Genomic DNA, 72,089 nt, shown 5'->3' on the forward strand with positions numbered 1-72,089 from the left:
TATATATGGAATAATTTTCCCTATATGTGATGGACCCTCAAGGAAAGAATGTTGTCCCAATTGGAACTTGTATGTTCCTTTAGTCATTTGGATGTCCCCACCAAAATCTATTTATTATAGGTTTTATGACTTTATCTTGTGACACAAACAAATCAGCCACAATTTGGGGCATTGTTAATTAAAATATTTTATTTTTAATCTCCTAACCTTTTGATGTCAAAATTGTTAACGGAAAAATTATCGGATGTTATAAGGGTATTGGTTTATGAAATATTTTAAAAAAAAATTATAAAAAAGTAGAATTGATTTTTTTTCATAATTATTTATACTTCTTATAAAAGTGATATAAAAAATTTTCTAAATATTTCATTAATAAATGCATTAAGGGCACCCTTTAATATGACTCAATTACTAATTATGTTTTATTTTGTTTTTAATTTCATTTTACTTACCTCCAATTAATAATTATGTTTTATTTTTATTTTATTTGCCTCTAATCCCTTGTTCCTCCCCCTTAAAAAACATCCAAACAAAGTTCATCGGATGCTACACTTCTTTCCCCTGCTCTCCTCTCCTCCTCCTCCTCCAAGTTAAAAAGAAATGCCTAACAACTTGTGACCATATCATTGAGGATGCACAAGGGCAAGCTAGGAAGGTACTACGGTGGAGCTTTGAACATGTCAAAGAAACAAGGCAACTCTATGGCTCATGCATTAGCTGAGAAAACACAACATGTTAACAGACTTCAAGATTTGGATGGAAACCAAGCTAGGCTTCATTATACCGAGTCAAAAAAAATAAAGTTTGGCTACAACAAATGGACATGCGATAAGAACACATGTTCACTCCGTTTGTTCTAATGGAAAATATTTTCTTATTTTCAGGTGTTTGTTTGTAGGTACTATATAGTGAAACTTGTAAAATATTTTATGTTGACCATAAAATCTTTTATAAAAATTTGTAAAATTTAATACTTTTGAAAATTTGGTAAAACATTTTCTAAAAACACACAATGACTTTTCTTCCCCCATCTGGTCACTAGGTCATCGATCTGGTGGCCAAAGACACCACTACGGTGACTAGTGCCAGCGGTTTGGTGGTCAGAGACTCCACTTTAGTGACTAATGCCAACAATTCAATGGTAGGAGACACCTCACTAGCGATCAATGCCAGTAGTTCGATATTTGGAGACATCGAACCATTAACTAATGTCAGCAGCCCAGTGGCCAAAGACACTACATCATAAACGGTGCCAAATAGGGGTGTTCACCAAATCGTAAAAACCGCACCAAAACTGCCCGCAAAATAACATAATCGCACCGCACCGCACCGCAAGTAATAGTGCACTACACCCTCTCTATATATTAATATTTTTAATTATTTTTAATATTAAATATATTATTAATAGTTTAATAAACCTAGTTTTCCCAAAAAAAAAAAAAAAGTTTGATAACCCTAGCAAGTGTTGATTAAGAAAGCCTGCCCAAAATAAAGAAAAACTAACTCAATAGTTTAAGACTTGGACCAAAATAAAGGAAAAAATTAGTTTTATGCTGGGTAGAAAAAGCCCAAAATTTGAAATATATATTAATTTCAAATCATTCAAACCGCAACTTATACACTGCACCGCATATGTGACCGCAAAAATAAGGTGTAATGCGATTATGGTTTTGGCTAAATTTAAAACCACACCACACCGCATATGTGACCGCTGTTGAGGGGAAAATTTCTAGTGTTCCCAAATAGAATATGGGGTAGTCAAGCCGAAACTCAATGATGGGCCCTTGAAATAAAGCCCAATGGCTATCGGTGTGGTGTAAGTCCGCCCAAGCAAGAGATAGAGGCTACACCCTAACAAGAAGACAACAATAAAGCCCAATAAACACGTTAGTATTGTTAGTTTGTTATATTATTAGTCTTTTTACGGCTTCATAGTTCAAATCAGTCCTCTAGCGGTACAGTATTATCTCCAACGGTAGGGGTGAAATTATACTTAGAGTCCAACAGTCAATAATTAAATAAATTTAGGAAAATGTTCACTCCTGGGGGTCCTTGTGTGTCTTGGTCAAGGGAATTTATAGTACTTTCAGCCATTATTACATCAATTGTAAAGGAAAAATTCAATTGTTACAAATACATTATATTCTTCATCATAATAATAAACAATGATTAAAGGCTCCATAGTTACAAATAAAAGAGGAAAAATAGGATGGAATGAAGGGAGAGAAAAATCCCCAGCTTAGTGCAGCAAGTATTAAACTAAGATTTTGGTGAGTGTATAATTATAAGGCATGAATGAGGTGAATGTGGGCTATTTTGAGTGAGTGAGATGAGATTAACACTGAGATTGAAGCTTTTTATGAGTAATGGGCTATTTGTGTCTAGTTGGAGGACATTTTTGAGTTGTGGTTGTGTAGAAGGGTGGGAAGAATATCCGGGATTAGATGAGTGTAGGCTGAAGATGATGAGTGGTGAGCTTAAGGAAAGCTAAACCATGAGTAAAGTAGTAAAAAGACCAAGGGTTTTAGAGGGAGTGGCTGTCCTGGTCAGTTATGGGATGTTTATGGAGTAGGTAGGTGTAAGCAAGGTGGTGAATGTTGATGTTATGGTGACTATAGGCTGAGAAAGGTTGTGAGTGAGCTCAAGAGAGCTTGGGGAGCTTAAAGAAAGCTTAATAGGGGTTGAATTTCTGCAAAATGTAGTCAATGACAGAAGTTCTTAGAAAGGCTTCTTCCTCAATGGGCTAAGGTGTGTATGTTTTTATAATGGAGCTTTGGAGAAGCATTGATTGGCAAGAATCCAAAAATGCATGACTTATCAAGGGTGACAAAATCAAGGTTTAACTTTCCTGAGATTTTTTATCAGAAGTAGGAAAATCCACTTTGAGGGGTTGTCTTGCTTGTTTTGGTAATGATGGAATTTTAGAGCTTTTTGCATTAAGTGCCAAGATTTTCGGGGCTGAGCTTAATTATTGTGTATCAAGAGTGAATCCTAATGCTGCAAACTGAGATTTGGTCCCCCAAGAAGTAAGATTTCAACACCCCAAGCCAGGTGTGAAGCTTTAGTCTACTTCGGGGGGTTTCGCTGGAGATCCCTTTATGCCCTCCAAACCACATGTTCCCAATTTTTCTCCTTTAGGATTCATGGGCCTGGTACATGAATCATGTCTTGATTGTTTTTAACATTTATAGCATCAATTTGTTGAAGTTTGGATAATTTGGTTTCAGCTCCCCTTCCGCTGGAGGTGCAGTCTTGAGGAAGATGATGGAATCCCTTCATCCTTTTGATTTCAGCTGATGTGACAGCCTTTAGGCACTGTTCATGTCAGGCAGAGGGTGGCAGAAAACTGATGGGACAGCCCTTAGTCCATTCTCAAAGGCTTGGTTCCCTTGTATGAGTCTTTAGTTGCCTTTTGGTTAGTTGCTTGTGTTTTTTTCTTGGGCTTGCTCACATGGGCTGGGTTGTGTGCACTTGTTGCCATGGGCTTTCATTCCTCATGGACTTTTATTAGTAAATGTTTTTGGGTTTTTCATAAATACTTGCAATGGGCTTTTGAGCAATTAGTTGTAATGTTTGAAACAATAGAACAAGTTTCAAAATACTTTTGTAAATACTATTTACTTTGATGAATTCCATGTTGCAATAATGTTCATGGTTTCTAATAATCGCATCATAACTTAAATGATGAGCTTGTGGGTTTGAATGTTTACCATGACTGTCGAAGGCATATATTATGGATGTCGCGATGCAAATGATGTCCATGTATTTCATGGGTCTATAACAATAAATATGTGTCATGGGTCTAACAATCATAACTTTCCATGGGCTTTTACAAGATGATTGCCATGGGTTTTGAGAATAGATAATTCATAAATTCCATGAGCTTGTAATATTGTAATAATATGTTTAAGAATTTAAAGTATTGTTTATTATTGGACTTTTAAGTGAAATAATTATGATAAAGTATTTTGCCGAGTATTTAATAACCTTGAGCTTTTGATAGAATAGTGCCAAGTAGTTAGCTTGGGCTTTTAATAGTGCCAACACAAGTTGAGCTTTTGATATTGCCAATGAGAATTGGGTTTTAAATAGTGCCAACGTAAGTTGGGCTTTTGATTTTGCCAATGAGAATTGGACTTTGATGTTGCCAATGAAAATTGGGCTTTAAATAGTGCCAACGTAAGTTGGGTTTTTGATATTACCAATAAGAATTGGGCTTTAATGTTGCCAATGAAAATGGGGTTTTGATGTTGCTAATGAGAATTGGGCTTTGGATAAACAATTTTTTATGGGTTTAAATCATGGGCTTTGATCATGGATTTGAATTCCATTGATAAAATTGTCTTGCCATAGACTTGAATCATGAGCTTCTCAAATATTGCCAAGCATAAGTATTCTTAGACTTTAAATAGAATATGATAATAAAATCGGATAAAATATGAGTTTTGGGGCTTTTTTGTAATAGTTTATATCATAACCCAATTTAGATACTGAGATATGAAACATTTGTGATTAACATAATAATAGAGCAAAAAAAATTATATATTTGGGAAAACCCAATAACTTATTAGTGGTGTTTGAAAATAAATAGGTGGTCCCCAAATAAAATTAGGTGTAAAAAAGAAGTACCCTAACATTTAGCCCCCCGAGTCACGTGTGATCAAGTTATTAGCAATACTATATTTTTTGAAAGAAAAATATTAGGATCACATGTGCGAGTTTTTTTTTTTTTTTTTTTGAAAAATGGTGGCCTATTATAGATAATGAGATAGGAAATATTTGTGGTTCAATGAGAAATATTCATGGAGGCCCAAAATAATATGTGGGTGATATTTTGGTATTTTTGGTGAATAAATAAAAGTGATTAAATAGGATTAGAGCATGTGGCTTGAGTGAAAAAATTGTACCTCAACCTTTAGCCCCCTAAGTATGTGTGATCAACTTGCCTTTGGTCACATATTGAGTTTGAATGAGTCCATAAGCCTGTGTTGCATGGGTTGAAAGAGAGAGAGAGATGGTGAGCTTGAAAGAGAGAGCTTCTTCCTTTTTTCTAAGACTATAAAAACCCTTTTATCTTAGTCCAAACTTCTTCCATCCTCCTTTTCTAGTTCAACTCTTCTTGATTGAGTTTTTTCTTTTGCATTTGTAGTTGATAAAGAGATTTTAGTTGTTGGTGGAATTAGAGCCGTTGGCAAGGTGATACGAGCCCTTCAATAGTAATTGAGAAGGATAATCCAATTAGTGCACCTCTGAAGTGGGTGCTATGAAGAGATATTCTAGTGACGAAACTGTATGGGCTCCAGCCACTACTGATGTTTTGTATCCAGTAATAAGAGCTTCTACCAACCCCCATTCAATTTATGGGTCTTTGGGGGCCCATTATTGATTGGCTTAATTGAATAAGTTGAAAGATTGATAATAAAGTGTTTTGTTAACCTCTTCATAAAGCCAATATCATTGGTGATGTGATATTGTTCCGCTATAAGATTGTATTCCATAATCTGATGCGTCGCTGGAGTCTAGAGATGCTGAATTCAATAGTTGTTTTGTTCATTGAGGAGATATCTAAACACTGGATTAAGAGAATAACACTGTGGTGGAAGCCCCCAAGTTTAATCTAGTGAGAATTCCAGTCGTGATGAATCTTAACCCTCCGATGATGGTTATTTAGATCAAACTGTTACTTTTGTTAACCGAACTATTGGTTCCATAGGTCCGACTGTCATGATGAAGCAATTTAGGGGAAGACCATTGCCGGTAGGATGAAGATTTATGAACCTATGGAAGAGGTTTCTTCAAGAACTCCTTATCTTCTTACATCCTTTCTTTCCTTTCTATTCCTTGTCTTCATTCACGGCCTTGCATTTCTCTGCCCTTATGGTTCCAGTAGCTTGGTGATAATAACAAGACATAGCCGAGGAAGTATTATGATGAATTTGAGGATACGGATACACACTTTATGCCCCTTCCCTTTTTCTTATCATGAATATATACTGTTGATGCATTTTCACTTTAGGTTTTGCTGTTGAAGACATAATGGCAATTGACAAAAGCCTTAATGATTCTATTATGGCTTGAGAGACTGCTTTTGAAGAGTTCCAACCATGATTCTACCATATCTTCACGATGTTCCTTATAATAAAAGAATCTCCAAGTATGATCTGAAATTGCTCATACTGCTAGAAGGAATTATGTCTTGATACTGTTCATTTGCTCTTTTATTGTTATTATTGTGATAGGCCATAAACTGAATGACCCCTTGTGATAGAAATTAATTAATTAATTAGCAAAGTTATTAATTAATCAATTTATCATGCAAACGCGTGGTAGCACAAACAAATCACCAATAAACTAATAATGCACCGAAAAATAAATAATACGGTAATTTGTTTACGAACGGGGAAAACCTAACGGCAAAAACCCCACCGGGTGATTTTCAGGTCACCACTCCCGAAACTCCACTATTATCACAACAAGCGGTTACAAGTAAAGGAATCCCAGTACCTTACCAACCTACAGTTGAACCCTTACCCTAATACCCAATTAGACTTGTTCTGTAGTGACAGTTCCCCTTTCAGATGCACGACTCCCAGTACGTGACTAACCAATTGTGCGGATCCTATTACGCGACTTCAATCACCAACTAAGAAGGTTGTTGGTTGCAAAGTTCTTCAGTTCATCCAAACGATGAAGATCAAGAAGATACTTGGTCACAAAACCCTACGGTGCACATACACAGCAATTTCTTTAAGAGAAAGAGATGAACTAGGGCAAGAACTTCGTCCCTGGTCACAATTTGCTTGAACAGAGTTTGCTCAAAACTTGTGCAACTTGTGAACTCTTTGACGGCCCTTAAACTGTTCATTTTATATGTCTAGGGTTAGGAGAAAAGAAAGCCCAAAGACACATTCACGGATCCCAAGAAAATTATATTGAAATTCTGAAAATCTTAAACCTTGACAAATAGCAGGTGTCGAGCAGCTATCGAGAAGGTGTTAAGCACACCGAATGAAGAACAGCTTCCTTAAGCTCGATAGATGCAGCTGTCGAGCCAGCTGTTGAGCTTTAATGATTTTGCACTCTGAACTTGTTTTCTTAAACAGACTTGAAAGTTTCAATACTTGATTTTGAAACAAGGTTTCTTGAAATATTTAAAACATCCTAAATCTACCCAAATACAAGTAAAGTGTGTTTTGTCAAAGGATAAACCAATTACATAAAATCATGACATATGTTCTTAACAAGTGAAACACGTATGTCCTAACAATCTCCCCCTTTGGAATCCGTGACAAAACCACAACAAACAAATGAACATATGAGAGAAGTCATAAATCACTCAACTCATATTCACTTGTTGAATACAATAAAATCTATCCTAACACAAACTCTTGAAAAACTTTGCAAAAAGAGAGTTTATGGCAAGTAGACTTTGACAACCTGTATTTCTGAAACACTTTAAACAAAACTCATCAAGGCATCTTTGTGTGAAACAGAAATAATAAATTGCATATAAGTATAAGAAACATGTGTATAAAGAGAGAAAAGAAACAACACATGAAAGGATAGGTGAAAGAAAAAACATACATTAATATAAATAAAGAGATAAGTACAATGTATGTCTATAAATGATCACAAGACCTCATGTACAAGAGTAATGTATCTAAAAAGAAAGAAAAGAAAAGATACATACTATCCTCACTACATCCCTCAAAATGTATCAACACTCCCCCTAACAAAATGATCCTATACTAACTCTCCCCCTAAGATAGACTACTCTCATACCAAAACTACTTCCCCTTTTTGTCACGAATGACAAAAGGTAAGAGTGTCAAGTAGACATCTCATCGGCAGAGCTAGTATCTCCATCAACATCATCTGAAGCATCATCGTCATCACCATCATCATCATCCTCATCCTCAGAAGCAGAAGCCACGGGAGAAGGTGGTGAAGGAGTAGCCTCAAGAGCAAAGCCACCCATAGACGTCTATCGTCGTGCAATACGACCGACACAAACGTTCACCTAATACAACTCCGTAGAGAGTGTATTGAGGCGAACATCCATGCGCTGCAACTGTGCCATGATATCTCCTAGAGACACATCGCTTGATGAAGAAGGAGGAGCCAATGTGGATGGAGCCGAATGGGATGGAGCGGAACGGGAGGAAGGAGTTACTGAATTCGACTGCCGTGACTGGGTCTCGCTACGTTTAACGGTAGCGTAATCTATGGCACACATGACGGTAAAGTGGTCGGAAGAGAGAAAAGGAACAGAAAAATGGCGTAGAATCCTCATGATAGCGGAAGGAAAGATGAGCTTATCACGAGACACCGAATCTAGATGAACATCTATAATAAACAGAATGAAATGAGAAGAGAAGTCTATGGTAAGATGCTCAAGAAGAGACAACAAAAATCGAGCACGAGACTCTATGATGGAGTTATAATGAGAGAGGGTATGCAAAACAAAAGTCATAACCATGTTCATGAATCTAGGACCTTTACCAAAAGGTCGACATGGTGTAAAAAGACGCTCACCTCAAGAAGAGAGGCGCTCACAAAAAGCAGACATGAGCTCATCCCTAGACACAGTCCTCAGACGCTCACAACTAGGATAGTCAGGAAACTTTATCCTAGGGACCCGAAGCACAACCGCAACCAGCTGCGATGTGATAGGAATGTGCGTACCTCGAACGCGAGTGAAGAAAATAGGTATAAACCGATCAATCACGTGCATGTTGGAGTAGAACTCCTAGATAAGCACGAGAGGACAGGTGACTGGGACGTCACACAGTGACTCCCATCCCCTACTGTGAATGACAGAGGAAGGTCGGCGTAGGCAAAGTCATTCAGAATGACTTGGCATTCCGAATGAATGCCTCATCTAGAAAAGTTCTCCGAAAATGCCTTAAAGGCATCATCATCACGGAACCAGATATGAGATAGGGTAGGATCAGACGAAGAAGAAGCACCGGAACGAAGAGGGTTCCAGGCTAGAGTGGATTTACGTTTAGGTGTCATAGACATGACTAACGTAAACAAACAGAGAGGGAGAGAAAGAAAGACAATCAGAAAAGTCCCAAACATTTTCAAATATATCAAATATATTGAAAAGAAGTACGTATGCATGGGAAATGCATGAACATGTGCCATGCAAAGGAAATAGCATCATGGACTCAGCCCAATCCAAACCTATCAGCACACAAACATCTAGCACACATCTAAATGCATGGCAATACCATTATAATGTTAATGTGATGCAATGTATAAGGTTTTAAACACATTTAAGTGAAAACCCAACCCAAAATTTCAATGAAATCTCATCAATTTTCAAAAACCCCAAAAACTAGGTTTCAAAACATGAAATGCATGAATGAGAAAGGATTAGAAGCTTACCAAGTGAAGAAAAACTTGAAAAACCTTGTAAAATCCTTGAGAACCAAGATAGGAGTGAGATTGGAGTGTTTTTGGGAGAGAAACAGAGAAGTATCGAGAGAGAGATCGATGGAAATGAGATCCGGATCGCGTATAGGCTTTATATAGAAAAGCCAGTAAATCTTGACAAATGCAGGTATTGAGAGGTATCGAGCGATCTGTCAAGGAGGTGTCAAGGAAATACTCATCGACAGCTAAGGTGTCAAGGAGGTATCGAGGATCAACACACCAGAATTAAGAACAGAAGCTCGATCGATCCATCAGGTATTGAGAAGCTATCGAGCATACATACCCAATCTCGATAGATCCACCAGGTATCGAGGTACAAGCGAGATTGCGATAAGAAAAAGCTTAAGGAAGCTCGACAGATAGCTAGCTATCGAGGAGATATCGAGGAGGTGTCGAGCCAGCTTTTAAAAATAGTTTTTCGAGATGTGAAAAACACAAACATGAATGCAATCCAACATGTAACTTAACCAACGATCCAATCAACATATTAAGCTCTCAAAAACATCTCTCAAATGAAAAAATTAAGCACATGGATCTTCAAAAACACACACACACACACTAAACACGTCTAACCAATTTTATATTTCAAAATAAGTCCAGACAGTTTAGTGAGCATACATCAACACATGTAAAACCTTGTGATGGCCAAATCACCTTGTACCTGCACATGTATCAAGAATAGCAAAGAATATTGCGTGTTGTGTGTGAAAAACATCGCAAGATTGCATAAGTGTATGCATGTTATGATGATTTGAGATATGAGAAAATCACTTTAACTCACACACAATTATAACTGCTTGATGGGGACTATCACCTTTGAGGTACATCCTATAACTCCCACATCTCCTAGAATACACGCTTGCAATCATGTTTAAAGCATTTTTTATCTTTTTGCTTTTGATTCTATGCATATTTTTCTTTTAAGCATATCATGCATGGGCATAATAGAGAAAGAAAAGAAATACCCAATGATATTTGACATTTTAATTTTGCTATGCCTAAGCGCACAAATGTCATTGACACTGCACTTTTGCTATACCGAAGCATACAGGTGTCAAATTATGATTGGCGGGCAACAGTGGTGAGATGGTTATTTATGCCTTTCTCTCAGGATTTTTTAGTCATTCCCGTCAAAAAAAGTGATATGTGTGTTAAAATTAAGAGACAACTTAACCGTACTCATCACAAACACGAGCCACAAAGGTCATATGCTTAGTTGTGCATAGAGATGCTCATCTAAACTACAAATGATACAAAGTTTAGAAGACTTTATTTCAATGGTCATCCAAGGTACACAAGTACCAAAGTACACAAAACACATACTATTTTTGTATTTTTTTAATAAAGATAAACAAAACAAAGCAAAAACAGAAAACTAACCAAACAAAAACATGTTAAACAAACAAATCATAAAAACTAGACTGATTCAAAACATGAAAGCAAAACACATAAGTAATGCACACATAAAAACAAGAAGAGAGAGAGAAAAGTGACAAAATCACTTGGAACCCTTTTCCTTCCACACCTTGGAAGAACCTTTCCGTCTAGCAAACCCTTGAACCAGCAGTGAAGGGGAAGAATTAAAACCGTTCAAGTTCGAAAGGAACATGAGGACTTTGAGAAGATCACCAAGGGGAGCGAGAGAGGATTGAAGCTGATTCTGGTTCCCAGATGCTATCATGCCGTTGCTCTGTTGAGTGGCAAGCCACTTGTAACAATTTGGTCGAGTATGAACAGCAGCTCCACAATGATGACAGAGATACTGCTTCTTTTGTTTAGGCTTTTGAGAGTTAGCCTTCTTAGCCCTAGAGTTTTTAACATCTTTCTTCTCAAGCTTAGGGGATGCTCCTAAGATACATTTACCCTTGTCTAATTTCTCACTAGCTAATTCAGTTTTAATCACATTGTTCTCAGTTTTAACATTATTAGCAGGAGGAACAAAAACAGTAGTACTAGAAGAAGCAGTATTAGAGGAAGAAAGACCATACCCTAAGCCTGTTCAATCTGAAGCAGATTTCTAAATGCTTAGCATCTCATCCAACTTTGTGCTTGAAGTCCTCTCCAATTGAGCTCTGAATTGTAACAGCTCCGCTTCAAGCTTCTTGGTCTTCTCAGCCAAGAAATTTTTCTCGAATCTCAGTGCTCTAATAGTCTGATTAGCCTCATCAAACTTTGTGGAAAGCTCCTTACAGTCAAGTTTCACATCATTGAGCTTCTTGGTGGTTATCCTATATAATTTCTTATGCTTCTCAGAAAGCTTATACAGCTTCTCATAGGCTGTATGGATGTCATCTTAATCATCCATCTTCTCAAACTTAGATTCCACCAGTTCCTCTTCTTTAACCACATCTTCAACAATCCCATCAATAGGATTGACCGTGACCATGAAGGTATTTAAGATTCCGTCATCCTCATTGTCGGAATCGTCCTTAGGCTCAGTGTCGCTCAAGGTAACAGCAAGTGCCTTGCTCTTCCCAATGCTCTTGAGGTATGTAGGACACTCATGCTTCATGTGACCGAAGCCTTGACACCCAAAGCACTTAGGTCCTAAGGGAACAGTGTACTGACCACCTTCCTTAGCATCCTTCTTCCCTTTGTCTTGACCTTTAAACTAAGAAGAACTAGATTGCCTGCAGTCCTTGTCGAAACCCTTTCCATTGGCGTTCTTCATAAACTTCTTGAACTACCTGGTGATGTAGGATTTTATCTTGAAATCTTCATCATCAGAAGATTCATCTGTTTCACTGCTCTTGGCTTTCAGTGCCATACTCTTGCTTTTAACTGACTTGCCTATTCTTGTCAACCCCAGCTCGTAGGTCTACAAGTTTCCAACCAGCTCAGTCAGAGGAATCTTGTCAATATCCTTCGATTCCTCTATTGCCGTAATCTTGGCATGAAATCTCTCGGGTAGAGATCTGAGCACTTTCCTCACAATCTTGGGTTCAGGAATGGTTTCCCCAAGATTGAAGGCTGAGTTCACTATGTCCTTTAGCTTGGCATAGAACTCATCGAGAGACTCATCCTCCTCCATCTTTATCTCTTCAAAGCTTGTAGTGAGCCTCTGAAGTTTTGAGTCCTTGACAGCCTTAGTACCCTTATAGGTTGTCTGGAGAATGGTCTAAGCCTCCTTGGCAGTTTCAGTAGAGGATATCTTCTTGAACTCCTCATTGGTGACAGCATTGAACAATGCATTCAAAGCTCTGCTATTAAAGTTTGCCGCCTTAATCTTGGCATCATCCCAGTCGGCTGGCACTTCTGTAGGCTTAGTCCAGCCTATCTCCATAGCATGCCACACTTTCTCATCTAAAGACAGCAAGAAAGCTCTCATGCGTACTTTCCAGTATGCATAGTTAGTGCCATCAAATAAAAAAGGTATGATTAATGAATGTCCTCTATCCATGACAAACAGGGGTCAATGAATCAACAAAATAAAGATTAAACTCTAATCAGAGTGTGCCCGCTCTGATACCACTTGATAGGCCACAAACTAAATGACCCCTTATGATAGAAATTAATTAATTAATTAGCCAAGTTATTAATTAATCAATTTATCATGCAAACACGTGGTAGCACAAACAAATCACCAATAAACTAATAATGCAATGGAAAATAAATAACACGGTAATTTGTTTACGAATGGGGAAAACTTAACAGCAAAAACCCCACCGGGTGATTTTCAGGCCACCACTCCCGAAACTCCACTATTATCACAACAAGCGGTTACAAGTAAAGAAATCCCAGTACTTTACCAACCTACAGTTGAACCCTTACCCCAATACCCAATTGGACTTGTTCTGTAGTGATAGTTCCCCTTTCAGATGCACGACTTCTAGTACGTGACTAACCAATTGCGCGGATCCCAGTACGCGACTTCAATCACCAACTAAGAAGGTTATTGGTTGCAAAGTTCTTCAGTTCATCCAAACGATGAAGACCAAGAAGATGCTTGGTCACAAAACCCTACGGTGCACATACACAGCAACTTCTTCAAGAGAAAGAGATGAACTATGGCAAGAACTTCGTCTCCGATCACAATTTTCTTGAACAGAGTTTGCTCAAAACTTGTGCAACTTGTGAACTCTTTGACGGCCTTTAAACTGATCCTTTTATATGTCTAGGGTTAGGAGAAAAGAAAACCCAAAGACACATTCACGAATCCCAAGAAAATCAGATTGAAATTCTGAAAATCTTAAACCTCGACAGATAGCAGGTGTTGAGCAGCTGTCGAGAAGGTGTCGAGTACACCGAATGAAGAACAGCTTCCTTAAGCTCGATAGATGCAGCTGTCGAGCTTTAATGATTTTGCACTCTGAACTTGTTTTCTTGAACAGACTTGAAAGCTTCAATATTTGATCTTGAAACAAGGTTTCTTGAAGTATTTAAAACATTCTAAATCTACCCAAATACAAGTAAAGTGCGTTTTTTCAAGGGATAAGTCAATTACATAAAATCATGACATATGTTCTTAACAAGTGAAACACATATGTCCTAACACGTTGGATATTTAACTATGGTCTCTTACTTCATGGCGGTGCAGGGAAAATTTGATGTCATTGCTTTTGAAAAGATTGATCGTCAAGGGTATTTGGAGATATTGGAAAGAAACATTCTAGCTTCATGGTTGGATGCAAGATCGGTGTTGTTATGAGAGGACTATTGCTCTAGCTGTAGTCATATTTATTGTGCCATTGAATCATGTACTGTTTGTGTTGATGGAGATAGCTGATCTGAGGAGAATACTGCGTTGATGATGGCTGAACTTTATCCTTTGATCAGAGGGATGAGATCCTGTGTCTTTCAATGGTGTTTCTCCTCTAGTGGAGATCTTTGGCAATGACTTTGTTGGAGTAGATTCTTATATTTTCTTAGGTGTATTTTTTCTTTTCAAAAATTTACTTTTGTGATATATTGCGATGTAATGTAATGTAACGTAATCATTATGTAATGTGAAGTATGTTGTAAGCTTATACAACCGTAAATGTTGTATTATATGTGATGTTTTGAAAATTGGTTCAGTCATATATGTTGTTATTTTTTTTTTAAATGACTTGAAGCTGGTTCAAACATATAGGCTATATTTTCTTTAATCATAAATTTCTTTTGCCAAGATATTTTGATTGTCAAAAGATTACAATTTTTAGGCTCAGAAAATTAAAGCATTGTCATAAAGGTAATATCTATTTGTGAAATCACTTGCTAAATGCATGACCATTTTATTTTGAAGAGTCCCAACCATAAAGGCTATCTTCAATTTTGAATATGTAAAGGTTTGAAATATGAAAAGAGTTTTGATCATTGAAAGATTGATATGATTGAGCCGAAATACAGTCATGGAAGTTGAACAATTTATTTTGTAAATGTCAAGTTGCAAAAGGTTTGTCCTTGCAAGTAAGTTTGAAATACAAATATCTATGTAAAAATGTATCTTAAAATATTTATAGTTTTGAAATAAATGTAAGATATTCATGAGTAAGGATAACGCTTACTCTCTATTTCCAAAGCATTTTGCAGAAAATATGATTATTGAGTTAAGTATGACATAGCTCCAACCATTTGCCATTGATAGGTTCCATGAGATTTTTTCCTTCCGCCATGGTACGGCTTTGATGGTGATAATAAAGCTTCTTTGATGACCTCCAATTTGCTTGGTTCAATGGATGATTCAGAAAAACTTTCTTTTATTCATTGGAACAAGATTGGTGATTCCAGCAGCAAGGAGTTATTGAATTTCTTGGATGATTTGGGATTCTATATTGGGATGAAAAATTCTTATGGGTTTTATGCCTTGAAAGTTCATGGCTCCAGCCGTATATCAGTGAACTTATGGCAGTCCAACAGTGTAATGACATGAGTACAGCAGTGGAAAGTCCATATGTCATGGCTTGACATTGAGAGCATGTATCACCAAGTCAAGATATAAACTGAGCATCATGTTGTACTCCTAAGCAAAGATGTCAATGTAATCACTATGTGAAGTGAAGCATGCGTGGGGTTGCCATGACTTCAATGGCAACAAAGCTTCTTTAAGGGATGATTGCCAATCTACTTGGTTCAGTGGTTGGTACAAGAAGGATTTCCTTTAGCAATTAGGATAATATTGATGATTTTAGTTGCAAGGAGTTATGATCAGGGATTTTATGCCTACAAAATAGACAAATTCCAAGATATAAGAAGCATAACGATGGTTGAAACAAACAATATGTTTCACATAACAATTTTCGATCAATGGTTGCAATAATGGTAAAGATAAAGCAATATATATTTAACATGATAGTTTTAATTGAATGATGAATGTGACATAATATTAAAGTAATTTGTACTGAGTGATATGAGCATAGTAGAGTAACATATACTCAATATAAATTTAAAGATAGCGACGTAATGACTTATCTTGAAAGTTCATGGCCCCAGCCGTATATCAATGAACTAATGGTAGTCTAGCAGCACGACGACATGAGTACAGCGATGGAGAATCCATATGCCATGATAAGTCTCTCCATGGTTTGACATTGAGAGCATGTATCATCAAATAAGGATTTGAATCAAGCATCATATCGTACTCCAAAGCAAGGACATCAATGCATTCTTTGTTAGATGGAGAAGATAGGTTGGGTACTGCTGGAAGTTCCTTGAATGGTTCAGCTATACTATTGGACAAGAATTCTTCTTCCATTAGATGTGTTCTCTTCTAGATATAGCCGTAAGTTTTGTACTAGCTTCATTTGACTTAGTACCCTTCTATTTGAGGGAACTAAGCCTCACGCGTCATCATGAGTAACAATATATACTTCCATTGCCAAGTTTATTCACATTGTGGTTGTGATTTGCTGCTGGATGCTTCCTTGTGCTTTCCTTTCTTTTGGATAAAAAAAATGCTTTTAAACTTATTTTGGGTTCATTCTTGATTGGCTCAAAACTACCGCTGCCTCATGCATCACTCATGATGGTGAGATGAAGTTGGCTGAGTTTGCAGTGAAGATTGCAAATTTAGAGAAAGCAATTGCAGCAAAGTCAGCGAAACTATCCCTTTTGACAAGTCAAAAGAATTCCATCATGCTGCCTTTACCCACCAACGGTGGCTCATCCTCCGCAGAAACCTTTGGTGGCTTATTGGATTAGACTACTCATGCTTTAGTTTATTTCTCAAGTGGGCAACTCTGTTGGGATGTAATATGTATCTAATGTGTTACTGCAAGTTTTGAGACTCTCTAGTTATAAAGACTTTCCTTTTTATTTGTCCATGTAATAGGGGGGAAAAAACTCTCCTAGCGGTAGGCGTTGTTACTATTCATGTATGCGAAACTGTTAAGCTATATATATAAAAAAATAAAATAAAATAAAAAATAAAATTAAAAAAAAAACTTATTTAGTTGTGATTTGTCTAGTTGTAAGCGTTGTTATCTGTACAAAAGGTCATTCAATTGTGGAGACCAACATCTCATGTGAAAGAAGGACTAGTCAACTATGGACATTGTCTTGTAAAAGGGTTCGTGCCTAAAAGAAGTTTTTTTTTTTTTTTTTTTTTTTTTTGCATAAAAGCTAATTTTTCTGCATATCAAAAACTTTTTCTGCATAAAAGAAAACTTTCTGCACAATTTTTCTGCAAAACAGAAAATTTTCTGCATAACAGAAAACTTTCTGCATAACAGAATTTTCTGCATAAAATAATTTTCTGCATATAAGGATTTTCTGCATAAACGAATTTTCTGCATAAAAGAATTTTCTGCATAAAAGAATTTTCTGCATAAAAGGGATTTTTCTGCATAAAGAATTTTCTGCATAAAAGGATTTTCTGCATAAAAGAATTTTCTGCATAAAATGGATTTTTCTGCATAAAAGAGCTGCCCAATGTTACCTTTTATGCGTGCAAAAGGTCATTCAATTGTAGGTACCAATATCACACGAGAAGGGAAAACTAGTCAACTATGGGCATTGTTTTGAAAAATGTTCATGCCTAAAGAAACTTTCTGCATAAAAGGAGTTGTCAATTGCCACTTTTTCATGTGTGCACATGACTTTTCTCACTGTTCATGTGGGGATATTGCATTGTACATAGCAGGGGATGCCTCTAGCAGTAGCTGTAGTGCCCTTTTTTTTTTTGCAAGAATGATTTTTTGAGCCAAAAGGGAGGGGAAAAAAAAAGTTTTGTGATAAAATAGTGTTTATTCATCTATGTATATGTATATACATGTATACTAACATACATATCTGCATCATTCCCCTTTTGTTTTAGCCATTTGCGTGTAAATATAGTACTTTTCATGGCAAAGAACACCCTTTAGCCGTAGCTACTGTGTTCCCCTTTTTTTTTTCTGCATAAAACCATTTTTGAGCTAAAGACAAAGTAAAAAGTTTTGTGATTTTGAAAGAAAACAAAAAGTGCCCATTCTTCTATGCACGTATATAAATATACATATGTGCATTGTTATCTTTTTCCTTTTGACTAACCATGTGTAAATATTGTACTGTTCACCTTGAGGACACCTTTTAAAAAAAAAAAATTCTTTTTTGAAGGAAAGAAAATAGAGTGTTCACTTGTATATTCATACGTGTGTGTGTATATATATATATATATATATGTATACATACTTATATATATACATAATGTTAGCTTTGTAGAGGCTGCAGCAAGGCAGTAGAGGCTGCTCTTCTAAAATTTGGCATCAAGTGCAGCTATAGAGTGCTAACTTTGTACCACTTAGCTAACATCATGTTGACTTGCTTCTTGTTGGCTTTTATGCAACTTCGAGGGCACGATAGACTTTCACTATGGTTGGCTCCCCAGTGGAGTCTCCAAAATGTTGAGGGGAAAATTTCTGATGTTCCCAAATAGAATATGGGGTAGCCAAGTCGAAACTCAACGATGGGCCCTTGAAATAAAGACCAAAGTCTATCGGTGTGATGTAAGTCCGCCCAAGCAAGAGATAGAGGCTGCACCCTAACAAGAAGACAACAATAAAACCCAATAAACATGTTAGTATTGTTAGTTTGTTATATTATTAGTCTTTTTACGGCGTCATAGTTCAAATCAGTCCTCTAGCGGTACGGTATTATCTCCAGCGGTAGGGGTGAAATTATACTTAGAGTCCAGCAGTCAATGATTAAATAAATTTAGGAAAATGTTCACTCCTGGGGGTCCTTATGTGTCTTCGTCAGGGGAATTTATAGTACTTTCAGCCATCATTACATCAATTGTGAGGGAAAAATTCAATTGTTACAAATACATTATATTCTTCATCATAATAATAAACAAAGATTAAAGGCTCCATAGTTACAAATAAAAGAGGAAAAATATGATGGAATGAAGGGAGAGAAAAATCTCCAACTTAGTGCAGCAAGTATTAAATTAAGATTTTGGTGAGTGTATAATTATAAGGCATGAATGAGGTGAATGTGGGCTATTTTGAGTGAGTGAGATGGGATTAACACTGAGATTGAGGCTTTTTGTGAGTAATGGGCTGTTTGTGTCTAGTTGGAGGACATTTTTAAGCTGTAGTTGTGTAGAGGGGTGGGAAGAATATCTGGGATTAGATGAGTGTAGGCTGAAGATGATGAGTGGCGAGCTTAAGGAAAGCTAAACCACGAGCAAAGTAGTAAAAAGACCAAGGGTTTCAGAGGGAGTGGCTGTCCTGGTCAGTTATGGGACGTTTATGGAGTAGGAAGGTGTAAGCAAGGTGGTGAATGTTGGTGTTATGGTGACTATAAGCTGAGAAAGGTTGTGAGTGAGCTCAAGAGAGCTTGGGGAGCTTAAAGAAAGCTTAATAGGGGTTGAATTTTTGCAAAATGTAGTCAATGACAGAAGTTCTTAGAGAGGCTTCTTCCTCAATGGGCTGAGGTGTGTATGTTTTTATAATGGAGCTTTGGAGAAGCATTGATTGGCAAGAATCCAAAAATGCATGACTCATCAAGGGTGACGAAATCAAGGTTTAACTTTCCTGAGATTTTTTATCAGAAGTAGGAAAATCCACTTTGAGGGGTTGTCTTGCTTCTTTTGATAATGATGGGATTTTAGAGCTTTTTGCATTAAGTGCTAAGATTTTCAGGGCTAAGCTTAATTATTGTGTATCAAGAGTGAATCCTAATACTGCAAACTGAGATTTGGTCCCCCAAGAAATAAGATTTCAACACCCCAAGCCAAGTGTGAAGCTTTAGTCTACTTCGGGGAGTTTTGCTGGAGATCCCTTTATGCCTTCCAAACCACATGTTCCCAATTTTTCCCCTTTAGGATTCATGGGCTTGGTACATGAATCATGTCTTGATTGTTTTTAACATTTATAGCATCAATTTGTTGAAGTTTGGATAATTTGGTTTTAGCTCCCCTTCCGCTGGAGGTGCAGTCTTGAGAAAGATGATGCAGTCCCTTCATCCTTTTGATTTCAGCTGATATGACAACCCTTGGGCACTGTTCACGTCAGGCAGAGGGTGGCAGAAAACTGATGGGACAACCCTTACTCCATTCTCAAAGGCTTGGTTCCCTTGTATGAGTCTCTAGTTGCCTTTTAGTTAGTTGCTTTTGTTTTTTGCTTGGGCTTGCTCACATGGGCTGAGTTGTGTGCACATGTTGCCATGAGCTTTCATTCCTCATGAACTTTTATTAGTAAATATTTTTGGGTTTTTCATAAATACTTGCAATGAGCTTTTGAGCAATTAGTTGTAATGTTTGAAACAATTGGACAAGTTTCAAAATACTTTTGTAAATACTATTTACTTTGATGAATTCCATGTTACAATAATGTTCATGGTTTCTAATAATCGCATCATAACTTAAATGATGAGCTTATGGGTTTGAATGTTTACCATGAGTGTCGAAGGCGTATATTATGTATGTCGCGATGCAAATGATGTCCATGTATTTCATGGGTATACAACAATAAATATGTGTCATGGGTCTAACAATCATAACTTTCCATGGGCTTTTACAAGATGATTGCCATGGGTTTTGAGAATAGATAATTCATAAATTCCATGAGCTTGTAATATTGTAATAATATGTTTAAGAATTTAAAATATTGTTTATTATCGGACTTTTAAGTGAAATAATTATGATATAGTATTTTGCCGAGTATTTAATAACCTTGGGCTTTTAATAGAATAGTGCCAAGTAGTTAGCTTGGGCTTTTAATAGTGCCAACGCAAGTTGGGCTTTTGATATTGTCAATGAGAATTGGGTTTTAAATAGTGCCAACATAAGTTGGGTTTTTGATGTTGTCAATGAAAATTGGACTTTGATGTTGCCAATTATGTTGTCAATGAAAATTGGATTTTGATGTTGCCAATGAAAATTGGGTTTTTAATAGTGTCAACGTAAGTTAGGTTTTTGATATTGCCAATGAAAATTGGGTTTTTAATAGTGTCAACGTAAGTTAGGTTTTTGATATTGCCAATGAGAATTGGGATTTGGATAAACAAATTGCCATGGGTTTAAATCATGGGCTTTGATCATAGATTTGAATTCCATTGATAAAATTGTTTTGCCATGGACTTGAATTATGGGCTTCTCAAATATTGCCAAACATAAGTATTCTTGGGCTTTAAATAGAATATGATAATAAAATCGGATAAAATATGAGTTTTGGGGCTTTTTGTGATAGTTTATATCATAACCCAATTTAAATAATGAGATATGAAACATTTGTGATTAACATAATAATAGAGCAAATATATATATATATATATATATATATATATATATTTGGGAAAACCCAATAACTTATTAGTGGTGTTTGAAAATAAATAGGCAGTCCCCAAATAAAATTAGGTGTAAAAAAAAAGTACCCTAACAACCACAAAAATAAAATGTGATGCAGTTATGGTTTTAGCTAAACCACACCGCAAAGTGCGGTGCTAAAAATGACCCAAAACCACACCGTGAACCCCCCTAGTGCCAGAGGTCCAATAATCGAAGATGTCATTTTGTCAACTAGTGTTAGTGGACTGCTCGCTGAAGACATCGCTTTGACAATGATCATTGGAAGTCTGGTCGCTGAAACCACCACTCTCATTGCCGGTTCTAAAGGTCTAGCTCCAGCATCATCAATGTTAAGCCATTAATTTTAGTAATTTACTTTAAAAAAATTTACTTATTATACCAAACATTCAAAAATATTTTACTGAAAATATATTTTTATTACATGTAAAATATTTGTGAGGATATCTTCGTATTGTTGATGGAAAAAATAAGTTTGTAGGCAAAATTTGTACCTATGGAGGATGTCCCTTTGCAGCTAAAAGTATGGACCACGTAAAGAGTAACCATAGAGAAGCAAATTCCCGCGACGTGACCTTTCACGATTCACCCACCCACCAAAAAAAACTAAACTCTACACGATAGCGAACCCCGAACACCCTTTCCAAATAACAATAAATATCAAAAAATTTAGTTAGTTGTCACATTTCAAAACAATGCTGAAAACTAACATCTCGAGTGTCTAAAATTCGAGTTCCAAGATAAAACTTGAGTTTTTAAGTCTCGATTTGTATGTGGAAATCGAGTTTTAAAGACTCGATTTCTATAAATTGCATAAAAACGCCGCTATAGGGTTTTAAAACGTCACTATAGGGCTAAAATGCCACTATAGGGCTCCCAAAACCTAGTATGGAGTTATCACACTTATAAAAAAAAATTGCAGGAAAACGCCGCTATAGGGCTTTAAAACGTCACTATAAGACTTAAAAACGCCACTATAGGGCTCCTTGAACCTGGTATGAGGTGATCACACTTATAAAAAAAAAATTTACAGGAAAACGCCGCTATAGAGATTTAAAACGTCACTATAGGACTTAAAAACGCCACTATAGGGGAAAATTCTTTTGCATGGAACTCAAGTCTTAAAGACTCGAGATCTATATGGCATTTTCAGTTCAAATCGTCCAGCCAAACACTCACAAAGCGAGTTTATAAAACTCGGGTTTTAATATGGATCTCGAGTTTCTAAAACTCGAGATGTTATTTTTCTTAAAATTTTGAAACGTTGCCTAATTTACTACTTTGAACCCCTATTAACAGCTATTCTGCATATTCCCTCAGCGAATCCCTATATTATATAAATCATTTTTATATGGATCAACAAATCAAATGCAAGCGATAAAGACGGAAGGGATATTAATATTAGTTTTAACACTGGATTCAGACCCCATTTCCAACAGATACAGAGCTTCTTCTGTGAGTTTGTTGCCTTTTCCTTTTCCTTTTCCTTTTTGTCCTTTCCAAATAATATTTTTGCAATCCTGTAAATTCGCGTTACTTATATGAATAATCCGATCCTAGTTATTATAAAGTGATTGTTGAGTAAATTTTTTGGTATGGGTTATTTCTGTTTTATGTATAAGCTTGCCTTTTAACTTTGTTTTTGGATTTTTATCAATTACCCAGATGATAATTTGGCCTCTTCGTTGTGTTTCTTAATCACTTTTGTGTTGTTTTTACTGTTTCGCTTAGATTGCTGTTGTGAAAATTGTTTCTTGGAGTCAAAAATTCATAAAGATATTGTTTTTTTCCCATGGTGATTCATAAAGATACTGTTTTTTTCCCTTTGTGATTCATTTGCTATTAGACAATCTTGCGTGCGTGTCTGCGTGTTTGGCTTATTCAAAACATGTTTTTCAAGTAGTGAAATAAAATGATGATGTGGGTTTTGGAAATGTAGTACTTATGTCACATTCTTAGTTGTTGTGACAGAATGGGGAATCATTGAATTGTCGTTCTTATATTGTGGGACAACATGGCTCTATTGGTATGGTAGGAGAAACACACGGTTAGGAATTTTGTGCCTGAAACTTTTTGGAGAATCACAAATTAGCAACTTTATGCCTGTTTTATAGGTGAAAAAGAAGAAACAAGTGTATAATTTTCTCCTAGTTGACAATGGATCAGTTTGACGAATCCATCAGGAAACAAGTAGCAGCGCTTTTCCGAGTTATAAATCTGCAAGATGCATTAAAGATGACAATGTTCCGTGCAAACTTGAAGATGTGATTGAAATTTGGGTATTATGATCCAGTTTGGTGTTTTTACTGCTTAGTTACTCAGCATCTTGGTTTTGTTTTCATTCTATCCTTTAACCTTTGCCTGCTACGAAGGTTGTTTTATATGTTTCTTCTTGATTTTTCAGGGTCTTTTCTTGGGTTCTGTTGGTGCTGCAAATAATAAGGATGCATTGAAAGCCTTGAATATCACACATGTATTGACTGTGGCTAGTGCATTGCTTCCAGCACATCCAAATGATTTCGTATACAAAATCATCAATGATATGAAAATTTTTCTTCTTTTTGTTGGAAATGTGTGTTTTCTAAATTCTAACATAATTTTTATGAATTGATGCCACCTTAAAGTTTTTTAGTTTTCTTCTCTCTGTATTTAAAATAAATCCTAATAGATAGCAATCTGATCAAAATTTACGCAATTAGGTGACAAAATACCGAAATTTACCAAAAATGGCAAAATTGAGTTAAATGCAGAATCATAAACTATTGAACTTAAGGGTCGTTCCAAAACAAACAGGAACTTATTCTGACTTTTAAACTAAAAGTTATTAAGGAAAAACAAATATTTTTATAAATAGCAATTTGGATCAGAATGTCGTTTCCCTTCAACCTACCAAATTTCATGCAATTCTGACATTGTCACCCCGATGGCCTCTATAGGCACCCCCCTTTGATCTTGTGTTGTGACTTCCTGTGCTCTTGTTTATTAGTTAACACTTTTATGTGCAATTCTTGTGACAATGCCGCTTGCCTTTACCACAATACATGTTGACAAGAGTGGCAGACTTAACCCCCATCTTAAATCTGATCGAGTCCAAAACCAAAAGGGAAGCCAATCTAGATTTGACACGCCGCGACATAAAAAATAAATATAAAAAAAAGGCCCCAACAACAATTATGTTTAATTCATCCTGAATAAAACCAATTTCCATAGCCTTCTGTTTTTAAAACTAAATTTGATAATCATGACAAAAGGATTGGATGATGGTTATCGAGCATTTAAATTGGACGGTAGTCATTATCGAATAATGCTCTAGAAATACAGTAGTATTTTGGAGATTAGCTCCATTAAGTGGGGAAGCAAACCAAGAAAGACAACCCAAGAGAAGAAAATGGCACAACAATAGGTCATGTGAAACTTTTAATTCTTCCGACAATCATTTCAAGGTTATCGAGTAATCAACTTAAAATCTTAAGATACTTTTGCGACTCCAATGGCAACTAGACCAACACGTTATTGCTTCTTATCAACTTTAAAGTAGTCGATTTTGACTGAGGGAGAAATAGTGTGTGAAAGACCAATCAAATTTGGGCGATCACACAGGAAATGATGATCTCAATCCCTATATGTATGCACTTCTTTTATGTGGGAGAGCAATCCTGCTTGTGTGTCCAAGTCCCAAAGTGATCACTAGAAGGGCTTGGGCTTGGAAATGATTTAAAATATTTTTCATGCTGAAAAGCCTGAAATTTCAAATCCTATGAATTTCTCTCTATATATATGTAACACACCATTTTTCAAGGTTACTTTAACAAAAAAAAAAATTAAGGGTAAAAATATAATTTTACAATATATGGGTAAAAATATCATTGATTGTTAAATGAACAAAATTTTAATTTACCAAAAAAAAAAAGAAAAAATTAATCACAAACAAAATCATAATTCCTAACTATTGAAGTGATATATTGAAAGCGGAAATCGGATTACCGGATCAGGAGATAAGCCAAATCAAGTTTCGAATGACAAAATTGAAGTGAAAATTTGCAAAACTCGGCCATGCTCCTATCAAACCTCACTTATTGGCTAGATTTTCCATAATAATTTTTCTTTTTTTGAGAATCTTTTCCATAATAAATAATGCAAGCATTTGCACACTTGCATGCACCATAATAACCAAATCATGCTAAAATACCAAATTTTGTCCTAGTGTGCGTGGGTCATCAATTTGTAGTCTCAACATCTCTAAGTTTATAAAATTTGGACCTGACGATCCTGACTTGTATTATAATGGGCTCGATCTATCCGAACCTGGCTCTATGTATGCACTTCTTTTATGTGGGAGACTAGGAAAGCAACCTTGCTTGCATGTCCTAACTACCGTGATCACTATATGGGCTTGGGCCAAAATGATTTGAAATAGCTTTTTTGCTATTACTCAAACCCAAAACAAACAACCAACCTTCACCTCAAAAAATCTACAACAACAACAACAATGTGACTAACTCGCATTTTATGCGATACTAGTCTCTAGCCAACGAGATGTGCTAAATTTTTTTATTAATGTGATAATACATATGGACTTTAATTAAAAAAACATTTCTCCATTATCCAAAAAATTAGAAATCCAAAAAATGTTATGAATGAATATAAAAGAGATCTCTCATCACAAGATAAATGAATACAAATGTCATGACTGAAGTGAATTGAAATGAACTAAAAGGACTGAAGTGAATTGAAATGGACCGAAGTGGATTAAAATGGACCGAAGTGGACTGAAATAGATCAAAGTGGACCAAAATTACCAAAGTAGACCAAAGTCGACTGAATAGGACCAGAGTGGATCGAATGGAAAGAAGTGCACAGAAAGAGACTAATTGGACCAGAATGGACCGAATTAGACCTTTTGGATTGAAGTGGACAAAATGGACCGAAATTAACCGAATGAACTGAAGCAGACTGAAGTAGACTGAATTGGACCTAAGTAGACCAAATGGACCGAATTCGATCTAAGTGGACCGAAATAGACTTAATTCGACCTAAGTAGACCAAATGGACCGAATTGGATTTAAGTGGACCAAAATAAATCTAAATAAACTAAAATTCTACATTGACGTGACTTAACAAAAGTGTTAGAATAATAAATACTATGCTAAAGCTTTTAGATACTATATATATATATATATATAGAGAGAGAGAGAGAGAGAGAGAGAGAGAGATGATACTTATGTGAAATTTTCTTTTATTGGTTGGTGGTCAGAGTTTTAATAGGCAACAAAAATTGAATTGAAAATTAGCATAACATGTCATTACTTACAATCTCACATACTGGCTGGCTTTTCCATAATAATTCATGCAGGCATACGTGGTTCTTGTCCTGTATTAAGATAATTACTTCATCTTATCCTTTGTAATTTAGTTCTGTTGGCAATTTTGAATTATTGTCATGTTTATCTGTTTTATATTTCACCTTGTATCCTCAATTATAAATCCAATACACAACATTCAACAGATTAGTGTGAATGATAATTCATTACCTTGTGTTTAAATTTGGTATAAGGGCCACTCTTTATGGCTTCTAACATAACTAAATTACAACAGATAAGATTGATTAACTATCTCAATATATCAAGTGCACAGGTCATCAATTGTGCGAGGCCACAGGACCTGATGATCCTGGCTTGCATTGCAATGAGCTGACTCGAGATGCAAAGGTATTGATAAGTCTATGCGAGTACAAAGGGCGTGAGAGATCAAGGAATTAAACCAAAAGATATATTTATTATGGATGGCTCCATAAAAACGATATTTTTTTAGTGATTACTGATTAATTAGCTATATTAAGAGGCCAGGGAAAACAAATCTCTTCTCAATAAAAAATAAAAAAGAGGGAAAGCAAATTAAGAAAAACAATCCAGAAAAAAAAATGACAAAAATAGGTCCCTTGAATAGTAAGACACAAGGCCTAGTAGCCAATATATCTGGTGGTAGGAATAGTGTATGAAACACATTAGATATTACAATTAAAGAAGCGATAGTACAATCCATGATAAAAAATCAATATAGTAATATGGTTATAGAAAATGGCACAGTGAGCAGTGAGCCATTGATCTAAATTACCTTTGATCTGGAAAACAATGGCACAAATAGTTGAATGTCACAAGCCTTATAATATATGGCCATCACTAGCTAGCCTCGAAGATATTTCTCAATCAAGGGTCATTACATAGAGATTCCATCTTATCCGGTCATTCTGCAAAACAGACAATCAATTGAATAAATTCATAACGCTACAAGGGTGCGATTGATAAGGAAAATGCAACCATTGTAATTACAATTTCTTGCAACATAATCAAATTATCATACCTAGCTCTTCTCCTCCCCTTCTTTAATTTATGAACAATGTCTCTAATTGCATTCATTTCGTTGACAACAACATTTATACGAATCCGCTCATTTGGTGAACTTGCAGAACACGACAATCCAATTTGGAACACTGACGTCAAGCAATCTATCATTCTGCTACTAACATTGACATGCAGATTCTCTTCTTCAATTATTGCTCTTCCTTCTACGTCTTCTTCATTTCTTGTATCATCAACTTCTTCTTCATCCTCTTCAAAGAACATTAACGGGTCAATTATATCGATGACATGTTCAGGCAAAGCCATTGCAACGAACGTGTGAATGTTCTGACCATCTTTAAACACTTCATCGGTAGGTCTTTTCCCAATGAACATCTCCAGCAAGAGTATCCCATAGCTATAGATGTCTCCAAGTGTAGAAACTTGGCCACCCATCCCATATTCTACAATTCATTGACACATTTTTAGTACCAAATGGAAGTATTATGAGCTTAGAACATAGCCACTAATGCATCATGCACAGTTTGCACATATGGCCCTTCATAACAGACATTTATTTCAAGTTCAATGGTGTCAAATATTTTTTTTCCTGATCAGGAAGTGGCGTCAAACAGCAGCATAATATTTTAGTCTAATATTAAATTAAATGTTATGCAAGAAATGAGGTGAGCTTTCATTTGGTTGAAAAATTACCTGGAGGAATGTACCCAATGGAACCCTTTAATCCACACGATAAGGCTTGAGTATTGGAGAGATTTTTTGATGCTTCAAAAAGGAATTTCACTAATCCAAAATCGCCAACATGGGCTACCATATCTTCATCAAGGAGTATATTGCTTGGCTTTAGATCGCAATGAACAATTGGCATTTGGGAATGGTGATGGAGATATTCTAATGCATAAGCAACATCGATAGCTATGTTCAATCTTTGAAGGAAGTTCAAATTCTTCCTTTGATGTTGCTCATCACTTTTAGGATGCAACCATTGCTCTAGACTTCCATTGCACATGAACTCAAAAATTAAGCTCTTAAAATCATTCCCTTCATGATCCACGCTTGAGCAAACAGAGATAATTTTAAGGAGATTACGATGACGTATATCTCTCAAAGCATTGCATTCATTAATAAAACTCTTCAAAGCTCCTTGTTGTTGAAGATTTAATACTTTAACTGCAACAATTGCTCCATTTCTAGAAAGAACTCCTTTGTATACAGAGCTAAAGCTACCTGAACCAATCAAGTTGTTCTCAGAAAACCTGTTTGTTGATTCTAAGAGTTCAGCATAAGAGATAGGTAATTGCCAGACTTCAAAAGAAGACGCAGTTAAAGCTCCCTTCCTTGAAATTTTCACAATAGAACATGTAGGGAAAAAATACAACAATAGAAGTACAAATATGATTATACTAGCGACAGGAATGATCATTCCAAGTGCAAGAAGCTTCCCATGCAATTTAGGATGTTTACTTGAGCAAGAAGATAAATTTAATTCTTGGACACCACCACATAACTTTTCATTTCCAAAGATTGAAATTGCGCTTGCATTTGCAAAAATTCCTTCACTTGGCACTTCACCCTCAAAATCATTATAAGAAATATTGAGATGCTTAAGTGCCAAAAGCTTGCTAAGAAATTCAGGAATATTCCCAGACAACATATTATGAGAAAGATCTATATCCTCTAAACCTCTTAAGTGCCCCAAGGATTGAGGAATTGCTCCCTCAAATGAATTACTATCCAAATACAAGTGCTCCAAACTAATACAAGTCCCAAGGGTGGTGGGAATTCTACCTGATAATCTATTCTTTGAGAGATCTAAGTTGGCAAGATGTATTAAGTTGCCCATTTCAAAAGGAAGTGCTCCTGTTAAAAAATTATAAGACAAGTCCAAAAGAATTGAAAGGGATGAAAGACCCATAACCTGTTTTGGTATGGTGCCAGAGAGATTGTTATGAGAAAGGTTCAGAAAAAGCAAATTTCGGCAGTTTCCTAGGCTTGGGGGTATCCTTCCCTCAAATCGGTTCCCATGCATATAAAGAATTGTCAGTGTAGATAAGTTACCCAAGGTGGAAGGGATTGGCCCAAAAAAATTGTTTTCATCCAAAGCTAATACATTTAACTTTTGAAGCTTCCCAAGAACATGAGGGAGAGTACCTCCCAAATAGTTTTGTTCTAATCCAAGAGCGTTTAAGTTAACGAGGTTCCCGATCCCAATAGGGATGTCACCCCGAATCATATTGTTACCCAAAGCAAGAGTGTTTAGCTGGGTGGAAAGGTTGGCTATAGAGCTAGGCAATACTCCTCCAAAATAATTATCAAAAAGACCCAAGCCCTCCAAATTAGAACAATTAGCCATGTAACTAAGAAAATCCAGGTCACCATCCTTCCCCTTTCCAAGGTAATTGCTTTCAAATTCAAAAAGAACCAAACCTTGCAAGCTTGCTAGATTTTGAGGCACTGTCCCAGTTAGACCATTTAGACCGAAGCTAAGAATCTGAAGTTGAGAAGCATTTGACAATGACACAGGAATAGGTCCAGTGAAATTGTTACTACTGCCAATAAACACTTGAAGGTTAGGAAGAGTAAGACCAACATCTGGTGGAAGGCTTCCATGTAGCTGGTTTTCAGTAACAGAGAAATAGTATATGGAAGAAATATTAAAAATCAGGGGAGGGATGATACCGGATATATTATTCACAGAAAGCCGAAAATATCTCAAGCCTGATAGACGGCCAAGTTCACTAGGTATGCTTCCTTGCAAATTGTTCCGTGCAAGACTAAGAACATACAAAGACGTAAAATTTCCAATCCAAGCTGGAATATTTCCTGTAAGGTTGTTCACAGCAAGATTTAGGTTCTCCAACTTTGACAATGAGTTGAGGTGGTCTGGAATCTGCCCAACAAGTTCGTTATAAGAAATATCAAGCACTATAAGTTGTGCACAGTAGCTCAGATTAGTTGGAATTTTGCCACCAAAGGAATTTGAAGTCAAATTAAGATGCTGCAAGTGTTGTAGACGCCCCACTTCTTGAGGAATTTCACCATGGAAGCTATTCTTTTGTAGCATGAGCCTTGTGAGATAAGTAAGATTTCCTATAGAGGGTGGTAGGAGGCCAACCAATCTCTTTGCTTCAAAGTCCAAAATAGTGACTCGTTTTCTAGAAGGGCTACAAGTAACACCTATCCAGTTGCAGAAAAGCATGGAGTCATTCCATGAGCTCATGATTTGAAGTGGGTCATGAGTTATTTGATTCTTGAAGTCAAGTAAAGCCAAGCGATCAGTCTCATTTGCAAAAGCCGGAACTGTTGCAGATTTCAAACCCGAGCACATACACATTAGAAGAATCCCATGAAAGAACATTAGCAAAACCCACTCATAACTCAAACAAGATTGCGTCATTCTGTTGGGGTTGCAAGTTTGAAGTGAAGGATAGGATCTGATAACAGCATTTGCTTTCTGTGGAATGCAAAAAATTCAATTAGAGTTAACATAATTATATGTTAGTAGGACACATCATTTCTGTGGAAATCCAAGACCTTAGCCCCACTTATAGATAACAACATAATAGCATGGATTTTTCTTTTGCTCATCACAAGAGTGAACATCACGTAGATAAGAATGACCCAGAAGATAATATTTTTGGTATAAGAAACGGCCATTTTAACAATGACTTGACTGTCAATTCTGTTAAAATATGTCCGATACTATGACTTTGATAAGTTAATTGGAAATTTCCGTGGAAAGAATTGGTAGAATTCAGATGCTGCTATACAGTTAGTTATGAGTGATAAAATCTCGTTTCTTAAATTTTTTTTTTCTTCTTCTTTGACTGAAGCAGTTAACCTGTACTGAGTTTCCAGCCCACATCTAATTTGATTAGTTTGAAAAGTTGTGGTATTGTAAACCACATGAACTTGAAAAGGACTCCTAAATCAACACGTCATTGACCAAAAAGCTATCCTAGTTCAGTAGGATTTGTGAGGACGTGAGGTTCAAGAAATAAACAGCAATAGCAGAGGATTTCTGGCTAAATAGATAGTCGATTCTCTAACACTAAATTTGATAATCATGACAAAGGATTGGAGGCTCTATCTCTATAGTAGTCTAGAGGCAGTAAAATATAGACCAATTAATTCAGAAGATAGTTATTATTGAATGCTCTAGAAATACAGTAATATTATGGCTTAACTAACTGTACCCTATTTTTCAACTGTCATTTAACTTAACATTAAAATTAAAAGGTAAAAAGATAATTTTAGAATTTAAGGGTAAAAGAGATCATTTAGACTGTTAGATGAACAAAAGATTAATTTCCAACAAAATCATAATTCTAAACTTTTAGAATGATATTGAGTGCAAAAATCAAACCATGGGGACGGACTCTTCACATCACAATCCTCCATTGTTAAAACTATCAATTTATTTAATATATACTTTATTTGTTAAAATATCTATTCCTTTTGAGAATAAAAAAATTATCTTTCAATATGATTATCAAAGTGTGGAGTAGCCTAGTGGTTGATGCTAAAACTATAGAGCATTCACATCAGTGGTGCTAAAAAATATAGTTTTTAGTATCTCAAACACCTACTTTATCTATTTAACACCACATTTAACAATACACCCAATATCTCATCTTTTACTTCAGCACATCACCGATTAAAATAGTATAAAATATCCACCCACAAAAGAGAGAATGAGAGGCTGAGATGAGAGAGAGAGAATAAAAACCAATAAAAGCAATGTTAGAAATACGAGATTAAATAATTAAATTTACCATATTATAATAACTTAAACTTTTGGAATAATCAGTAATTTAATATGGTAATTTAATAAGCAATTAGCAACTTGCTACAGTGGATTGCAACTAATAGCAGTTCACTATAACAAATTGTTAATTATTTTTAAAGATTTTACAGCTCCAATATAGTATGCATTTTAGTGTTTGTAGTGCTAAAAATAACTTTTTAGCTATTTTAACACCGCCAATGTGAATGCTAACCTCTCTTTTTCAGGGAGGGGGATTCAAGCCTTAGTTGCATTTAATTTTTTAAAGAAATCAACGAGTAACAACACCAGTGGGCAAGAGGGAGAAAATTTGACATCAAATTCAGCAATTCACTTGAAAATTTGGTGTCAGATTCTCTCTCCTCTCCTCACAAATTTTCGAGCGAATTCAGCACACAAGTTGCCAAATTCTGCTTCTCTCTTCATAATGCCAATAAACCTACATTTTTACAATATTTAGCCAAAAAGACTCCAGGAATTAGGGTACGTAAAACTATGGAATATCTGCCCACAAACATTTCTAAGTAAGGAAGGGTAAGGCCAAGCCCAATTGGCTAACTTCTTGATGAAACAACATGAATAGACAAAAATTGTAATCTATATTCATTTTATTCCATTAGTGTTAAATAACCGTAACAATCCCCTTTTTTTTTTTGAGGAAAAATAATAGTAACAATCCTAATAGAGCAATTGATGTTCATTTAAATTTTAAGACAATCAATTTTGATAGTTCTTTGAGGCTCCAATGGCAACTAGACGAACCCATAAATGCTTCAAGTTAGGAGAGAGTTCCCATCTATGATTGTAGGCTTTTTTGTGGGGGGGTTGAATTACAAGAACATTAACCAAATAAATTTTAACATTTTTCTTAATTAAAATATTAACCCATATTAATAATAAAATAAATAAACAAATTCTAATCATCTATCAAAATCTAATATAAACGTAAACTATAATTTACTTTTTCATACTTAGTTTAGTTAACTACAAGTGTATATTTCATATCATTAAAATAAAGAAACACAAATAACTAATTCATAGTTACTAACAATCAAAGTAAGCATTTATCTAAATACATAAATTTTAGACATCTAATTTTTTGCTCAAAATAAATTGAGAAAATAAATCAATCTAAATGTGAAAAGTTGTATAGTCCCAATATCTTGATTGCTTTTAAAAGAATATGTAGAATTCAACATTTCTTTCTCTATTTTTCTAAGTTCTTAAATGGCAAAAAAAGGGTTTACTAAAAAAAATACACTTTAAATTTGTGATAAAGTCAAGAGATGGATGAAAATTAAAAAAATAGTGGAGGCTTTAGGTTTATAATACTCTAATTGTTAACTCGTGCGATGCATGAAAAAGCTATTAAATGTAAGATTCGAAAAATAATGTCGTGCACTTTTACAACATAAGATATCAAAGAGATCATAAAACAAATTTTTTGATTATTTTGGTGGCCATCACCTACTCAAAATGTTAAAATCAATATATTGAAGAAATAAAATTTAAATTTAACAATTATTAACAAAAAAGAGAAATTAATAATTATAATAAAAGTTGCTATGGATGGTAGTTGCAACATGATTCATTGAATGTGTTATAATCGTTTACTGTTTACATCACCTCATGACATTGCTTCATAATCCATGTTTGCACACCAAATCGTTAGTGAACTTCTATCTTCGAAACCCCACAATATCAAACTATAATTCCCAATCTGCCAAAAAATCCATAGTAAAAGAGACAACAATAAAAATCATTTAATCCTACAATATATTAAACATAAATTGATATCAATAGAAAAGGAGGATAAAGAGAAAGAAAAATGTGTTTAAAAAACCCAAACAAACTCATGAAAGCAATTCAGACACAAATCTAGTAAAGCCAGTTATTCTGAGGAGTATATATGATGTGGGAGATGCAAGAAAATTATTATTTAATATTATTTATGTTTGCAAGTCAATTCTATTTTTATGTTTTAGGTCCTAGTAGTTTATTGGGCTTTTAGTATTTTAATTTAGAAGTAAGGTTATTTTTGTAATAAGGCAATTAGGGTTTCCTAGCCAATTAGAATTAGGGTTTAACAATCCTTTATAAGCAACCTATTGTACTCCTTGAGGAGATAGTTGATATTTTGATGAACGAAAACAATGGCTGTTTGGTCTTTCTTTGGTCTGATGCTGACTCCAGGTCTACCCTAGATGCTGACTCCTAGTGGTTCCCCCGCTTGGTGCTGACTCCAAGTAAGGCCTAGGTGCTGACTCCTAGGTCATATCTTTTATTTTACCACTATTTCAATTTTGTTCTGGTTATCCTGCGTCAATATATATTTGGAGATAGGAAGAGCCTAGAAAATAGAAGAGAGAGACTTGGAGGCTCGGCAATGAAGTGAAGGCAACCTTTAGGGTTAAGGTTTGATAAACTTAAACCTAAACCTAAGGATGCGTTGGGGTTGGTAGAAAGAAAAAATTTGTGAACCTACAAAATAAAAACAAAGTTAGTTATTCCAACTCCCCAGCTAAGAAAAATTAATTAAAAATAATAGCAAAAAGAAACACAATCACCATTAAATAAATTAAAAAAAAAAAAAAAAAACAATTGGAGAAAAAAAAGGACCAATTAATTGAAATCAGAGATCTATGGGCTGGAACGTTGCTTGAGAAGATGGTGAGCTAGAATCTTTAACAATATTTGTATGATCCAATCTATTTCAAACCTATTGTGTCCGAAATTTCAACTAAAAATTTTCTCAAATTTGAATCACATAAACCCAAATATTCTTTCAATGGCAAAGCTTGGGTTCAATGTCTAATTATAATGGACCCGTAACGAAAAATTAGCTAGATACATACAATTCAAAAGAATTCAAAAATCTATGCCTGAATTTGGGATACCATTAAATAATGTCAAAAATTATTTATTAAGTTAATTGCTCCAGTTGATTCATTAAGCACAAATCTCGTTGATTCATTGCTCCAGTTAATTGTATACTTTGATATAGATTTTCTATTTACACTCAATGAAGGCCAAACATGAAAAACATAATCTTTCATGACCAAACAAATGATACTACAATTCTATCATCAAATTCCTCCCATTTCCTAAATTATTAAAGCAAAATTTAACAATTATTCAAGTCTTGAATAAATTAAGGAGGGAATCCTAGAAAACAGCATTAATGGACAACTAATATCTATATAAATGGTAACCACAAACCTAATTGAAGAATCAAAGTCATGGGTTTCACTTCCCAGATTTATTGGCAAAAAAATTCATATTATGACCATCCACTATAAGCCCATCATATTCATGGGCGGTAAAAGTAAAGAAATAATTTATTTTAAGAACAAATAAACCATAAAGAATTAATAGCTTTATTGAATTATTCACCTCATACCTTGAAGAATGTTCACAAATTCTTCACTTAGTTATTTCAGGCCTTGTGAAGAAATAGAATGTTGAATGGAGGGAGAGGTATAGTGCAGAAGCCAAGTGTAAGGAATAAGCTCCACCGCTGGAAAGAGAGTTTCAAAGAACAATTGCATGATTTGGCAAGGTGAGATTTTACAAGGACACTTTAGTAGGACATATAAACATGACCATGTTCCTATAATTGAACTGAAAGATATATAAAACAATCCCTACAATAACTAAATTTTATTTGTTTATTTTTTTAAAAAAGCCATTAAAACAAATTGCATTGTTCAAACATATTATGGTGCAGACAGTCCTGCATCATACATACACATGCATTTATTTTTTGTTGAAAATGTAACTTGATCTAAAATATAACTCAGTTAAATATGATTATACAGGATGAGAATGGTATTAGATATTATCTTAAAATAAGTAAGATTGCAAGATTAAGTAATTTCTACTTGGCTCAAGACATATATTTCAAGATCAAAGAAGGTATTGTCGTTCATCTATTTGAAAGCTTATAAGATGCAAAGATAAAGTGCGTATAGTGAGGCTAAACTGTCTACAATACAAAAATAAAAATGAACATAGTGGCATAACTTTCATGAATATTTTAACCTCTGTCCTAATGCCTATGAGCCTATCTAATGTATATCAAAAAAAGAAAAACATTTTGTTGTTGCATAAGAATGTCAACAGAGAAATCAATGACTCATGGTAGGTAATTAGCAAAACTGGGGAAAAAATTAGTTATTTTTCCAATATGAATTTCAGTCTCAGCCTTATTGGAAATAGATAGATACCCAAAACCAGTTTAATCCAAATACCCAAAAAGGGGAAAAAGAGAGTTATTTTAGCAATATAAATTTAAGTCTCATTTCACTGCATTATTTGAACATGGTAGAAGAGAGTTCACTATTCTAATATGCTTTAACATGGTAGTAATTTTGTTTTTAATGGTAGTACTCAGCGCTTGATCTTTTGTCCCAATGAATCTTATGTAAAGGTCTGGAATTTTGAAATAAGGAACCATACAATTCAGCGTGATCCAAAATCTACCAACTAAAAAGGGCGATTGATGATTTAAACTATAAAATATTTTTTGAGTCTATCAACAAAACAAACATATATGTATCAAAATCACAACACAAATAGGAACATAAAAATACAATGCATCCAATAATTTGAATTATCAAAACCTTCTACATCCAACTCATCAGTCTCTGAATTCAATTTCTAATTCACCCATGATCCAATTCTACGCATCACATATGAAAATAATAAAATATAACAATAATAAGAAAGTGATGCAAATCAGAAACCAATAACCAAAAACTAAAGAAAAGTATAGAAGAATCTTCAACCTGTAAAGCAGGGGCGGCGGCACGTTAAGGCCAGGGTGGTGACCTGGAAATTTATATATATATATATATATAATAATTTAATATTTTATATTTGTTTGTACTTAAAAAACAAATCGGTGACCACCCTCTGTATATATTAAGAGGATTCAAAAGGTTAGTTATTGTTTTTTTTACTGTCAAAAATACCCCTAATCTAATTAGATAACCCTTATTCTTAAAAAATAAAAAATGAGGTTAAAATTGTAATTCAACAAAATTTAAAAACAAAAAAAACTACAAGAGAAACTTTTTTCCTAAAAATTAGCACAATCTTTCTTAAAAATATCTTACGCACATTTGATACATTTTTTTTCCTAAAAAGTAGCGAACACTAAATCAACAGTTTACTCCATTTTAAATCCTAAATTTTAAGGTAGTTACTCCTTTCAAACACTAAATCAACAATAGATAAATTCAAATTAAAAAACTAAAAAAACTACCAGATAATTCTCTCTATAACTTCCCACTAGAGTCCTAAATAGATTCAAACTTCTATCCTATTTCTAAAAAAAAAAAAAATCTGTTCATCCCACGAACACAAATAAAACCACCACCCCTTACTCCTTCCCAAATATAGTTATTTCCAACACTTACGTTTCTCTCCACCTATTAGATTGAGGAAAACTGCTTCTACCCTCACTTCACTTTCTTCCAGCGTCTTAAAAAAAATTGGTTTTGGAGCATGTTCAAAAAAACTGTTCATACAACTAGCTTTATTCTCTAAAAGAAGGTATGCAATATTTATTCTCTTCATCTAATGAGATTCTTCCTTAGTTATAAGTCCTCTTTTTTTTCTTTTTCTTTTTTTCATGAGTGAAGTTCACTGTTCACCTAAATTTCGCCTCTTACTTGCTTTTCGGGGACAAACACTAAACAACTTCTCCATTAGATCTATAAAATCCAATTAATTCTCATGTAACTTTTGTGGGTTTGATTTTTTTCTTCTCAATTGGAATTCACAATAGACTTCTTCGATGGTCAAATAAACCCATCTCTTCTTTTAATAACAATTTCTTACAGCCAAGTCTTTTCCCAACAATAATACTTTTTATTTGTTTGAAAAAAAAATTCTAAATTATAATAGAGACAAATTATTAACCTTTACCCCAAAAAAAAAAATCATTTTTATTTGTTTGAAAAAAAAATATATTTCTAAATTATAATAGAGACAAATTATTAACCTTTACTCAAAAAAAATAGAAGAGGCTCTGAGGACACACATGATTATACTTTGATCCATAATTTGGTCCACTCAATAATATATGGGGCCTTTCAAGCAAAAAGAAAAGGCCCAAAAAATATCTATTGAACTAAAATCTGAAAAAAAAAAAAAATTACAATTATAGCAAAACCAAAAAGAACTCAAGGTCTCTCAAAAAAAAAAAAAAAAAAGAACTCAAGAAAAAAGCCCAAGATCAATCCGGACCTCACGCATTACTCAAGCATATTTTTAAATCAACAAAAAATAATAATTATTAAATTTCTATAAAATAATTAACTAAATACCCAATCAAATTTTAAACCAAAAAAATTCCTAACCTAAAGGATATAAGAACCTCAGGTCCTCAACAGAAGCGACTCAGCCAACGGCCACACCCAGAGCAGTCGACGGCGAGATCGGAGATTCCCTTACCCAGATCAGATATTGCGAGATCGGCGACGGCGACGGCGACGGCGACAGCGAGATCGGGAAATAAGAACCTCAGGCAACATCAAGGTATTTCAGTTCTCTCTCTTTTTCTCTATCTCATCTTTGCTGCAAAACCTCTGACCGAGAGCGGCGTTCTCTCTCTCTGTTTCTCTATCTATGGCTTGTGACTATTTTTTGATAATGCAGTGTATTGACTTAGACTTGGACCTCTTGACTATTTTTTTGTCTTTTATAATCTCTCTTTTTCTCTGCTCTGACTTAGACTTAGTTGCGTTTGGATTGGGATGAAAACTTTTATGTCTGTGTTTTTGTTTGGGTTTTTTTTTTTTTTTTCACGCGTTTTCGAGCTTTTTGAGTGTTGCGGTTACTGTTCATGCACTGTTTAATGAACAGTAGCCGTAAACTTTGATTTTTCAAATTTTTTTACCAATTTGTGCACATCATGTACTGTTTATAGACCTACAAATTTTACTTTTCAGTAACTTTTTTATTACAAATGGGTCCCACGGTACTATTTACACATTTAAAAATTATTTCATTACAGTGTTTTTCAGTTTTCAGTTTTCAGCTGTATCCAAACGGACCCTTAGTGTGTGTTTGGTTCCGCATAGCGTTACTGTAGCAGTACTATAGCGGTACTATAGCAGTACTGTAGCAGTACTGTTTATGGGACCTACAGTCACTTTATTCATTAAAAAATATTAAAAATGAGTCTCACGGTACTATTTACACATTTAAAAATTATTTTGCTACAGTGTTTTCAGTTTTCAGTTTTCGGTTTTCACTTCCAGCAAGAATAAGTTCAATCCAAACACACCCTTAGACTCTCCCCTAGTTCTCTTTGGGCTAAATTGGCTTTTTAGTTTTTGTATAAGTGTATACAAGTAAAATATGTAATCGTGTATTTGTATTGATTGTTGATTGGCCATTGTCTCTTGAGTGGGGTTGGGGCCGTGACATTGGATTGGGGTAGTGGTCTTGGTTCACTTAGGGTCCGTTTGGATACAGCTGAAAACTGAAAACTGAAACTGAAAACTGAAAAACACTGTAGCGAAATAATTTTTAAATGTGTGAATAGTATCGTGGGACCCATTTTTAATGAAAAAGTTGTTGAAAAGTGAAATTTGTGGGTCCGTAAACAGTACACGATGTGCTGTGATTGGTCCAAAAAAATTTGAAAAGTCAAAGTTTGTAACTACTGTTCATTGAACAGTGCATGAACAGTAGCCGCAACACCCAAAACGCGTGAAAAAAAAAAAAAAAAAAAAAAAAAAAAAAAAAAAAACGCAAACACAGGATTGGGCAGAAAACGCCCAATCCAAACGCACTCTTAAAACCCAAAACAAGAAATTATAAAATAATAATAATAATAATAATAATAAGATAAAAATGTAAAACTAATCTCTAATTTTCAATCTTTTTTTTATTTCAATCCTTTAATTTTCAGTTTTATTATTTCAATCTTTTAATTTTCGATGGCAGGATTTCGTTAAAACTCAGTTAAAAGCTGCCAGTTTTGGTTTTTTTTTTTTTTAATAGATTTCAGAATTTAAGGAAAAAAAAAATCTGAAAAAAAAGAAAAAGAAACCGAACTCCATCACCTGAAGCGGTATCTTGTTTTCGTATCCATGAACGCGTTGACGACCTACTTCAGCTACGGCTTGCTCTTCGCTTTCGGTCAGCTCCGTGACTTCTTCAGAAAAATCATCGATTGGTGCCGCGCTAGTAATCTTCAGGTTTCTCTTCTCTCTTTTGCTTTTTGAATCGGGAACGGATTTGATTTATTTCGCTTATCGTTTCGAAAATGTTGAATTTTGATTTTTGTTTTGTGTTTAGGGATACGCGCCGATCTGTTTGGGACTCGAAGATTTCTACATTTGTCGTCTCTATCTTCGTATTCAGGTTAGGAATTCTTTCGTTTCAATAACTTTGAATTTTTTTTTTTTTTACAGATTTTTTTTTCTTTAAATTTTGAAATTTATTAAAAAAAAAAAAAAACCAAAACGATGTCGTTTTGGCTTAATTAACGGCAGCCCTTAACTGAATTCTAACGAAGTCCTGCATTGGCATGCATTAACAAAAATTGAAAGTTAAAGAACTGAAATGACAAATCTGAAAGTTAAAGGACTGAAATGGAAAAGACTAAAAATTAGAAGGTCAGTTTTATATTTTTACCTAATAATAATAAACTATGTTAGGCAGTGGGTTAAGTTAGGTGAATGATGCAGTGTATTTTTAGTCTTTTACATTGTGCAGAGCAAGTGCTAGATTGCTAGTGGTCAATAAAGAAGAATAATGAAACAATTAAACAAAAATAATTAATAATTTTATTTATATTTCAAATGAACTTATAGTTAATTGTTTATTCTTTTGTTAGTTGTTATAAACAAATATTTGATAAGGAAACCATGTATCCAAGATTCATTTCTTGTGCAAGATTCATTTTCTGTGCAAAATTCATCTTCATTTTCTAAGTAAATTCATATTGACTTTAACTTAAAAAATCTTCATTCAGATATGAATTTACGTGTTTTTTTTATTGTTGTTAGTGTTAATATATGAATTTATCTTTTTACTAAATTGTGTAATTTATGCTTCTTAAAGACCACCCTGAAAAAAATCCTGAAGTGGCCAATGTTTAATATATAGCTCCCTGAGTAGATTTTTCCATTGTCCTCTCTTTTTATCTAAGTAATTGTTTTTGTGTTAGCTTAAAGAAATTTTTTACTCTATTTCTCGCATTGTAATGTGTCTCTTATTTGTATTTGTCATGATTTTTAGGTTTTACTCTAATGGTACATACATGCATCCCAACAGTAATTTTTTAAACAAGTTTCCCCAACACCTTTTTTTTGTGTGGATTTATCTCACAGTGCTGCAATTTATTTCCACGTTGAAGAAATTGAACTTGATGTTAAATTGTGGTTGACAAAAGTGGATGATATTTTGGGAAAAGCCAAAGGAACTGAGGAAGTTCTTGACAATGAAGATAAAATAAATATGAGCTCTTCTCAAATGGCATGTCCAAATGTGAAGTTAAGGCATAAGCACAGTAAGAAAGCAAAGAACATAATGAACTCCTGAAAAAAGACAAATTTGACAAAGTTTACTACCGTCCTACTTCACAGGGGTTAGTGACCACAACAAATAGGATTGGGTGACGTTTGAGTTAAGAATGTCAACTATGAAGGAGCTTATGGAGTCACTACAGGATGCTAATATCAACGAGATTGGGGTGTGGGGCGGGCGCTGGTGTTGAAAAGACTACACTAGTAAGAGAACTTGCTAGTCAGGTAAAGAAAGAAAATTTATTCGATGAAGTGGCTATAGAAACTGTGACGCAGAGACTAGACGACACTGGTAAGCTAGTAGCTACGAACTCAAGGAGAAATCGTAGATAAACTAGATCTAAAACTTGAGAAGAACAGACAATATAGGTTAAAGCTCACTCTCTCTCTCTTCTCTCTACGAAAAAAATAATATGTATATATATATATATATATATTTTTTTTTTTTTTTGAAGAAATGATGAAAAATATGATGACAAGACCATTAACGTGATCCAACAAAAATGTAGTAATAATAAATGATATGTTTCAATTTTTAGATATTATTATATAAATATAAATACAAATACGCTTTTGAAAATTGAAACTTAGCTTGCTATAACTAAAAAACAAAAACCCTTGTAGCGAGACTAACTTGTATTCCTAAGCAGAAGGGAAGAGCTAAAGCTTAGCTTTGAAGATGCCAGATCAAACTCTAATATATATATTATCCACCAACTGATAATGTCCCCCAATAACAATGGAAGCTCTCAGCTTCGATCCACCATCCACAACTCCTAAGCATTGCACATTTTCCTTGACCTTCACCATCGAATTGGCACCATAAATCCTCCAATACACACTCTTGCTTTGCTGTACCAAATCAATAGTTGGCACCGCTGGTCCTGTCTTAGTGCTAGCCATCTTTGTGCTGAAACATGCTCCAAATGGTGCCACAGATTCTACTCTAGTAATCTTTCTTGATGCTGCCTTGTTGACAAAATCTTCAATGACAGCCTTACATATGGAAGTATGTAAATGGATAGCAAGGAGATCTTAAAATTGACAACTTTTCCATCTATTTTGATGGACATTACACCAAAGAAATATTCATCAAATGGTTCACCTTCTGTATATTCAGGGGCTGTGCTTACAGGGTTGATTATGAGTGGGGTGGTGATAAGCTAGCAATTCTGATACATTTTTGGTACAAGAGGAGGCATGTAATAACTTAGTCCATCACCAAAAAACATGACCCCAAATCCCGACTGGGATGAAGAAGGTACACAGAGAGCAAACTTACGCTCAAGTTCAAATGCATTTGCGAGCTGCATTGGTAATGCAATCTGTGTCCTTCTGACTCCTAGAATACCTTCAGTACCTCTAGCAAGGCCATTTAAGCTGCCTGAATCTGCACAAGCAAAAGAAAATATAGGCGCACTTGTATGCAGTAACACAGTTCTCCCATCAGTTTCATAAACATAAATGGCATCTTCTTCAAAGTGAACGATTGAATGGGTTATACGAGTACAAAGGGCAAGTATTGTTGGTGTACCCTGGCCTAGGTGGCCCACTGCAGCCAAGGCATCCTACGTCCTTAAGTGAGCTTACATTTAAATGAGCCACAAGGAACCGGGTTGTAAGATTAGCGAACCTGGAACAAATTCAGGCAGATATTCAAGACGCTCATCTGCTTGTAGAATAACTTGGGAGACACATCCGATGATAAAATGAAGACAAATTATACAAAAGTGGACATTTACCTTGACAATACACTAGAGACTCATACACATATATGTCTGGTGGTACTTATGTCTCACATACTATTACATGTGTGAAATATATTTTTGTACGGATAAAAAATTGTGAACTTACCTAAATATTTTTTTTTTTTTTTAACATTTGAAAAAGAAATTCTCACATACGAAATGGGAATATATATATATATATATATATGTATGTATGTATGTATTATATAAGTAATTATAAGCTCATCAAATGGAAATTTTGAGGGTCAAATACGACTTGAATTGCAAGTGGTTAATAAAAAAGTGAGATGGAACCTGAGTTTCAACACGCAACCCCACGCTCCAGAGAAGAAGAGGAAGAGCTTGACAGAAGCACAAAGAAGTTCAAAGACAGTAGTGGAGATAATCCTTTCATTCCAACTCGTGGCCAGGTAAGTTACAAAGATAGTCTTATTGGTGATATCCCAAGGGCCTATGCTCAAGCTTTTAGCTTTGAGAATGAAGAGGCTCTTGAAGCAGAGTCTGACTCTGAGTTAGAAGAAATTACAGAAGGTCTGGTAGAAGTTAAACTTACAAAAGAAACTAAGAACCGTATCAGGGCACCATGGGCCAAAGCTTTGATAGTGAAAGTGTTTGGTAGAACTGTTGGATACAACTATCTCACTTTCAAGATCAATGCCATGTGGAAACCCACTGCTAGAATGGATTGTGTAGATTTAGGCAAAGACTTCTTCCTGATAAAATTCTATGACAATGGGGACTATGACAAAGTTTTACGTGGTGGTCCATGATTTATTGGCGGACATTTTCTGGCAATCAAACCTTGGGAGCCATATTTCAAAGCTTCAGAGTCTAGTTTCTCATCAATGGCTGTCTGGGTTAGATTTCCAGAGCTGCCTATTGAGTTTTATGACAGGTCAGTCCTTATGGAAATAGGCAAAGCCATTGGGCCAGTCCTTAGAATTGAGTCCTATACAGCTTCTAGTTCAAGAGGCAGTTATGCTCGTTTGTGCTTACAAATTGATCTTAAGAAACCACTAATAAATACCATTAAAGTGGGATGGTTATACCAGAAAGTGATGTATGAAGGATTATCAGCTCTATGCTTCTGTTGTGGTAGAGTTAGACATAAACAAGAAGCCTGTGGGTATCGTGTACAACCCGAGGAAAACACCTCTTCACCTAAACCACCACCTATGCAATCAAAGAAGAAGACTCCTCAAAAGCTGGACCAAAAATTTAGGGAGTGGATGTTGGTAACTAGAAAGAAACGGTCAGTCAAGAATGAACGTGTAAATACACCCAATCAAACGAACCAGAGTAGTTTGTTAGATGCAAAAGGAACTAAGGGTATTTTCGGAATCCCAAAAACTAGCCTGACCACCTTTACTGCTGATAAGACATTCCTTTTCAAGGCTGGGACTTCACGTGACTATTCCTCAGCTGGTGACAATGGAAGGAAGACACGTGTAAATAGCGTGCGTAATATGCCCAAAGACCGGGTAGAGATTCGGGTAGGTGGTATAGGAAGTGATGGGCTGATCTTGGGGAATGAATTGGGCTGCCACTTAAGCCAGACAGATGGGACGGTTAAGAGTAAAGCCAAAAACTCAAGGTCACCCCAAGTCAAAAAAAGTTCCAATACTAGAGAAACCAAGTCCTTAAAACGCTCCAGTCTTGAGCCAAGCACGAAATCGTCCAAGTCCACTCCTTCAACCTCAACTTCTTCTTCCCCCAGCTCCCTCCATGAACTGCTCCAGCAGAAGGCCACCACCCTTCCCCTCCTCGGGCTGGGCAATGTGGCACAAGAACAAGGCAGTAGTTATTCCAGACGAAGTAATTGCTCAGATTCGGTCAGCTCCCACGATCACAATGGGCGGAACCGAGGAGAATCTTTGCACAGCATGGAAACACATATTTCCAATCACTCCAGAGAGCATGAGAACAGGGAATCTGGCATTGGATCACTTAGCGTGGGGAACAACACCAAATCCTTGGTGGAAATTTCTCACAGACATGCCATTGATCTCGGAAGTGGAAACGGAGGCGTTGAACAAGCTCAGGCGGCCATTAGTGCTGCCCCACTTGGACGAGTCGGGTTGGCTGATACAAGAGAGAAAAGTAATAGATTTCAGGGGTTCTGCAACAGCGCACTTGGGGAATTTTCCCACGTTGAAACTGTTCCAAGTGCTCAAAACGGTAATGAGTTGCGATCTCCTGGTTTGCTGTAGAGAGGAAGTGAAGGGAATACTGAACTACCTAACAGTATGGAAACCAGATTGGACAGCTTCCAAAGACCTTCTTCGGAGGATGGGATGGAGCATGATAGCAACATCAATGATGGGAACTAACCCAATGGAGATTCCAAATAACAATTGCTCCCAAATGAATGTTCTATTGTGGAACTGTAGAGGTGCTCTTAATTCGGATTTTAAGAGGAGAGTTTTTGAAATGGCTGTTAACCACTTTCCATCCATCATGATCATTACTGAGACCAGGGTTGGAGGTGATAGGGCTGCTAGAATCTGTGAGGATCTCCCTTTTGATGGTTTCTTTGTAATGAAGACCATTGGATATGCAGGAGGATTATGGTTGTTGTGGAAAAAAGAGGAAGTGGATGTCTTTGTGCTGTCCTTAACCGAACAGGAGATTCATGCCACTGTTAAGGTATGTGATTCTGACCTTACTTGGCTTATTTCTCCTATTTATGCTAGTCCTAGAATAGCTGAAAGGAAAATTCTATGGGAAAATTTAACCCAAGTTACTCAATTGCACAATATGCCCTGGTTGTTACTGGGGGATTTTAATGAAGTTCTTAGCAGTGAAGATAAATTCGGTGGTAGGAGTATAAATCTTAATAGAGCTTTAGATTTTAAAGAGTGTCTCGATACTTGCAGCCTCTTGGATTTAGGATTTTCAGGACCTAAATTTACATGGTCCAATCTCAGACAGGTTTCAGACTTAATCCTGGAACGTATTGATAGATGTTATGCTAATCCGTCTTGGAGACTCCTTTACCCTGAGGCCTCTGTTACTCATCTCCCCAGGGTTTTCTCGGATCATTGCCCCGTTCTTTTAGAGCTCTCCAAGCCCCCTCCTGCCTCCATTAACAGACATTTTCGCTTTCAAACTATGTGGCTGCATCACCCTGACTTTCATGATGTAGTTAGAGGTGCCTGGGAACAGGAATCAATTCTTCCTTCTGCTATTAAGTTATTCACAAATAGGGTCACCAATTGGAATAAAACAGTGTTTGGTAACTTGTTTGCTAGGAAGAGGAGGCTACTTGTCAGGATCAATGGAACCCAAAAAGCACTTTCAAATGGGCCAAACCAATTCCTAGTACAATTAGAACAAGATCTGATTAAGGAATATGCTGACATAAGGCTTCAAGAGGAGGAATACTAGGCTCTTAAATCTCGCATTAATTGGGTTGCCTATGGGGATCGTAATACGTCCTTTTTTCATGTGTCCTTGCTGGTTAGGAGACATCGAAACAGGACTAAGAGCATTAAAAACTCCCTAGGTGAATGGGTGACCGAAGAGGAGGAGGTTAAAAATGTTATCTTAATGGGGTATATAGATCTTTTCCATACAAGCTTTTCATCATCCAATCGCCTCTCTGATATTGAAAATTTTTCCTGTTGCTTTCTCTCAGAAGGTGATCGGGTTTCCCTCTGTGCACCGGTGTCAGAGGAGAAAATAAAGCTTGGGCTGTGGTCTTAAGCCTTTTAAAGCCCCGGGAGCTAATGGGCTTCACGCTGGGTTCTTCCAATATTTTTGGGCTGATGTTAAGGCTTCAGTGTGTAGGGAGGTATGTAATAATTTTAAAGCTAAGACTGTTCCTGAATATTTAAATGAGACCCTAATCTCTCTAATTCCAAAAACTCAAAGCCCGGAGAGCCTCAACAATTATAGGCCCATCAGTCTATGTAATACAATCTACAAAGTGATCACCAAAATTATAGTAGGCCGAATCAGACCACTTTTGGACAAACTTATTTCCCCAGTTCAAGCAGCCTTCGTCTCGGGAAGAAGGGGTCTAGATAATATCATCATAGCACAAGAATTAATTCACTCCTTGGACAAGAAAAAAGGAAAGGGTGGGTTCATGGCAATCAAAGTGGATTTGGCCAAAGCTTATGACCGAATCGAATGGAGCTTCATCCATAAAGTTCTTAAAGCATTCCACTTCCCCCAAAATTTGATTGAATTGATTATGAGTTGTGTGACCACCACTAGCATTTCAATTCTTTTCAATGGAAGTAAATTGAACTCCTTTAAGCCATCTAGAGGAATTAGGCAAGAGGATCCTCTCTCTCCCTACTTGTTCATCCTTTGTATGGAATACCTTGGGGCCCTCATTGAGAAGGAATGCGTTGCCAAAAGGTGGATTCCGATAAAAGCTTCTAGGGACAATGTTGCCATCTCACACCTTTTCTTTGCGGATGACTTAATGTTGTTTGCTAAGGTGAGTAAAGAGGGGTGTGAGGCCATTAAAGATGTACTAGATGTGTTTTGTGTAGAATCTGGGCAAAAGATTAGTTTAGAAAAATTCCGGATTTATTTTTCGCCAAATGTTCAATCCAATATTAAGGACAAAGCTTGTGAATATCTGGGGATTCATGAAACCACCAATATTGGGAGGTACTTGGGTTTTCCCTTGAGACACAAAGGGGCAACTAGGAGACAGTTTAATTTTGTGGTAGAGCGGGTAATCTCTAAACTGGTTGGATGGAAAGTCAAATTTTTGTCTTTTGCAGGCAGAACCGTATTAGTAAAATCAGTCATGACGGCCATCCCCAATTATGTTATGCAAGGGGCTGCTCTTCCAACACATCTCTGTGACAAACTAGATAAAATTAATAGGGATTTTCTTTGAGGCTCATCTCCAGAAAAAAGGAAGCTACATTTGGTTGGTTGGAACAAGATCATCAAATCAAAGGAGGAGGGTGGTTTGGGGATCCAAGAGGCAAAGGCAAAGAACATTGCCTTTCTAGCAAAACTAAATTGGCGGCTATATCAGGAAAAAGAATCATTATGGGCAAGGGTCATTTTGCAAAAATATTGTTCAAGTTTAAGAAGAAACTCAAAAGACCCAGACAAGTTACCATGCTCTCCTTGCTGGTTTGCAATTAAAAAAGGCTTTCCCATTTTTGAAAAGGGAGTGTGTTGGAGTGCAGGAAAAAATTCTAAGCTAAATTTTTGGGGGGATAAATGGATTAAAGGCAACTCACTAAGAAGCTTGGTTGAAGGCCCCCTCACCCAAGGTGAAGCTAAATTGACTATAGATGATATGTTCCAAGATGGGAATTGGAGATGGGATTTTATATCTTTTGATCTACCGAATGAGGTAAAAGACAAGATTTATGCCACACTTATGCAAATATATGGTGAGAGGAAGGATTCTTTGTTGTGGAAGTCTTCCCATGATGGTGAGTTTAATGTGACATTGGCATATGCGTCTAACTTTACTGCAGAAAATAACCCCCAAGTTTTTATGGGTAACTGGGTTTGGAAGTTAGACATATGGCCAAAAATCAGCTCTTTCCTTTGATTATGTCACCACAATAGTGTTCCAGTAAGGCAAGTGGTTGCTGCACGTGGTATTGATTGTGATACTACCTGTCCTTTATGTAATAACCAAAAGGAAACTATACTGCATCTTTTGAGAGATTGCCCCTTTGCTGTCTCCTTTTGGCAAGCAATCAAAACTCCTTTCTCTCTTCTTAATTTAAGCCATCTGAACTTGGCAGAATGGTTAAAAAAGAATTGCCTTGACAGCAACCAGTTGAAGGCTAATGGACTGTCATGGAGCACACAATTTCTTTTTGCCATTTAGGGCCTTTGGAAACACAGAAATCGGGTGGTTTTTGAAAACACCCCTCTGAATTTTTGCCTCCACAAATCCTGCATTCAACAAGCCATGGAGTATCACTTCTGTGTGAGCAAAGTACGCATTCCCAAGCCTTGCTCCACCAACCTAATACGTTGGAATAAACCAAAGGAGGGATGATTTAAGTTAAATTCAGATGGAGCATCCTTAGGGAACCCGGGCAAAGCGGGAGAGGGTGGTGTAATTCGCAACTGTAATGGCAACTGGGTTAAAGGTTATAAAAGAAGAGTTGGGGTTGCAACAAGCATCATAGCTGAATTTTGGGCTCTCAGAGATGGTCTCATTTTAGCAGACCAATTGGGAATAACCCATCTTGCTGTGGAGCTTGATGCAAAGGTTATTGTGCAGCTTGTACTTTCAAATAACAACTCTAATAGAGCTTATTCCCCCCTCTTAAATGACTGCAGGTTCCTCCTTAGTCGTCTCCAGCACTTCAAGGTCAACCATGTCTTCAGAGAAGCTAACAGAGTGGCAGACAAGCTAGCTAAGGAAGGCTGTTCTTCCCTTTTTGATTTTGTTATATTAGAAAATCCTGACTCTGTTGAACTATGTAATATTCTAAGTTCTGATGCACAGGGTCTGTACAATCTAAGGCGCTCTGCCAATACTTCTATTGTTTTGGTTTGATAATGACATGGTTCCTTTTAACCAAAAAAAAAAAAAAAATTTTGAGGGTCCGTGCAAAAAAATTTCTATATTTTGTAATCTTCTTTTTTCATTTCGTGTCATTAACTATCTTAACATTTCAACTTCCCTCTCTTTGGATCATCGTAGTCTTTGGCAGTGGAAGATACACACTCACTCCTTTGTGAGTTCTCAACCCTTCTGATCTGATTCCTATCAGATTGCAGTAAGGGTCGGGGGTTTTTTACCTCCAATTTCTTCTTTTTTTCTTTTTTTTTTACTCTTTTACCCTTTCCTATCTCCCTCTACTGGCAGTATGGATGCAACCTTGGAAGAACTTTGGAAACGTTTCAAGTTTGTGAAGAAGAAAGAGGAGTATTGGCTGTGGAGTCCCATGATGTAGCTGTTTCCAAACAGCAGGCTAAGTTTAGCATTTTGTTTAAATTGGAAACTAACAAAGACTTCAACAAGGATGCCTTCAAGTCAACATGTGCGAATCTTTGGCGTGCATCTCACGGGGTCAACATCAAAGAGGTTGGACAAAATTTACTTCTTGCTATTTTTGTTTCAGAAGAACACCTAGAGGTCGTTTTTTACAAAGGCCCTTGGTCCTTTGATAAAAAACTTATTTTGATGAAAAGGTTTTCTGGGGATGTCAGTCCAGCCAAGGTCACATTTACTCATTCTGCTTTTTGGATTCGTATCTTTAATATTCCTATTAAGAGTATGAGCAGAGAAGTGGGGGCTAAGATAGCCAATGAGGTGGGCGAGCTTATCACTGTTGACGCTCCCAAGAGTGGAGTTGCTTGGGGACCCTTTCTTCAGATTAGAGTGAATATTGATATTACCAAACTGCTTATGCGTGGTAAAATGATACAGACTGAAGATTCAGAGGCTGAATGGGTTGTTTTTAAATATGAAAGGCTTCCTATCTTTTGTTATCGTTGTGGAATTTTGGGTCATCAAGATCGAGAATGTCCTCAATTGAAAATTGGACATTTCTCTTCCAATGATAAGGATTTTCATTTCAGACCTTGGCTTCGTTCTACGGCTCCAAAGGGACTGCAAAAAACTGACCCAGGTCATGATCAGTCAGAAACAAGAGCAGAGGATGATGATGGTGTCCATTCAGTGGCTGAGGAACCTAGTGAATCCTTGCATCACCGACATATATCGATTGAATTACCACTAATGGTTGGGACCAACTACCCAGTAGAGGAGAAATTATAAGGTCCACATGGTAGACAAGTGACGTGGTTCACCATTCCACTAAAAGACTCATACCTATTTAAAATTGTTGAGTTAGAAATTTTTTTAAAAACAAAAACTGATTACTTACTCAACAATTTTAAACAAGTGGGAGTCTTTTAGTGGAATGGTGAACAAGTGACGTGGTCCATCAAAGAACTATATAATTTCTCCCAGTAGAGCTAGGTATGCCCCCTGAAGGTAATTTGAATTTTTTTTGAGCAAGAAATGGTTAGGATTCCTAGTAGGGCTGTAAACAAGCCAAGCTTTGTCAAGTAATGCATGTTCAAGCTTGGCTCGTCAGGAAAAATCAAAAGCTCGAGCTTGGCTTGAGCTTGACTTGAGCTTGTGACAAGCCTAAAAATAGTGTTTGAGCTTGAGTTTGTGGGAAAGCCAAAAAGCTTGAACTTGGCTTGGCTTGATTAATTAGTCAAGTCAAACTCAAGTTTAATATCAAGCCCAAACTTGAGCTTAAGTCAAGTTTTTGAGCTTAAGATCTAAAAAAATTACATTATTAAATGCTTAAATCTCTAAAATTAAGAAAAAAGAAAAAGAAAATAGTATACTCATTTTATCATACATCTAGTCTTACTTATGATTAGCTATTATTCAAATTAATAATTTACATAATTAAATTCATTCTTTGTCTACAGTTTCAACAATTGTTCAAAATACAATTTTTACATTCACGTAGATGGTGGAGGACTAGAAAAATACTTGTTTGTAACTATTATGAATAAGAAAATATTAACATCTTACTTTAGATGATTGATAGGAAAAAATCATATGTGGCCTACTTAATTATTTATTTATTTTTAAATGTAACTATAGTCTAAAGTAGTTCTTGATCAATTTAAAGGGAAGGAAAAAATTAAGGTAATATAGGTAGTGGTCTCATATTGGCCATGTCATTTTTAAGATATGTATAATGAGTATATTTAGCTAACACATATAAACTTATAAATGAGTCTATGCTTGAATTGTTATGTATTAAGCCTAATAGCTCACGAGCTTGTTCATGAACAAATTTTTTTGCTTGGGCTTGGCTTGTTTATTAAACGAGCCTAAGACTAAGGTTTAAGCTTGGCTTATTTATAAACAAACAAACATGAACAAGCTTTTTATCGAGCCGAGCCCGAGTTGTTCAAGATCGGCTTGGTCATTTACAGCCCTAATTCCTGGTCCGAATCAGATTTTGAATTCTCAAAGAGATGAGGCAAACTTGAGATCCAGTTTAATCTCTAAGTCAGATTCTGATTTGAATTTGAAAGGGAGAGATAAGGGTGAATCTACTAGCAAGTTGGAAATTGGAGATAAAATCGAAATTCATAGGGGGGTCCTGATAGACTCCTCTTCAAACTCAAAGTCTAGCCAACTTAAGCCTTCTGGCATGAACCTAACCGAAGAGAATTTCGAAAAGCCTGGAGAGATTCACTCTGAAGTTAGGGAAGATATTGAGATGAGCACAACATCATTTGAATGTACCGAGAACTTAGACTTGACAAAACACTCTTTACGCAGTTGGAAGTGTATTATTCGAGATGATATGGTTTTGAATTCAAATCAGTCTCCCAGTCTAAAGGTGTTGAGCTCCAAGCGGCATGTTGAAAATCACGATCCCAATCACTTTGTAGAACTGCATCCACATCAGAAAAAACAAGCCATTGATCCATCTGATACCCATTCTTTCTTTCCTCTAACTGGGGTTGGTACTCAATCCCCCCCTTCTCTTCCATGAAAATTCTCAGCCTTTCAAGAAAATAAAGCACAACAGTTCACGGTCAAAACAGCCTACCAAGTGGCACTTTGTATGCGTCGTGACTCAGGGGCTAAGCACTCAAGTGTAAGGGATGAAAAGAGGTTCTGGAACAGGATTTGGAAGTTGAATGTACCACCTAAAGTGCGGAACTTCGTTTGGAGAGCATGCAAAGACATACTCCCTACCCGAGCAAACCTTTACCGGAGGAAAGTTCCAATAGATCCGCTGTGCTCAATTTGTGGACTGACAGATGAAACGGTCGGGCATACACTTTGGGAATGTCCTCTAGCCAGAAACGTGTGGGCAGTGGCACGTGGGAGATTGCAGAAATGTATGGCGACTGCACAAAGTATCTTCCTATTAGTTCGTGACCTAGAAGAGAAGTTCATGGGGGAGGAGTTGGAAGCATGGGCAACGGTGGCATGGGCCATTTGGAATGCCAGGAACAGATATTGCTTTGAAGATAAGCAGACCCAACCAGCGGACATCCTACAGGGTGCTATGAATCTTTTGCAGGATTACCAGAGGCTGAGTCGGCACATGGCAGAACCAAGCTGAACATGGGGAGGGACAACATGCTCTGCACCTGAAGGGACAATGCACTATACGTGTTTTCCTCTTTTCAATTGTACATTTTTCAAACCCAACGGCTATAGTTAGGGCTTAGGGTACTGTATACTTAGGGTCAAAACCCAATTTTTATATTAATAAAAGTCCTATCTTCACAGTCAAAAAAAAAAAAATCCAATTAAAAAAAAAAAAAAGAGAGAGTAAAAAAAAAATTGACAACCATTGACGATGCTTCCGACAACATGGCTTCAATCTCTAATCCAATTGAATCATGTATACACTTGTTGCGAGATTGTTCCTTTGCACAAGTCATTTGGCTTCATGCTCCTTATTGGAATTCTTTCAAGCCGGTCATGCATGTTTAGGTGTTTTTAGAAGTTAAATAAATTGATCTTAGAAGTCTATGTTATTGTACTTCTACCTACACTACCTTACACTATGGAGTTCAATGCAATCAGGATTAGATTGTATTCTTTGGAAGTGGTTGGTTAGATCTTGAAGGATATTAAGCTGATTTGCGAACAATTTGTTAGTATATATATATATATATATATATATTTTTTAGTTTTTTTTTAAGATGTAATTGTGTTGCTCTAGCTATTGCTAGTGTTGCAACTTGCAAAAGAGAATGAGAAGGCCATTATTTTGACCCTCTTTTCTCTTTTCCCATTATATACCATGATATTGAATGAATAAAGTCTACTATCGTTTCTTCTCAAAAAAAAAAGAAAAAAAAAAAAGAAAAAGAAATTTTGAGGGGGCGTGGGCAAGATAAGACTAGTACATGTTCAAAAGTTTTGAATATAAAATTGATTGGAAATAATGCATAATGCATCACTAGAAAAATAAAATAAAAGTCTTTGTAGAAATATTCAAAACACTCACCTACTTGTAGAATGATTTACAAGATTCAAGAGGATTTAAAAGAAAGATTTGATCAAACATGATCTTTCATCAAGACCTCTCCTTATCACGACTATTACTTTCGCATTAACAAGTGTATGCGGGACTTATATAAACATATGATTTTGGTGATATTTATGTTTTTCATGTCTAATTATTTGCGAAGTAAATTTTCATAGTACCAATTGATGTAAATATTATTTTGCAAAAAATTTTGAAATAAAAAGTACTTACATGCAAAATAAAAATTAATAAAAACAATTGTAAGCTCATAAAATAAAAGTTTGAATTAAGAAATTCAATGTCAACTGTATTTTAGCAATAACAGACTTATAGCATGCTTAACAATTGAATATAAAATTTCTTGGAAACCAGGAATAATGCATCACTATAAAAAAAACTGAAAAATCGGGAAAAAAAAAATCTTCGTATAATTAACTTTTAAAACACTCACTTGTTCGTAAAGAAAATTGTAAGTTTTTCTAAGATTAGTGTGAGGCAGAATTAAACAAGCATAGTTTTATATCAAAATAGTTCCTATCACAACTATTACATTCCCATTTATAAATTTTTTTGACACTTATATAAACATATGTAAATGATGATGTTTATGTTATTTATATTCTATTGCATGTAAAGTAGTCATGCTTAAAATAATCATGAAGAAAATTTTTAATTATATATTCTAAAACATTTGAAAAAAATAAAAAGGTGACTTGCAAAATAAAAATAAAATTTTTTGAAAAAATAAATTAACAGCCAATTGTATTTCTGACAAGATAAAATTAAGATATGCTTAAAAACTTTCGATTTGAAACTCATTGCAAATCATGCATAAAGAAAAATTAGTAAATGAAACAAAGACTTTTTTTAAAAAAAAAGGTTTTAAATTGTCATTTACTTCTAGATACATTTGAATTGTATATGGAAGAACAAAACTGATCCTGATTGGATACTCAACAGTACTTTAAATTCTAACACAACTGCATTTAAATGAACTTTAATTTTGTTAAGAATCTCGTCAGTGTTAGTTGCTAATAACATCTTCAGTGTTCTGTACATTGTAACAATACAAGCTTATATATGTATAATGGTTTTTTTTTTTTTTTTTTCATGTACTATTACATATGAAGCAAATTTTCATACTTTTTTCTTAAAAAAAGGGTAAATTTTCATACTAATGTAATCATGAATTAATTTAAATATCATTTTTTTTAAAACATCTAGAAAAAAAATAATATAAGTACATAACATAAAGTTTTTATAATAGCAATGAAAATCAATAGTATTTTGGCAAAATTAGACTAAGACATGAGATTTGAATTCAAATATTATTGGTAATAATGCATAATGTAGCACTAGAAAAAAAAATTTACAAAAAAATTCAAGATACTCGCTTGTAGAACAATTTGGAAGATTCTTCTGAGGATAAAATAAGAGAATTAAGTATGATTATCAAGAAGTCTACTACCACAGCCATAATTTTCACCTCAACAAGAGACATGACACTTATGTAAGCATGTTTATGGTGAAGTTTATGTTTTTCATTTTTTATATCTCGCGAAGTAAAATTTATTAATAACAACAGTAAAAAACCACAAATTTAGTTAAAGATTATTAAAACTTACCAAGGTTTTTGAGTAAAGTTGTGGTGTGTCTTTATGTTAGAACCCCTTTCCCTCTCCCTTATGTGTTTATGTGTGTATTTGTTTCTAAAAAAAAGGTTAAAGATAAATTTTTTTCAAAAATATTTAAAACAAAAATTACTGTAATTCATAATCAAATAAAAATAACTGTAAACTTATAAAATAAATGCTTGAAAAACTAATTAAAACCAATTGTATCTGGCAAGATAAGACTTATGATACGCTTGAAAACTTGGGAGATAATGTTCTGGGGAGCAATGCATAATATAATATATACTTGGCTTTACGGAAATATTAATGACACTCACCTGCTGGTATACGTATTTGGGATATTTGTCTTAGTATAAGAAAAAATAATCAAATAAACATCAATGATCATTTTCCTAGACATTTTCTATCTCAAATATGTTATTCACGTTATGAAACACAGTGTAACTTATATAAACAATTAAACATATGTGAATGGTTATGTTTATGTAAGTCCCAAGACAAACTCAAGGCTCATTGATGCCCTCAAGCCCTCAAGTAAAGTCTGCAATTCACGACAGAACTTCTTCCTAATTCTACCATAAGGTTAATGTGGGGCCCAAATAACTCATGGGCCGGGCCCGTTTACCCGTGAAGGGGGCCAGAGGTCCAAACCAAGGAAAGGCTATAGCCCAAGCTCGGTGGGATAACCTTGCAATTCAGCCGAGGACAGCTCTGTCCTCGGCAAACCCAACGTCCCACCAAAGAGAGGGGCAAAAACGGTATAGGACTAAGTTTGAAAGAAAATCTAAAATATCTGTGGAAAGCTGCCTTTACTACCATTTAATGCTCTGCACCTGACGGAGCCGAGTTCTTTGGCTTTTACAACCACCCCCAACGACTTTGGGTATGGGCTGATGGGACAAGTATCAGTCTTGGAAGATTTAACCCTACACGTGGACGAAGGACAGTGGACACGGGCTAATATAAAAGGAAAAGTGAGTAATCTATAGACCTGGCTGGGAAAAATGGCCAAAAACCAGAGCCTTCCAGCCCACCTCCAGGAGAAAGACTCCAGGGGTGAAGATCACTTAACCTTGTATGAACACCGTAAAAAAACCCACCACCTGGTGATCAGGGCCTAGCCTTTCAAACCCACGCTCTACAAATGATATTGTTTGAGCCTTTTCACGTGCGAACCCAACACAGTTAGGTTCGTTACGATTTGTGTCCTTACAATTGGCGCCGTCTGTGGGAAAGGCTTGTGTGTTGGCATAGGCGGTGGGTCGTGAGAGTTCCTTTGTTATTTCTAACCATTGGTTATAGAGTTCTAGTATAAAATCTTTCTAGGGGCTACGTTTATTGACTAGGGGCTTGGCTGAGGAGCTAACTCCCCTAAAGCCAAGGTCCCCCATAACGATTAAACTAGGCGCTTGGTAGCGTTGATCGTAAGGATAAGCTCTAGGGGCTTGGCTGAGGAGCTACCTCCCTTAAAGCCAAGGTCCCATGCAAAGAGAAAACTGGGTTTTGGACAGAACCAAGGCATTGCATAGTCCTCGGACTCAAGCCTATGAGGAAACCAACTACCTGGATGTGGAAAACTAGGTTTTGGACAGAACCAAGGCATTGCATAGTCCTCGGACTCAAGCCTATGGGAAAACCAACTACCTGGATGTGGAAAACTAGGTTTTGGACAGAACCAAGGCATTGCATGGTCCTCGGACTCAAGCCTATGGGAAAACCAACTACCTGGATGTGGAAAACTAGGTTTTGGACAGAACCAAGGCATTGCATAGTCCTCGGACTCAAGCCTATGGGAAAACCAACTACCTGGATGTGGAAAACTAGGTTTTGGATAGAACCTAAGGCATTGCATAGTCCTCGGACTCAAGCCTATGGGAAAACCAACCTGGATGTGGAAAACCTGCATTGATCAAGTGGAACCAACTAGGTTTTAGGGACAGAACCAAGGCATTGCATGGTCCTCGGACTCAAGCCTATGGGGAAACTACCTGGATGTGGAAAACTAGGTTTTGGACAGAACCAAGGCATTGCATGGTCCTCGGACTCAAGCCTATGGGAAAACCAACTACTTGGATGATGAAAACTAGGTTTTGGACAGAACCAAGGCATTGCATGGTCCTCGGACTCAAGCCTATGGGGAAACCATTACATGGACTTTAGGATTTATCCGAGGAAAACTCTCCACTAACAATTGGGTTAGTACCTAAATTGCGAGGATTCTCAAGTCTGTTTTCGGATCTGCAGCACTAAAAGGATCGGTGCAGTATGGAGTAATAGGTCGCCTGAAAAAACAATCTGAGTTCTCTACTGCTTAGTCAACCCCTCGGAGGGATTATTCAGAGATTATCATTCTCGGACGGTATTCTCGCACTTATCCCAGAATATTCAATTGTTACTTCGGTTAGTTTCCTAAGTTTAACTTACTATGAATTATCGTCGTAATACTTGGTAGTGTTGGTAAATTAGAATTAGTTGAACTATGTTCCAAGGTTTCCCGCTCTAAGTATCATTGAATAAACACACACATGGAGCACACCCTTTCACAAAGTAGTGTTGCAAAAAGAATAGTATTCAAAACAAGTAAATAAATTTCCCTTTTACTAAAACAAAGAAATAGTACAGCATACAATGAAAAACTGGAACCAGTTTATGTCAAAGCTCACTACATAATAGAAAAGAAAGATACAAGAGAAAAAGATAAAGCCGAGGAGGTAGCACAGAGAAGAGGTTGGCTACTGCTTCAAGACCTTATTCTTCCTCAATGCTTTGGCATGCCCATAACTCAGGCGGCAAAAGAACCTAACTTGAGCCTCACACCGCAGAAGGAAAGGTGCAGGGAGCCGGAAGTTGAGGAGCCTTTACCAAAAATTTGCCTGCAACAAGGCAGAGGCGCTGGTGGCGGAGAATCTTTCTTCTGACACACCAAAATTCTGGCATGAACAGAACCTGCTTCGGATTTTGGCTAAAAGAGGGAGAAACACCCTTTCCCCTCTGTCGAAACGGGATATTCCCTTGAATTTATGCCTCCTTTGCCCGTACCTCACTATTTTGAGTCTCAGGAGGACACGGCACCTTTGTGGTGGGGAGAGTTCCTTTTCCCCAACCCTCGCCTCAAACATGATGTACTAAGGGAGGAAACTTAAGGATTTGTGTGCAGGTAAAGCAACTCCATCTCCTATTTTATTTAAAAAGATAAGGTGGTGGCATTAAATTCACGCAGCGTCCCAAGGAATGCTACAGACAAAATATTTTCGGCTCGATTTCCAATGCCGTCTGCGACCCTGAGATTAAAGGAGCCTCGTGAAGGCGCACCTCGAACACTGGGACGCCAAAAAGTACTACGTGACCTAAGACTACAGAAATACCTCTTAATTTGTGGGCCCCATAAATTCGCGGCCCAGGCCCGTTCTGCATGGGGGCTCAGGGACGGAACCAAGGCCTTGCATGGTCCTCGGACTCAAGCTTATGGGGAAACCAAGTACAAAAAAAAAATCTTACAAGTTTTATACAAAACCAAGGCCTTGCATGGTCCTCGGACTCAAGCCTATGGGGAAACCAACTGCTCGGATGGGGAAAGTCCCCGGCTCAAAAACTGTAAAATGTTAAGGCCAATAAAAGTGTTAGAATTTTGGTGGGGCACTCCACTATTCGGTAGCCTAAGGGGGCTGTTCATTTTGGCGAGTGATATTTCCTCGGACGATTACTTCCTACACCACATCGAGCAATTAATTAGCATCTCGGCTAGTTTTGGGGTAAGTATCCTTTTTCTCAGGTCGGCGTTGTTGTGCCAAACAATCCTATTAAAGTTGTGGGGATATCTTTTTCTTAGCAAGTATTTTTTGGCCCTATGTGTCATTGATCTGAATGCTATATGATTACGCCGAACAGCACTTGCAAATTCGTAATAACGCCCTTTTTCTTTGATAAAAGATTAGGGCTCCAAGTAGTGTATTCTAAGGTCGGCGGTATTGTGCCGGGCCGACTTGGTAAGTTTATCATAATGCCTCTTTCTTTTCCTGCCTAATGGGAGTTTCAACCCTAAGTACCATTCGTTTGGTTCAGTATTATTAAACCGGATTGTTTTTATAAACGCCGAGCAAGACCTTTTTTATTTAACTGGGACTTTGGTCCTAGACGTCGGTCACGGTTTAAAAATAAAAAGAATTCGCACGGTTATATATCATTGCATTGCGCTATTATTTCGAGAATATAAAGATAGAACATGAAAAATAAAATGATAACAATTTTTATTAATACGAAAAATTATTACAACGTACAAAGAGGGGCTCAAACAAGCCTATACAAAATGTGAACTGCTTAAACAACGATAACATCCGCAGTACAGATAAGTAAACAGTCAGGCGTCTTTTAAACTCGTCTTCAAAGTCTCTCCAATCTCTGCCTCAATACTGCTTATATTATGATAAGAACCTTCTTTGGAAAAAGATGAAGGAGAAGGAAACAGTAAGGAAGAAATCAATGAAGAAGATGGAGGAGATGAATGAGGAAGATGGAGGACATGAGTAAAGAAGGAGGAGAAGAAGAGAGAAGAGATGAAAAGAAAGAAAAGGAGCAAAAGAGGGAGAAGAGAAAGCACCAGAATGGATCTGGTGCTGGGAAGACTAAGAAAGGGAGGCGGAGAGGGCCACCAGTGAACGAAGAGAGGAAGAAACAGAGACACTTAGTCCCTGCCTCGGTCCTGACTCCTAACACGTTGGGGCCATACTAGGTATGCTCATAAGAGAGCGGTTGGTACTGATGATGGGTGTTCTCGACTCAGTCACGCCGAAAGTTTGACGTGACGAGTCCCTGCTTCGGATTTTGACAGAAAGAAGGGTGAGGTTGATTTTGAGTCTTCGCCATCCCTGTCCCGATCGAGCCATTATGAGCTTTATTGGAACGTGGCGCTTACGGAAGGGGTATGGCTCCTGCATCACTCGTTGTTATGGTAAAGTGTATCACGATTTAGTGTATAAACCAGTGGGTAAAATAAACCCTAGGGGAGGCCAAGTATTTCAAATCTCAGAAGGATGAAAAGGGACTCTTCACAAAAACAATAACCTCCTCCCTTCCTTCTTATACAGAGGGTGGAGCGGAGGGCATTTAATAGGTTCAGATCTCCAAAGGAATCTGCAAACACAAACATGCCGGTTCCACGTCTCTACCTCATTAAAACAAACCGTCGAATTAAAATAGTTCCGTAAATAGAGGTCATTAAAAGCGTGTTTTGAATACTCAAACGATAAGAACGCATCAAGAGTAAAGTCAAAAGACTGTCTCGCAGACCGGTGCATTTCCTGGGCAGATGAAGAGCCGCCAGCATTATTAATAGGCCGAATTGACTGGGCCGTAGGAAGGGGCTCGGTGTTACCAAAACCCCCCTTTCCAACCAAGAGGTTGGACAGCAGGGTTTTGAGGGGCTATTGTGGAGCCCAAATAACTCATGGGCCGGGCCCGTTTACCCGTGAAGGGGGCCAGAGGTCCAAGCCAAGGAAAGGCTATAACCCAAGCTCGGTGGGATAACCTTGCAATTCAGCCGAGGACAGCTCTGTCCTCGGCAAACCCAACGTCCCACCAAAGAGAGGGGCAAAAACGGTATAGGACTAAGTTTGAAAGAAAATCTAAAATATCTGTGGAAAGCTGCCCTTACTACCATTTAATGCTCTGCACCTGACGGAGCCGAGTTCTTTGGCTTTTACAACCACCCCCAACGACTTTGGGTATGGGCTGATGGGACAAGTATCAGTCTTGGAAGATTTAACCCTACACGTGGACGAAGGACAGTGGACACGGGCTAATATAAAAGGAAAAGTGAGTAATCTATAGACCTGGCTGGGAAAAATGGCCAAAAACCAGAGCCTCCCAGCCCACCTCCAGGAGAAAGACTCCAGGGGTGAAGATCACTTAACCTTGTATGAACACCGTAAAAAAACCCACCACCTGGTGATCAGGGCCTAGTCTTTCAAACCTACGCTCTACAAATGATATTGTTTGGGCCTTTTCACTTGCGAACCCAACACAGTTAGGTTCGTTACGATTTGTGTCCTTACAGTTAACAATATACTCTATTCAACCACCATAGATTGCTTCAATCTAAATTTACAAAGAAGTATTACGTCTGCAACATTTTCACAATAATTTCACAATAAATAATAAGTGGTAAGTTACCATTGGTCCTAAGTCAAACTTACAATTGAAATTACATTTTGGCTCACCTGTTACAACCAATAACAACTTACCACTTAAAATTTGTCGTAAAAGTGTTATGGATATATATACATATACATACATACATATATATATATATATATATCATTTCTGAAATTTACATACACACATATCTAACAATTATAAATAGCCTTGTTTTCATCTTTGCTTTCCACATTGGAAGAATGCCTCGGGCTCTGCCTTATATTGACAATTTGATATACATAAATGCTCAACAATACACAATTTATTTTATTGAAATATTCACGTGTAAGTATTATAATTAATTAAGTAATATAGTTCCCCGATAGATATTAATGAGAAGAATAAATGGTTTATGTAATATAGTTGAGCTTATATCAATTGAGTTTAAACTTGCTCCAACAAAAAACAAAGCTTAATATAGATTTTTGTATCGGATTGCGTCATTGAGCTCAATGACTTTTCCTTTCATCCAGCCTCACCTCATTTCTCTTCTATGCTGAAAGTTGAAACGCTCACCTTTTTGACTTTTTCCTTCTTCATGTTTTTTTTATTTTGGGTTGTTTTTTAGCCATTCGAGATTAAGCCACAAAGCCCTGTCACTAATTTCTCCATCAGGTCTCCTCTGTATTATAGGCCCACATAACGATTATTTTTCCATTTCTTCTTTTATGATCTTTCAAATGCCTCAAGGCTAAATAGCTCCAAGCTCAACTTTTCTCCTTCCAACGTTACGTTACTAGTCGTAGTTAGAGTTGGGTGCTCACTCATTAGTTTCTCTTATTGATTCCTTGAGTTAGTTGATGTGGCTTGACCACCAAAATCAAATCAAATTTTCTTTGGTAGCATTTACTTATAAAACATTTCTCATTCTCCTCCCCATAGTACACATTCTCCTTGGACTACTTTATTAGGATCTCTTTGACTAACCTTTAGTTGATTTTCTTGATAATAGTTTGCCCACCAATACCTTTTTGGCTTGTTCATAAGCTGACTATGCTAGTATTCCTTCAACGCATCTTTATCCCCTCGGTCTGAACCACTAGCTACAATTGGTCCTTATGAATATTGGCATGTTTGGTCTCAATGAAATTGGCCAAAGTTCAACAAACATAAATAGTAATAATCTCAGTGACCAAAGGATAAAAAAAGTTTAAAAAATATTTATTTTTTGGATACGTATAGTGGTTCAAAAAATTGTACATGAAGCAAAGCTAAAATCAGGTATAATACGCATTTGAACCGAAGCTACAACTTCAAAATTTTCTCTAGTGAGAATAGTTTGTATTGTGAAGAAGAAGCGAAGAGCTAAAGCCTATCTTTGAAGAAGCCAGATCAAACACATATTATCCTCCAACTGATGTCCCCCAATAACAATGGAAGTTTGGCTTCAATCCACCATCCACAACTCCTAAGCATAGCACATTTTTCTTGACTTTCACCATCGAATTGGCACCATAAATCCTCCAATACACACTCTTGCTTTGCAGGAGCAAATCAGTAGTTGGCACAGCTGCTCCAGTCAAGGTGCTAGCAATGGTCTTTGAGTTGAAACATGCTCCAAATGGTGCCACGGATGCCACTCTAGTAATCTTCCTTGATGCAGCCTTCTTGAAAAAATCTTTTAGGACAGCCTTATTATAGATAGAAGTATGCAAAATAGTGAGGATTTATGGTACTAATTTTAGTCCCACCAACTCCTTTTTAGTCAATAGATAGCAAGGAGGTCTTAAATTTGACAATTTGTCCATCTATTTTGATGGACTTTACACCAATGAAATATTCATCAGATGGGTCACCTTCTGAATAAACAGGTGCAGTGCTTACGGGGTCGATGATTAGTGAGGTGGTGATGAGCAACTTTGACACATTTTTGGTATAAGGAAGCATATAATAAGGTCCACCACCAATAAAAATGTCCCCTAATCCTGACTGGGTGGAAGAAGGTACACAAAGGGCAAACTTACGCTTAAGTTCAAATGCATTTGCAGGCTGCATTGGTAATGCAATTTGAGTCCTTCCGAGGCCTAGAATACCTTTGCTACCTTTAGCAAGGCCATTTAAGCTGCCTGAATCTGCACAAACAAAAGGAAATCTAGGCACATTTATATGTAATAAGACACTTCTCCCATCACTTTCATAGACATAAATGTTATCCTCGCCTAAGTGAATTATTGAATGGATTATATGAGAACAAAGGGCAAGTGTTGTTGGTGCATCCCGGCCTAGGTGTCCCATTGCAGCCAAGGAATCCTATGCCCTTAGTTATTTTACATTTGGATGAGCCACAAGGAACTGGTTTGTAAAGGACTGCATGTGCTTAGAAACATAATTTTGTGTAAAAGATGGCGCAAGTCAGTAAAATAATAGTAAACTCATTCATTAATATATTATTTAGATAGGAATACATGTACCCATTGTTTTGGTGGGTAAGAATAATTTAGAAGAAGAATAAAAAATTGTTAATAAGAGAAGTAGGTAGGCTAAGAGGAGTCCAACAGATGAACTTGGTTGGACAACGCAGAAAGAGCAACATCCACAGCATCTTTGAATCCCAGGTGTTGGCCAGTGACGGTGGCATTGGGATGCGCGTAGGTGAGGGTAGGTATCAAATCAATAACCCTTTGACGCATTTTCTCCACAGTGTTTTTGTGAATCTTCAAAAGCTCCTCTTCAATGCTCTCTGCAGTATGATCATCTTCTATATACACCGAGTACGTCTTCCAATCACTGGGTAAGTACCACGCATACTGTGTATAAGCAGTATGAGGCGAAAAGAACACTGGTATACAACCCGTTAGGAAAGCATCGAATGTTGACCGGCGTGTGAACGAGTCACCTGGTGCTTGTAAACAAAATTCAGACTTTCTCATCACATTTAACACCTCCATTGGTTTGTGGCACTTGTAGTTGCTTATTGCCCCACAATTCAACAACTCGCAACGACTTGATTGGTGACACTGGGAGAGAATTTTGTCTCTAATGGCGGCCTTGTCTGAACCATTACGTGGGGCCCCTATGAAGGACCACAAGTGGGGCCTCTTGGCTTCCCTCATCTTCTTCTGCCACCTCACCACTTCGTTAAACTTGCTTGGGTGGAAATATGAAGGGTATGGAATTCCGTGTTGCTTCGAGCCACCTGTCCAAGGTTGTCTTTCTACGGTCAGCACCGACATGTTTTTGACAGCTGGCAGGTTTAGCAGTATGTTCGCTCCGTAGTCCACCTCGTTGTCGTTGTCGGTGTCGGTCCTCATGAAATCCCATGCCGTTCTTCCTAACACCATGAAGTGGTCCCTCCCGTTATGATTTCGCCACGTCTCTTGACTTTCTATGTATTCAGCTAATCGAACGGCTAAGGCGTCCCTTGCTTTTAGATCAGACTCGCGGGCTGTACTGGATGCGTAAAGGCCACCGTAGAAGGGAACGTAGAACAAGTTGGCACGCTTGGGATCCCACGTGCGACATGGGTGGCTCTCCACACGTGCGTGGAAAATCATCTCGGCTATGAATTGGTAGGTAGCGAACCATGATGAGGTTGAGGTTGAGGATGAGGTTGAAGATTTGTTATAATTATTACCAGAAGAAGAAGCAGAAGAATATTCTTGTGGAAGTGGCCAAAGAGGTTGGCCTAGGCCACAATTGGCTACGTAGGGGCACATGTCGGTGTACATGTTGAGGTTATGGCAATCTTTGAGAAGACCCAAGTTGAACTCGGCTGGCAATGAGTATACATACACCGACACGTTTTCAAGATTGCAGGTGGGAATAATTTTGGGGGCAGATTTTGTGTTATTGACTAATATTGTGTAGTGAGAAGGAAGGATCCTGTGGGGTTTGGTGTTTGTGGGTGGGAACCAGAAGAAAAATACAAGGAACCATGCTAAGAGAAAGACAAAAAGGAAAACATTGAACCACTTCAATTTGTTTTGAGTATTCATGGTGGATGTGAAGCACTGGGTTTCTTTGTTTTTGGACAATTTCTCTGTTTCCTCCTCCGTCCATGGAGGAGTTCCTGCAGGTGCCTGCTGCTTTCTGAAAAACATGGAGAGAGAGATTAAATTTTGGAGTGGTGAGGAAGAGACTTTTTCTTTTTTTTGGCTTTTGTAGACAATCACAGTGTTGTTACTGTTGTAGTCGGGGTTTTTCTTTTTCTTTTTTGTTGATTGGGTTGTAGTTCTGACTTTAAAGGGGACTTTCAAAATAAGAAGCTCTAGAATCTAGAGAGAGAGAGCAATGTTGGCTGGTGAGAAATTCCTGAATAAAGAAAAGTCAAGGTAGAGACAGCTTCAATAATACAAAAGGCTCCGCATCTAGAGAAAATACGCCTATTACGGATGTATATTTTCACGACCTACCAACTGTGGGTCTCACTAGTATACTCTCCCTTGTTTCTAAACACATGCAGTCCTATACGTGTCACTATCTTATGATAAAAAATAACGCTTGGGTTGCCTTGGCTGCAGTAAACACCTAGGCTAGTGAAGTATATTATTGGTGTGTGACATGCAACGGGACACCAACTTCCAATGAAGTATAATATTAGAGTTTGACATCGTCTTTTCTGATGGGAAGATGAAATGCGTGTGGTTTAGAATTTGCTCCATTTGAGGCAGAGAAGAAGACAATAGACACGGAGGAACTACATGTATGAGTGGGGGGTCCATGGCCCCTCCTCCCAAATTTTAAAAATATTTTAATACCATATATAAATATTTAATATTTTAATTATTAGCCTACAAAAACAGGACTTAGTTCCCTCAAATATTTGAGATAGTCAATGATGCTCTTAAAAAAATTGACCAATTGATTTAGTAGTTATAGAAAAAAAAAAAAAATTCTCACATTCATTGTTAAAGTTTTGGATCATTTACGTTTTTGAATACTTTATTAGTTCAATTAAAATTTTTTTACTCACTTTGGTAGACAATTTGATAACTTATATTAAAAATAAAAACTTTAAAGATTTAGGATACTAAATTATATGTGTGTATAGATGCATGTGTTTGTGCATGTTTATGAAAATTTGTATAAGAGCATTTACAGTAAAGCATCTAAAAAATTTAGTTTTTAGCAACTCAAAACATTACTTTATCTATTTTAACAACTCACTTTATAATACACCATATAACAAAGGTTTTATATTAACATTCAACACATTAAAATAATATAAACAATACAATAAAATAATATATCTTACACAATAAACAACAATCAAAACATTAAATTTTTTTTTTTTTTTTGGAGTTTTGAGCTACAGTGGGCCACTGTAGCTCAAAGTTGATTTTTTTTTTTCTTTTTTCTTTTTAAGTTTAGTTGCTTTGCTATAGCCACAATTTTAAAGGATTGGTTGCTAAATTGATTTTTTTGTCAATTTAGGAACCTCATTAGGATGCTCTAAGCTAATAAATTAGTATCATAATAAGTTGGCCCTCCAAACAAAATTTTTTTACTACACTCTTAAATAGCAATGGAAAAGAGGAAGAGATGGAGAGGGAAGCCATGGAAAATTATCAAAGCTACAATGGAATGGAAAGAATGCAATACACAACCCCTTTTCTACTAGTATTGAGTCATAGCTACTACACACAGTCTGACGTCTCGAATTTTCGGTAGTAAAGGTTGGCAAGCCTTGCCAATTTGCAATATTGATTACAAACTTGCACGTGCAATTATTTAGTACTTTCAAGCATATAAATATACATTCTTTTATCTAATGCATGTGCACCGTCACCCTCACCGACAGAATAGAATGGCATCCTGTTCCCTTTAAATCTTTCCTTTATACGAGTCTCATATTGAAAGGTTTAGCACTGGTATGCCCATTAATTGTGTATATGGTCCTCCATTATGTAGGCGATCAATTTTACAGAATTTTTAGCCAAATTGCCTTCCTTTTTCCTGCCCTATTTTGGACTTTAATGATACGAAAATTAAGTTCTCAATAAATACAACTGAGATGGCAGTAATTGATGTAGCTATTTTCAAAAAATATTGCTAGGTGGAACTTGATATTAGTAAAATCAAGTTTTATGTAAAGCATAACTCAATTTCTACGATACAAGTTCTGTTTTTTTTTTTTAAGAACTCAATTTTTGTAAGAGTGAGCGTTGTTTAAGTAGAACTCGATATTAACAAAATTGAGTTCTTTGTAATTTTTTAAAGAAAAATTCAAAGATAATGAAATCAAATTCCTTTAAACCTTTGGGAGACAAGGGAGAGAGAGTGAATGACTAAGGGAGACGAGAGACAGACAAGAACAAGAGTGGAAGAGAGAGAGTGAGATAAGATAGTTAGAAAAGCATTTCAACGTAACTCAATATTATTAAAATCAAGCTCTTTTTTATATATAAAAAAATACATAGAACTCAATTTTGCTAGTGTGGAGTTCCACCTAGAATTTATTTATTTATTTATTATTATTGTTGTTGTTGTTATGTGGAAATAGTCACATTAGGCCACTAGCCATGGTCACATCAACCCTAATTAGTAAGAACTCAATTTTTCAAACATTGAGTTCCATGCAAATTTTGATTATACCATTATCAAGATCCAAAGCAGAGCTACCACATTAAATCTTTAAAAAAGGGGAGTTATTTGTCTAAAAATTTCACTAAAAATGGCTAATTAGCCAAAATCACTCGTTATTTATAAGTAGGAATTAAGTGGGTTAGAGTTAGTAAACTCACCTATAAGCTTCTTTTTTTCATTAAAAAGAAAAATAAAAGGAAAAAGAAAAATAAAATAAAAGAATGACATTTTGTTAGCCTGCAACACACCCAAATTCAAGGTCAATTTCACAACATGCTTGGTTATTAACATGTGATTGGATTACAACACGTATACATTTGACCACCATATATACTTGGTGAAAAACTAGATTTGGTTCACCAATCAAAAGTTGGCATATAATCTTAGGGTGGATTTGGGTCTGATTTTGGGTGTCACATGAGTTTTCCACTGAAAACAAAAACAAAATCAACTTGCTACATATGCGTTCCAACTATAGCAATGCTACATACACAGAGAGTATTTTTCATAATTATTGAATTGACATATTTTTACTAATTTTCATCTGAATCCACTTCTAATATCATTTTTTTACCTACCACTAATAATCTGCCACATAAGGCAGGTGTCAAATTTTTTGTTTCTAGAGATTTTCTCTTCCAACAAGGCAACATGGAAAGAGAAGGAGCTAGTTGAAGGGTTCCCAAATCCTAAGGTGTAAACCGAGCCAAGATTCTAATGGGCTTTGGTGTAATTTTAAAGCCCAATCTACCACTCCGCAAATGTTATTAGATGGGGCCCAACCGTACCAATGCTAGCAAGCTGGATTCCTGATCAACATGGATCCAATTCAAGCAAAATTCCTCCATTGGGCCGCCATAAATTTTACATGAAGGGGTCAAGATCACGGCAAAAATGGCCCATTACCATCAATTTTGGAAATAATTTGCTCAGAAACACTGTTTCCGAACTATATAGCAATCTACCACTTTTTCGGGCCTATAGCGGCGTTTTCCTGAAAAAAATTTTTATAAGTCCCATAACAGGTTCAAGGGGCCCTATAGTGGCGTTTTTAAGCCCTATAGTGACGTTTTTGGGCCCTATAGCGGCGTTTTCCTGCAAAATTTTTTGTAAGTCCCATAACAGTTTCAAGGGGCCCTATAGTGGCGTTTTTAAGCCCTATAGTGACATTTTTGGGCCCTATAGCGGCGTTTTCCTGCAAAAATTTTTTTATAAGTCCCCATAACAGGTTCAAGGGGCCCTATAGTGGCGTTTTTTAAACCCTATAGTGACGTTTTCGGGCCCTATAGCGGCGTTTTCGGAAAAAGTGGTATTTCCCTAATTATTTCCGAAACAGTGCTCTGTTGCTAAATATTTCAAAAATTAATGCTAATGGGCCATTTTTGCCCAAGATCACAGAGAAGAAAATGAAGTTGGAAAATCAAACACTCTTCCGATGGTTACAGAAATTGAAGACGTGGTTCCTTGACCAAGGTCAGATGCTGGACCAAAGAGAAAACAAGAAATTGAGAAGATGAAGCTAACAAATCACACTGGAAGAAATACTACAACTAATTGTCCACCATGGTACAAAGGAGCTGACTACACCTGATAACAGTGGACCAAGGGACCTGAAACCAAAAAAAGAAAAATGACTTAAAAATCAAACACACCATATTAAGAGACTTGGTTTAAGATTTTATGTTTAACAGGAGACCTGAAAATCACAGGACCAACCCCTTCAGCTTATATAATCTCTCAATTTTTTAACCGTGTTAATTTGATTCATGTATATATAAGCCTCCAAATTAAATCAAGGAAAAGTGTGAGAATATGTAGCCAAAAAGAAAGTAGAAGAATGAAAAATAACCTCCGGATCTTGTTTTATGTGTTTAAGGTGTGGCATGGAATCTAGTTAACTCTATCCTTTAAGTAGAGAAGCATTATAAAAACAAAACATGTAATTATCTATATACGTGCATGTGTAGTGCAGAAAAATGAAAATGGTTGATGTATTCAAGTATGTGTTTGGTATTAACTTATTTAGCTTGTTGTTGACCGTTATTTGGCTCAAAGTTTGGTAAAATATATTTATATTTTAAAAAAGTGAAAAAAAATGAAAATTTAAAAAGCAGTACATAAAAATTTAAAGTTAAAAGCTAACTAAATAAGATTGTACTTGTTGAGGTCAAAAAAGGATCATAGTGAAGGAGGCCCAAAAGAATGAGTCAGGCCCAAAAGGAAAAAATCAAACTAAGTCCAAAGTAACAGATGCAGGGGAACCATGAAGGAATAAAAAGGCCCAGGAGACTTGAAGCCCAGACGAAGGAGCATCCAAAAGAAAAAAAAAAAAAAAAAAAAAACCACGGCAAGGGATAAGAAGTCAGGATCCTCAGCAACCATCAAGAGGCGCGGATCCTTTCAAGCACAAAGACAAAGGAAGACTAGGACAGCTCGAAAGAAAAAGACAGAAGAAGAAAATAAAAAACAAAAGCAAAAGAACACAAGTGCCAGTAGAACTCAGTGACCTCTTATGGCACAAACAGAAAAAAAACCTCGGGGAACCAGAACAGGGAAGCACAAAAAAAAGAATGATAACAAACGGCTTTTAAGTTGGCAGAACAGGATTCCGCCCAGATGGGAAAGAAAAGGGAAAAATGGAAACTGCCAAAAAACAGGGATGCCGAAAAGGGCATACCTCAGCACATCCCAAAGAAGGTGGCCAACCAGGAACTTTCAAAAGAATCAGAGCTGAAAGAAGGAAAGAATGAGAAAAACGGGAAATGGGAAATGGGACTTACCGAGTGATAGGCACGAAACATGCTCTGTTCGCAAGAAGGCAAAACAGGGGAACCAACGGTTCCCCGGGAAGACAAGAACTCCATTATAAAAGGAAGGGATGGGTTGCGAAGAAAGGGCAGTGAAAAAAGAGAGAAAAAAGAAGAGATTTTCTAGAGAAAAAACTATCAGTAAATCTGTGGTGAAGAGAAAGAAAACACTAAGGGAAAACGAATATTGCTTCTCGGTATCCTGTAAAAGCCACTATTGCACATACTCGGATTCAAAGAGAATCAAACTTTGCAAGTTTTGAAGGCTGAAATAGCCACTCAAGACTGTAATTTTTGAGCTTGATTGAACCTTGTATCACGTCCTAGTGAGCTTTCTGTAACTTAATAGACAACGTATTAATG

The 72,089-nt window shown here is 36.3% G+C and overlaps 4 protein-coding genes and 1 pseudogene across 6 annotated transcripts; 1 reads left to right on the forward strand and 4 right to left on the reverse strand.

The window, feature by feature from the left end:
• Positions 1-27,069: 27,069 nt before the first annotated feature.
• Positions 27,070-38,963, reverse strand: LOC115950766 (probable LRR receptor-like serine/threonine-protein kinase At3g47570). 3 transcript variants are annotated; one of them, XM_031068003.1, is made up of 6 exons: positions 38,659-38,963; positions 35,694-35,810; positions 33,920-34,013; positions 28,201-30,961; positions 27,509-27,950; positions 27,070-27,395 (listed from the first exon to the last, which is right to left on the reverse strand). In XM_031068003.1, the coding sequence occupies exons 3-6, from the start codon at positions 33,935-33,937 to the stop codon at positions 27,383-27,385; spliced, it is 3,234 nt and encodes a 1,077-aa protein (XP_030923863.1). In that variant the 5' UTR covers positions 33,938-34,013; positions 35,694-35,810; positions 38,659-38,963; the 3' UTR covers positions 27,070-27,382. The 3 variants fall into 3 exon arrangements, with proteins under 3 accessions (XP_030923863.1, XP_030923865.1, XP_030923864.1); XM_031068005.1 differs by having other exon boundaries at positions 35,687-35,810; XM_031068004.1 differs by lacking the exon at positions 38,659-38,963 and having other exon boundaries at positions 35,694-37,185.
• Positions 38,964-42,525: 3,562 nt separating this feature from the next.
• Positions 42,526-43,285, reverse strand: LOC115949687 (probable aspartic proteinase GIP2). Its single transcript, XM_031066978.1, has 3 exons — positions 43,273-43,285; positions 43,029-43,228; positions 42,526-42,834 (listed from the first exon to the last, which is right to left on the reverse strand). Exons 1-3 carry the CDS (start codon positions 43,283-43,285, stop codon positions 42,526-42,528), a joined length of 522 nt encoding a protein of 173 aa, XP_030922838.1.
• Positions 43,286-45,905: 2,620 nt separating this feature from the next.
• On the forward strand, positions 45,906-46,973 carry LOC115949688. The gene has a single exon (XM_031066979.1). The coding sequence runs from the start codon at positions 45,906-45,908 to the stop codon at positions 46,971-46,973; it is 1,068 nt and encodes a 355-aa protein (XP_030922839.1).
• A 16,733-nt stretch (positions 46,974-63,706) lies between these two features.
• Positions 63,707-64,629, reverse strand: LOC115949689 (annotated as a pseudogene).
• A 117-nt stretch (positions 64,630-64,746) lies between these two features.
• On the reverse strand, positions 64,747-66,688 carry LOC115993632 (probable xyloglucan galactosyltransferase GT17). The gene has a single exon (XM_031117578.1). It carries the CDS (start codon positions 66,432-66,434, stop codon positions 64,875-64,877), a length of 1,560 nt encoding a protein of 519 aa, XP_030973438.1. The 5' UTR covers positions 66,435-66,688; the 3' UTR covers positions 64,747-64,874.
• Positions 66,689-72,089: the final 5,401 nt, after the last annotated feature.

Source organism: Quercus lobata, chromosome 6, assembly GCF_001633185.2.
Source record: "Quercus lobata isolate SW786 chromosome 6, ValleyOak3.0 Primary Assembly, whole genome shotgun sequence".
Taxonomy (NCBI): domain Eukaryota; kingdom Viridiplantae; phylum Streptophyta; class Magnoliopsida; order Fagales; family Fagaceae; genus Quercus; species Quercus lobata.

Excerpts from the sequence above, each read along its gene's own strand:
- LOC115950766 (XM_031068003.1), bottom strand. Across the intron at positions 27,951-28,200 it reads CATTGGGTACATTCCTCCAG|AATATGGGATGGGTGGCCAA; the intron begins GTAATTTTTCAA and ends AATGAATTGTAG.
- LOC115949687 (XM_031066978.1), bottom strand. Across the intron at positions 42,835-43,028 it reads GTTATTACATGCCTCCTCTT|GCTGTCATTGAAGATTTTGT; the intron begins GTACCAAAAATG and ends TCCATATGTAAG.
- LOC115949688 (XM_031066979.1), top strand. The coding sequence starts at position 45,906 with ATGGGAACTAACCCAATGGAGATTCCAAATAACAATTGCTCCCAAATG.
- LOC115993632 (XM_031117578.1), bottom strand. The coding sequence starts at position 66,434 with ATGTTTTTCAGAAAGCAGCAGGCACCTGCAGGAACTCCTCCATGGACG.